Source organism: Wolffia australiana, chromosome 15 (assembly GCF_029677425.1).
Source record: "Wolffia australiana isolate 7733 chromosome 15, ASM2967742v1".
NCBI classification, from domain to species: domain Eukaryota; kingdom Viridiplantae; phylum Streptophyta; class Magnoliopsida; order Alismatales; family Araceae; genus Wolffia; species Wolffia australiana.
In genome coordinates, this window is record NC_135849.1 from 7,814,190 (window position 1) to 7,875,137 (window position 60,948).

General features: G+C 39.6%; 2 protein-coding genes across 6 annotated transcripts; both read left to right on the forward strand.

Moving 5' to 3' along the window:
• Positions 1-30,709: 30,709 nt before the first annotated feature.
• Positions 30,710-39,573, forward strand: CLC-F (chloride channel F). 5 transcript variants are annotated; one of them, XM_078587308.1, is made up of 10 exons: positions 30,710-31,212; positions 31,616-32,018; positions 35,734-35,928; positions 36,043-36,497; positions 36,575-36,679; positions 36,818-37,036; positions 37,125-37,343; positions 37,622-37,854; positions 38,812-38,887; positions 39,421-39,573. In XM_078587308.1, exons 1-9 carry the CDS (start codon positions 30,874-30,876, stop codon positions 38,882-38,884), a joined length of 2,241 nt encoding a protein of 746 aa, XP_078443434.1. In that variant the 5' UTR covers positions 30,710-30,873; the 3' UTR covers positions 38,885-38,887; positions 39,421-39,573. The 5 variants fall into 5 exon arrangements, with proteins under 5 accessions (XP_078443434.1, XP_078443436.1, XP_078443435.1 ...); XM_078587310.1 differs by having other exon boundaries at positions 39,434-39,573; XM_078587309.1 differs by lacking the exon at positions 39,421-39,573 and adding an exon at positions 38,998-39,062.
• An 8,088-nt stretch (positions 39,574-47,661) lies between these two features.
• On the forward strand, positions 47,662-50,537 carry RUG2 (Regulator of chromosome condensation (RCC1) family protein). The gene is made up of 4 exons (XM_078587840.1): positions 47,662-48,066; positions 49,226-49,442; positions 49,512-49,746; positions 49,900-50,537. Exons 1-4 carry the CDS (start codon positions 47,756-47,758, stop codon positions 50,370-50,372), a joined length of 1,236 nt encoding a protein of 411 aa, XP_078443966.1. The 5' UTR covers positions 47,662-47,755; the 3' UTR covers positions 50,373-50,537.
• The last annotated feature ends 10,411 nt before the right edge of the window (positions 50,538-60,948 follow it).

Below are 60,948 nucleotides of genomic sequence, written 5' to 3' on the forward strand. Positions count from 1 at the left end.
CATGCAGGCCACTGAGAGCGGGGGTGCACATGCACCAAGCGTCGCGCGGGGCGCGGGACACGCAAGTTGGGCGCTAGAGGTGCAGGCACTACGCGTGAGAACAAGGAAGTGTGCACGTGCCCACACACAGGCTATGTGAGCGGGGGGGGGGGTAAACTAGGAGACATCCACCTAGGAGACTTAGGCATTGTTTTACAGCAAACACGAAGATGACTACAGGCTGCACGCCACCCAGCTTGGGGCACCAAGCATGGTGGCTCCTTCGCGAATCAGTCGCGATGGTGTCAGTGCGGGTGCTGGCGACTCGTGGAGCGTCAAGGTCTATCTATCTATCTATCTATCTATCTATCTATCTGTCTGTCTGTCTATCTATCTAGCTGTTTGTTTGTTTGTTTGTTTGTTTGTCTCTTTATCTGTCTTTCTGTCTGTCTATTTGTCTATCTATCTGTGTATCTTTCTGTTTGTCTGTCTGTTTGGACTGTCTGTCTGTTCGTCTGGTATGTTTGGTTTGTCTGTCTGTCCGTCGATCTTTCTGTCTGTTTGTACGTCTGTCCGGCTGTCTGTCCGTCCGTTTGTCAGTCTGTCCGTCCGTCCGCTCGTCCGTTCGTCCATCCATCCGTCTATCTATCTATCTTTCTATCTTTTTTTATATATAAAGATGGTATTCCATTTATATGAACGTGACTTTACATAGTATCTTTTTGCCATGTGAGTGTCACTTGTGATGCACGTGTTAATAATCCAGTGGATGGGTTACATAAAAAATGAAATTGACAAAGCCCCCTCGTCTGAATGTCACTTGGGATGATGATAACAACGATTCTTTCTTTCTCTTATCGAGCTAGAGGATTGATTTCACGATATATTTTGGCTTGTAGCAATTTGCACCGTGATTTGATTTTGGTTTCATCCTCTATATTCGGAGGCATTTTCAGAAATATGCCATGAGTTTTCCTCCCTGGATTTTAGTTTGCTTCAGATATTGCATTTTTGAATCACGATAAGTAATGGTCTTTCGTGGATTCATGCTCCATCATTTCTACTGAATACTTGATCTGCACCTGAAAGATACACAATGGCATGCACATATGCATCTCAAGTAAAACTTGGATACTGGTTAGGATTTGTATTAGATCTCTTTGTTCAAGTAAATTTAGAAATCATTCAAGTAAAAAACTAAACGTCATGCAAAAGTATTTATATATTTATTTTTCTTTTCACAGTACTCTATTAGAATATCTTAGACTGTGACGCTTATAGCTTCGTTAGGAATTGACATGTGACTTGGGGGCATACACAAGGCTAACCAAGTAGTAATAGAGTTTGACTCTCAAAAACAGCAACACAAAAACCATAGCAGTTTACAGTAAGGATATGTTCCTCAGTCCATTGACTTGGTATCCATGGATGCGCATTTGATGAGGGTTAGCATTGACCTTTGGAGGGGAAAGGCTTATTTCACCTTTTTTTTAGCTTAAACACCATAATCACTTGCTTTGATGGTCCCACATTGCTACATTAACTTCATTTTGAGCTTTGGTTTTTCCTTTCTCCTTTTTTTTGGGAACTTTTTGAGTTCTTTCCTGATTGATATGTTGCTTTTTTTAGGCTTATATAGAACCTTTTGACTTTCTATGGCATTTGCCAGGCATTTTTAGAGGTCATGTTGATGGGTGTTTGTCATTTCAGGGGTCTTTATGATTGTGATAGCATGTAGAATTTCTATATAAGTCTCTTTCATCCTTCTAGTCCTGGTTCCCCAGGTCATTTTCACATACCTCAGATAGCAAGCCCTAGACTAAGACACATACTCTAGTTGTCCCTGCTACAGAGTCGGTATTACTGGATAGATGATCTTATATATATAATGTCATGATTGACCTTGGATATTCCACTCCTATCCCACTTTCTCTTCTGTCAGAGGAATATAAGCTGTCTCATCTTTGGAAATTCCCATTCCATTATGTCTGACATTTGGAAAATACATTCATAGTTTCAGTAAATATAAAATGAAATACATCATGTCTCATGACAACATAAAAAAATCTATTGAACAAAATATATTTATAGTCCATTTCTTGCATTGAAGTTTTGAATTGTTAAATAATTTAAATTTGGAAGAAAAAACATACCTCTTGGCTTGCGTCTATCTTTCATATCTTCTCAATGGTTTTATTTTTTGCTCATTGATTTAAAGTATTTGGGATGTGGCACACCTAATTTGTCCTTCCGGTATTTGCCTTTTGATTGAGTTGGTAAATCCTCTACCCTGCAAAACAAAAAATTCTCGTTTTTGTCAATAGCATAGATAGCTAACGCATCAGTGACACTATTCCCTTCTCGATAAATATGTTTTATTTCCTCTAATTGATTTATGTGTCTCATAATCTGTTCCCACCACTCTTTTAGTTTCCATAGTTGAGCAGATATGACTTTGTATTATTTCACATAGTGTTGTAGAATCAGGTTCCACAATTATTCTTTTGATACCTTTACTTTCACATAGTCTTAATCCATCTAGTAGTGCCCAGCCTTCTGCATCCATATTAGTCCCTTTTGGGTATCATCACATGTTGCGCATTTCTTACTATTCCTCCTCCTACTGCTTTCCCAGGATTTCCATCAACATTAATTTCATATATTGATCCCTGAGGTGGCCTCCAAGTAATAAGAACAATATTATGTTTGTATTTAAGTGTTCTCGGGTCTATATTCCAGTTTGTCAGGCTTTGAACATCTTTGTTTGCTGTGATTTTTGTGGGTGTACTGATGAGTTCAATATTTTTTATCCACGCTTGTATCTTTTGAGTGATAGACCAGTATGCCTTATCTCCATTTTCCCATTTCCTTAGATTTCATTTCTTCCATATTTCCCACAGTAGTAGTTGGCATGAACATTTCCGTAAGAGAGAGGCTTTACTCTCTTTGGATGTCAGCCTCATTATGCTCATTAACCATTCCTTCGGTGATAATTGGGAAGTTTGAGTCACATTCCACTTTCGCATTATCCAAGTCCAGAGATGTCTCGCCCAATCCCCTACAAAAAATCTCGATCCTCTAAGTGAGGGTTTCTTGGGCAACATGAGCATTAAGAGACAAGATGGACCCCAATTTTTTATATATTTTTGTCCACTGACAATATATCATTGAAAAATCTCCACATAGAAAACTTAATATTAGTAGGTATCCTAGTTTTCCATACTGTTGTGTTTAGGATGTTTTGGAGTTTCTTGCTGCAAAAATGTTGCCATGCTGACTTTGTAGTAAATTCTCCATGTGTAGTTAGAGTCCAAATTGCTGAATCCAAAACATTAGATAATTTTTACTCCTTGATTCTCATTCATGTGATAAATCTGTTCACGAACTCCATGATGTTGAAGATTGAGATCCCAATTTTGGGTGAGTAGATCTTTGACTGCTAGTGTTGATTCTCGCCTGCTGCAACCTGGAAACTGTTCAAGTCGACCCATTCCACTCAAGTATTTAGTCCACTTATCGATATTTCCATGACACAAATCCCATAGTAAGACATCCTACATCTCTTTCCACATGACCATGAGGTTTTGTATTCGTTGGACCAGCGGTCGTTCAGATTGCATAATGTCCCAACTTCCAAATTTTTCTCTACTAAGTCTGGCCCAAAGAGAAGTATTCCTATGAAATGACCATTCCCGTTTCATTCGAAGAATCTTCATTGTGCCAAGTCCTCTAACGACCGTATGCCAAGTCCATTCTCTTCTGTTGTTAAGCAAAGTTTTGACCAAGCCACCCAGTGTCTCTTCTTGGCTCCCTCATTGCTTGACCATAAGAATTGTGCTAGAATCCTATTTATCCTTGCAATAAACTTTTAGGGAACATAATATACAGAGAGTGTATGAATATGAATGTTGTGTAATACATGCTATATCAAAATAAGTTGCCCTCCTGGAGATAGCCATTTTCCTTTTTACCCTTCCAACCTTCGTCTGATATTTGTTAGTATGCCATCAAAATATATACTTTTAACTTGACCAGTAAATATGGGACAACCGAAATAGAAAAAAGGAAAACAACCAGCAGAAAAAAAAATGTTTTCTTCTATTTCATTTTTCTTGTGTAAAGATGTATTATCAATGACATAAAATGCACTTTTAGTTCTATTAATCCTCTGCCCTGAAGTACGCTCTTATCTGTCCAATAGATACATCATATTTCTCAATGATTTCTTTTTTTCATTGAGGAATATGATTGTATCATCTGCAGATAAGCAATGGGATATGAGTGGCACTCCGTGTTTTATAAAATAATGACCAATATGATTAGTAGCCATACTCTTTTTAAATATAGTGACTAAGGATTTCTTCTGAAAGTATGAGCAAACTGGGTGAGATTGGATCATCTTGTCAAAGCCCTCGCGATGCTTGAAAAAATGGGGTGGAATTCCCATCCAAAAGCACTGAGAAATTATTATGCTCTACACAGTATTTAATCATATTCATCCATGCCTCATTGAATCCAAATTTATACAAAGCTAAAAATAGAAAGTTCCATTCAAGTCTATCATATGCTTTTTCCATATTCAGTTTCATAATCACATTTTGCCCGCGTATTTTATGGTGTATTGATCGAGAGATTTCCTGTACGAGTCCAACACTCTCATGAATTGATTTAGACTTAACAAATCCAGATTGTTCATCCGAGATGAGCTTTGGAAGAACGGCACTCAATCTTTGATTTATAATTTTTGTGATAATTTGATTGGTGACATTGCATAAAGTAATCGATCTTGATCAACAAATGAATTTGGCATTTAGGTTTAGGTATTAAGGCTATAAATGTTGCCTTCCATGCCCTCAGCAAAGATGTTCCACCAAAGAAAGTAGTTATTGCAGCAAAAACATCATTTTGAATAATATGCCAGCAAAAGGTGAAAAAAACGTGGAGTAAAGCCATCAAGACCTGGCACACTATCGGGATTCATAGAGGCTAATGTATCAAAATTTTCTGTCATATCACATGGTTTACATAACATAATATTGTCCTGCACTGATAAAGTACTTAGTATAGTCTCCGATAAACCTTGATCTATCTGTCTAGGTTGTGAAGTTAGAAGATTTTGGTGGAAATTCATAGCTGCATTCTCTAGTTGTTCTTGATCATTATCATAATTTTCTCTTATGTTGGAGTAGTAATCCTGTTTTTCTCTAGCATTCACAAGCATATGAAAATATTTGGTATTCTGGTTTCCCCCAGTTAACCATCTTTTGTTTGCTTTTTGTTTCAGAAATATTTCATATTGCTCATCTCGTACAGACAGCTCTCACACTAATTCTTTCCATTTATCTTCTTTTTGTTCATCCCAATTGTTTTGAAGTTCAATTTCAAGGCTATCTATCCTCTCGTACACAAAGGATTCTCTATTTCAATGTTTAAGAGCTTGTTTAAGTGCTCTAAGTCTGGTACTCAGATTGGCCATAGGCTCTATTTCACTCACCTCATTCCAATATTTTTCTATGAGCGCACAAAGTTACGATGTTTAGTTCACATAGCTTGAAATCAGAAAGGAGATCTTCTATTCCTATGTTGTAACTGTTGAAATGTTAATATCATGGGTGCATTGTTTGAAAGTCATTTTGGAAGGTATTGTATTTTGTATGGGGGAAGTGAACTAGCATGTATATTCATAAGGATGTGGTCAAGTCGTTCATATATTTGATAGTATCCATATCTCCTATTGCACATGACATATGATTTCCTTCATGATGAGGTTCTACAAGCTCCAACTGCATGATAGCATAATTGAATTCCTCCATGTATCTTGGTTTCAGAGCATTTCCTCCTTTTTTTCTGACACATTTTGTATCATATTGAAGTCTCCCCCTATGATCCATGGTAATGGTGTATCACTGAATTTACATATTAAATGCTCCCACAATTTTGTTCAAATTTGACTATGATAAGATGCATAAATCAAGGTAATCATTACAATGTCCACCCCTTTTTGAGCATGTATAGTAATACTTTGTGTGCAGTGATCTATAATATGAATACATATATCCTTATTCCAGAACAACCAGATTTTCCCTTCAAGATGGGTCCAACATTCATGCATTCCTATTCTAGTGTTATAACTACTTATTTTGTTTGGGTAGCTATTGGTTCGATAATACCTATAATTTCCAAGTGATTTTACTTAATCAATCGCTTTATTCTAACACATGTTTATGACTTTGCTATTCCCCTACAATTCCAAAATAAAGTGTTAATCATTATCCTCCATAAAATATAGCCATTGATTCTCTAAGTGGCTACATTCTGATCTTCTAGTGGATAGGCTAGATTCCTCATCTGATAATGATAATATCCTCATATTTTCAAATTTATTTATACTCATATGAGATTAATTCTCAAGAGATTTATTTCTCCTTAGTAGTTTTTTTCTTCCATCTATAGCTTGTGATTTACCTTTTTCCAACCTCGTGTGCCTCACAACAGGTTGATGTTCCTGATCTTTTCCCATGTTCTTTCGTGACGTATGTCACATCTTGGGGGTTACTGAGTAGGTGAAACCTATTTTGAACTTCAACATATACCTGTTGGATGTGTACAGTAAGTTTTTGTGGTGGGTTTAATGCAACGGCTGTTTTTGTACTTGTGGTAGCATTTTCTCAGTTAAACTTTAGCCGCCATTGCATATTGATCTACTTCTTCGGAGCAAATTGTCGAAAGGTATTTGTTTCCTGTGTACGTCATTGGTCTCTCACAATGGCTTAGGTTTGTATGGAGAAGTCTGATTTTTTGTGATGATATGTTTATCTTCTCTCTTCTTACAACCAGGCTGAGTATGTCCAATCCTTTGACAATTTGCATAGAACATAAGGTAGTTCTCTAAAACTAGATTTTGTTTAATAATTTCTCTTGAGCCATTTTGAATCAAGATGAAATCCAGAATCGGTTTAGATATATCAATTTTGACACAAGCTCGGGCATAACCTGGCCTAGTAAAATTTTTTACTCCCTCATCCATAATAATAAAATTTTCCAACATAGATACTATGGATTGGAAAGGTGCTGGGTTAAAAATTTGTGATCGGAGACCAGGAAATCCAACCCATGTTGGGACCAATGTGGATTCTTTCTCGGAGAAAAAGTGTGGAGTCAAACGAAAAGTTGTCATAGTAATGTTACCAGGGTGACACAAATTTTGACTCCAAGGCCTTTGAAAATCCACGTGATTCTTGAACCGCAAAATCACATGTCTTTCATCAAGAGCTGAGACTAAGAATTTATCAACAAAAATATTCAATTTTTCTAATGCCTCTAATAAAAACTTTATCTCAAGCCTACCATATGTAAATTTTCCAACAATGCTATCCTCAAAGGGTTTTGCCATTGACCTTATTTCCTCATCTGAGAAGCTAATCTTTTTAAATCCATTGTGCATGGTATAGTCTCTAATTGGGATGTCATTCCTAAATTGGGGAATGATCAAACTCTCTTTATCAGAACCAAAACTATGCATCCCCCCTATAATTTCTAGTACTATGTCATTTTTTGAGTCAATGTCTTGTACTATGTTGCTATAGTTTTTCCTATTCTCAAGTGATGGTACAAATGATGATATAATACTTGTTCTTTCTGTACTTGCTAGAGGGGACTGAGCTTTACATTTAAAGCTCCTATGAATAAATCTTAAAAGACATTGATGGGATAAAGTTTTAATCTTAAAGTTTTCATTTTGTTCTTCATCACCCATTGATGGGATAAAGTTTTAATCTTAAAAGACAAAATTCTTAGGCTATTGGTTCTACCCTTCGAAACCTGCCTAGTTTTCTGTGTTTTAATGCTTCACTTTCCTATCTGTGGTACATATTTTTTCTTATTCTAAAAACCTTTTGGTGTAGTTATCCTAGTAGATATTGTTTGGCAAAGTGCATCCTTTGTATGCACCAACCTAGGACCCTTGACTCTCTTATTTATCTCTAGATTGTCCTTTTTGGGGCATCTTAACCAGATATTTTCCAGTGTCCTGTAATGTAAGGTCAACCTCCTCACTTGTATCCTTGGATAGAGTTAACACCTTTCTTATATCTTGTTGATCAATCTGGTCCTCTTTTTCCACTAATTCCTCATCAATGTTCAAACCTTTAATAGTTCTCTTTGGCATGGATATATCGAGAAAGACTTTAGGTTCTTGGAATTTTAACAATTTTCGCTATAAGTGAGTGAACCTACCTATGTTGGGACACTCTTTTGCAAGAATCTCATTGATGTAACATGACGCGCCGGGGTCGAACGGCTCATGTTACACCACAAGGAGAGGAGTGCTGATCAGTAGAGCGACAGCACAAGGCGACCGCATAGGTAACGGTGACTGGTGAACATCGAACCACAATGACGATGACGTTAGACGTAACTACGATGTCGTTGGTTATGGCAGACTAAATCTATCTATCGGCTAATGGTGGTAGGCATCGGGAGCGATGGCGGTGGCAGTTCATCCTATGGAAGCATGTACTTCGTAGTGGTGAAGTGGCGGTGGCAGATCGTCTGGTGATTGCTCTCCTCGAAACTACTCTAGGGAACACTAGGCGCGCATGTGGCATGTATAGACATAACAACGAGCTCGAAGGCGAGCGTGATGGCGAGATCGGTGACGGCGCAGCTGGACGCGGCGACGGGCTCAGAGGCGAGAGTGGTAGCGAGGACGATGGTGCAACTAGGGCCGGTAATGGGCTCAAAGGCGAGCGTAGTGACGAGGATGGTGGTGGTGCAGCTACGCAGTGATGGGCTCAAACGCGAGCACAGTGGGACAGTCGGAGGCAATCGAGGCAGCTGACGAGGGTAAGACGAGGCCGAAGCGGCCCTAGCGGTCGAGAGCGGTTGAGGCGGTCAAAGGTGGCCGAGGCGACGAATAAGGGGGGATGAGGCCCCGGCGGTCGGAGGTAGCCGAGGGTGGCCGAGGCGGCGAACAAGGGCGGAAGTGGCCAAAGGCGGCCGAGGTGGCTGACGAGGGTGGATGAGGTGACCTGAGGCGGCCGAGGTGGCTAGAGGCAATCGAAGGCAGCCGAGGCCACCGGAGGCAGATGAGGCAGTCGAGGCAACTGATGAGGGCGGGCAAGATGGTCTGAGGCAGCCAAGGCAATCAGGGCGGGCGAGGCGGCCTGAGGCGGTTGGGGCAGCCGAGGCGGCCGAGGTCGGCCAAGGCGGCCAAGGGGACTGAGGGCAGTCGGGCGACCGAGGCGGTTGAGGGGGGCCGGGCGGCCGAGGGCGGCCAAAGTGGCCAAGGGCAGCCAAAATGGTCGAGGGGACTGAGGGTGGTCGGGCAACCGAGGAAGGCCGAGGCGGCTGAGGGCGGCCAGGCAGCCGAGAGCAGTCGTGGCAGTCGAGGGGCAGCTGAGCCCCCTCGATCGAGCGACCCAAGGTGGCCGAGACAGACAAGGCAGTTGCAGGCGGCCGAGGACGGCAGCGCCGGCAATGTCAGCGGCGGCACTCCAGCGAGCGGTTGTGACAAATCCTAACTCCTCTCTCTCTCTCACAAGGGCAATTTCATAAATTCTCTCAAACTCTAAACTAATTAAAAAACATATAAAAAACCAGGAAAATACCGAATGGACTACATTTTTGACTTTTCTCTTTTCACTTGGCTCTCTCCTCCTTATGATGGACACCCCCCCTCTCTTATAGGGGAAACATGGGCCTTCCCCTTTAGAATAAAGGGCCCTTTAGAATAAAGGGGAAAAAGGCCCAAAAAGTTTAAAGGAGGGCCCAAATTAGGGAAAAAATAAACTGATACACGCGCATGGAAAAATAACATAGATGATATGCCTTTAAGGGTGGATGGTCCCCCATCACTCCTTTTCCTTTAAAGACCAGATGATTGTACTCTAGTCTATCCTATGCTCTCGTTTCTCCTCCAAACATTTCTGGGCAACTGCTATTTCAAAATTGGATTGTGGGTCCTCAACACCAAACAATTGCACCAATTCTAGAGAAGAAGACTAAACATGGAATTTTTTTTCTTCCCAATCCCCGTATAGCATATCTGGTTGAATCAGGCAAGATTAGTGATATTTTTCCTGTTTCCAATCAGTCCCGAGTACACGCGCTAAATCGGGTCTACTCATTGAGATCCTAGATCAATGTATCCAAGATCTCCTTGCTTGGGTTCATAATTTGAAAATAGTTGGATAATCAATTCTCTCCAAATCTGTTCCTCATAATCAATCTGATACAGTCTTCTCAGAATGATACAAATTCAGACTAGAACAAGTAGGTAAACAGCAATATATTCAACAAAATCTAGGGTACAAGTACATGAACCCTTGTTTACAGAAGCTATCTCACAAGACGATCACTCGCCTCCCAATCTCTTAAGTATATCTAAAGAGTCTTAGGAAACTCTCCCACTTCTTCTTGAGAGTCGCTTTCCCATCCTGTACAACAATATCTACACCTATTTATACTATCCTAATTGGGCAGTTACACTGTTGCTTCAGTTGTCTCTTCAAACATATCCAAGGGTGGTGTCTGTTGGATACCTCCTCTGGATTCTTCTTCAGGGGATGCCTCAGTTGGTTGTGTCTCCTCAAATGCCTCACTTGGTTGTGTCTCTTCAGATGACATTGTTGGTTGGCTGCCATAACCGTCATTTTTTATAATCAAAATTGATTTATTTCTTCTCTTGTATACTTTAGGAAGATTCATATAACAATCTCTGTCAACTTCCACAACCCAGCTTCTTTTAATATTTTTTTCATATTTCCTCAGGTCAGTATCACCAAAAAATGGAATGCTAATAATCTCAAGTTGATTTTTCATAATGGATGCCCAAGTTTTACATATTTCCTCTTGTTCTTGTGACACATTTCGACGTCTAAGGCATGGAGAAAAACACTTTTGTATTTTGATTTCATTCATCCCTAAAACCTAAATGTCTGAGTTTTTCATTCTAGTGTTTCACTCTCTCCCTTTGATGTTAATTATACTTATTTAGCTAAATAAAAAATCCTATATAGATTTTATGACTGTTTTTCTTTCTAACAATAAGTGCTATGTGTTGTTTGGTCTTGTCTAGTTTAGAATTAAAGTAAACAATTAAAAAACTCAAACAAACTCAAAACCATTCCAGAATAAATTCAAAACACGAAAGATATTCCTTTTAACCTTCAACTAACGAACACTTAAACTTGGAGTAAATATTATAATTGCTAACGATTTTTTAAAAACACGTCGATAATTTAATCTTGTTCAGTTTGATCGTACCTAGGAGGATACCTGAATTTGAAGCTGAGCACTGTCTCTAACTGTCATTGTCCTTTCCGGATCTCTGTCCTTCTAGACGAGATCCATCACCAATCCGTACATCCCCTTTAATCAATATTCACCCTCACCCTCACCCTCCCTCCCTTGCCCTTGATCTCCCTCCCTCTCTCGACGTCTCTCTCTCATACTCGAATATCACAACCCTCGCCCCCGACCTTCCTCACCCTCACCCCCCCTTGCCCTTCACCATTGGCCTCTCCCACGCCCTTACCCCTTGGCCTCCTTCCCTCTCTCGACCTCTCTTCCTCATCCCTAACCTTCCTCAACCCTGGCCATCCCTCGCCCTCACCTTCCCTTGCTGTCGCCCTTCCCTCTCCCTCCCACACCGTGAACCTCCCTCAAACCTCATCCTCACCCTCCTTGCCCAAGCCCGGGACCTCCTTCAACCCTTGCCCTCACCCTCCCTCTTCCTCACTTGCCCTCCCTAGCCCTCCCTCAAACCTCGCCCTCACCCTCCCTTGCCCTCGCCCTTCCATCTCCCCCCCTCACCCGGGACCTCCCTCAAACCTCACACTCGCCCTCCCTTGCCCTAGCCCTGGACCTCCGCTATCTATCTATCTATCTATCTATCTATTTATCTATCTATCTATCTATCTATATATCTATATATCTATCTGTCTATCCATCTGTTTGGCTATCTATCTGTCTATCTATCTGTCTGGCTATCTATCTGTCTATCAATCTGTCTATCTATATCTCTATCTATCTGTCTATCTGTATGTCTATCTACCGTCTGTCTGTCTATCTATCTATCTATCTATCTATCTATCTATCTATCTATCTATCTATCTATCTATCTATATATCTATCTATCTATCGATCGATCTATCTATCGATCTATCGATCTATCGATCTATCGATCTATCGATCTATCTATCTATCTCTCTATCTATCTACCGATCTATCTATCTATCTATTTATCTATCTATCTATATATCTATATATCTATCTGTCCATCCATCTGCCTGGCTATCTATATGTCTATCTATCTGTCTGTCTATCTATCTGTCTGGCTATCTATCTGTTTATCTATCTGTCTGTCTATCTGTCTGGCTATCTATCTGTCTATCTATATCTCTTTATATCTGTCCATCTATCTGTCTATATGTTTGTCTATCTACCGTCTATCTATCTATCTATCTATCTATCTATCTATCTATCGATCTATCTATCTATCAATCTATCAATCTATCTATCAATCTATCTCTCTATCTTTCTACCGATCTATCTATCTATCTATTTATCTATCTATATATCTATCTGTCTATCTATATCTCTATCTATCTGTCTATCTACTGTCTATTTGTCTATCTATCTATCCATCCATCCATCCATCTATCTATCTATCTATCCATCTATCCATCCATCCATCCATCTATCTATCTATCCATCTATCTATCCTTTTTCATTTGTTAAAATTTTCATTGATATGTACGTGAAAATACATTGTTTTAGGAAAGTTACGGACAACAACAACGTATGTTATAAAATAAATATTTTCATGGGTTCTTTGGATTGAAGGTTTCGGTTGTTGTCATTGTGTTGATGACTGTTGAACTTGGCCACTCCACTTTTTCTGTACTTGGGATGGTTGTCGCAATGAAGATTTTTCGTAAGATTTTGAGCCTTGTTTTCTTGCTTTGGCTTCTTCTTTTCCAATCTTTTCTTGCTGGATGACAGGTTCATTGGAGCATGCTGGAAAGTCTTCTTTTGCAGGCACTTCTTATTGTTGTGTGCAAATATTTCTTCTTTTTTGATGAAGTTGAATTGTTTCCTTGTCTCCAAGTTCCTACATTTGATGAAGAAAGTTTTGAAGCTCATTCAATTTATACGATGAGACTATAGAACTCATTCAATCACAATATGAGTAGAGATCTTAGACAATTATTTATGTGTAATTGAAATGAGAAGAATTATGAGAAAATAGTAAAGCATTATATCCAGTTTAGTTCCAATATGAAATATGATGGTGACGTCCCCCGACTATCCTTGTGATTTCCATACTCCTTGAACTTCAAACCAAGACACAGCTATAGACTAGACATAACCACTATGGGAAAACCTGTGACTTGCAATTCATATGACACATCATGGATTGTACATGTTTACTACATATAGTATACTCCTGTTCCTCCAAAGACAGTTCCAGAGACAATTGAATTTGATGATGGTTAGCATCAACCAACTTTAAAGGGAAAATGGATGTACTGATGATTGATGTTGGACGTCGTCAGAGACATCGTCCGGTCGACACCGAATATGATGGTTCGGTGCCGATGAATGATCAGGGTATCGGACTACGACGGTGCCGTCGTAGACTGAAAATCCTAAAATGGAAGTGAGCTATGATGAGATGCAAGATGCGACGGTTATGGTACATGCAAGTGCCGACTAACGGTGAATACCGACTCCCGGGGCCAACGAAGTCGCCCCGTGGTGGAGGGGATAGACCTCTCGAACCTCCTCCGGAGGGACGAGGATGAATACAGTGCCGAACGGAGCAGCTCTGTCAGGTTTTGCTCTCAAGTGATGGCCAAGCCCGACTCATACCAAGGGGGAAAGATGCTCTTGTTTTACTGTAGTGATTCACTCAACCTGTCCCTTTCACCTACGTCTAGCTTGAGCGCAGTGGAGGCAACAGGAAAGTGCACTGTAAGAAATATGAGACGGATGGGCAGGAAATTGACGTAGCTCGCCAGTGCCTGCGAGTCGATCCCCTTCTGCTTCATGCACCTGGATTGGCGTGGGATTTGTGAGGGACTGAGAGCGTCGGTGGAGAGATCGGCGGGCGTGATGGCTGCAGGGCTGGAGCGGTAGGAGGTGGAGGTGGCAGTTGAGCCGCAAAGAGCGCACCACGATAGAACTATGGGCGGTTGTACCGGTCAGTCTGACTGCCCTCAAGTGGGTTTGTGTTGGGCGACGGTCGGTCAGGCGCCAAGCACCCACGGGCCTGGCCTTATCATGGGCTCGCAAGGGAGATCCGAGCAGGCCACGATCGGTTTCGGCCGTGAGGAAGATAACAGTGCTCTGACCACCTTCGTCGGCGTTGATTAATGCAACTGGTCCGATGTGGGCGACCGAACAGCGCGATCAATGGAGAGACCGGTCAGCGTGACCGAAATCGACCAAACCACTGGAAGGGGAAGTGTCTTGGGCGCTTACGGCCTAACCAGCTGGGGGCCAACAGCGAGGCCCGACCGAGGTTTGGTCGTGCAGCTGCAGGACAGCCATAGGCCGCGCAAGGTGTTGGTCACGCCAGAATCCGGGGATATCGCCATCCGGCGACTCGGGTTCCCAGAAGGCCGGCGAGAATTACCAGAAGGTCTGCAGGGCGGAGGAGGGATGGCGCGGGGCTGCCGGGACACGAGACGGAAGAGAGGGAGAGCGGGCGATCGGCATCGGCAAGTGCCCTCTCTCCTCCCACGAAGTCTTCTTCCTCCTCAAGCTCTTCTTCTCCACAATTCTCCTTCGCCAAGAACGGGACCTGTTGTTTTCACAACAATTTTCCTAAACAAAATAAGTCCAACTATTCTAGGCCGCCCATCAGTTCCTTTTATAGGGGAAGAAAGGACGTGAATGGGCCTTCTTAGTAGTGTCATAAGAGGGGGAATAAGGGGGACTAAAGCCCATTAAAGTAGGGGAAGGTCCTTATAGAGTGGACTCCCCCCTCACTACAATGCAAGAAAGAAAAAGAAGAAAAAAGAAAGAAAACAAAGGAAGTGAAACATGAATTCGAAAAGATACGAATGAAAATGACAGGTAACGAGTATGATGCACCCTCTACCTAGAATACCTGAATCCGCCCGTCTAGGCGGTCGCTTTGGCTTGCCAGTCAGGCTGAACATGAGCCAGTAGTGCTGTCGTTGGTGACGACGATGACTCCGAAGACGTTCCTTGAGGCTTGGGCCGCCATCAATGATAAATAAGCTTGAGAAGATTTATATGGCTTAAGGTGTTGCCCTTTGTGTTTGAGACTTGATCAGCAGAATTTTAATATAACAGATCATTTTTTTCTGCTACTGTGTTTGCATTCCAATTTATGTTGTGTTGCTCTTTGGGATTTTGATTCATTTTTGCCAATGTTTTTCTGTTTGCTCGTTGAGCTTCATCTTCCGTCATCCAATGACTTTTCCTTTACCCCCATATCTGGTGTATTGGTTCCCTTGATCATCTTCAACTGCACTGATCAAAGACTCCACGCAAACAAGCTTACACTATAACTAGTAGACGATACAAAACTGGTGTATCAAATTGAAAGACAAGGCAGATTATTCCACAATACTTATGAGAAGGCCCAATTGATCTCGATTCTTATCATTGTGATATTTGATCAACATCGCTATTGGGGAGACATCACATAAGTGGAGTTCCAAATCTTATTCATGAATATAGAATGATTGAATAAGGCTAAAGATAATTGCAATAATGACATGCGTCATAGGAATAAAATTGACCCTGTCGTGAAACGTGTGCACCTTGGTATGCCAAGTTATTGTGGGCCACCTCTGGTTGACATGTATCATTGCATAGAGGTTGGTGGCTTCATTCTCTTTTAGCTATGTCAAGACAGAAGGAAGACTTTTTATACGCTTGACGTACGGGATCCCCATCTATTCTATGCGATAGATGCGTCTTGCTATGAGAGTTAAGTCTGCTAACCTGCAAAAAGTCAAATTTTCCTCTTGTATAATAGCCAACGCATCAGCAATAGAGTTTCCTTCACGATAAACATGATTGATGCAAGATAGTTTTGGTATATAAGGATGCATTTTTTCCACCATCATTGGAGCTTCCAAGGCTTGCATATATGTGTATTTATGATTTGACATAGAGCTGCAGAATCTATCGCCACAATGATATTTTGAATTCCCATTTGATCAGAAAGTTTCATTCCATCTAATAGAGCTCAACATTTAGCTTCCATATTTGTTAAGGATGAATACTTACGAGAGAAAGAAAAAACCATATCATGGTTGCAATCACGTTAAGATACCACCACTTGCACCAGCCCCTGGGTTGCCTTTGGAAACCCCATCCACATTTAATTTGTGCATGGGGCTAATGGGTGGCACCCAGTAAATAAATTTTACTCTATGTGTTTAGTCCACATGATCAATAGATAGCCTCCAATTTAATAGTCCCAGTATCTCTCTCCTAGAAGTGATCTTTGTAGGCTTAATTATATCTTCCATCATCTTAACCCATCTTTGTAAAGATTGAATAATAGACTAGTATCCTCTATTACTATTCTCCCATTTTTGGCAATTCTTTTCTTCCAGATCTCCCACAGTAAAAACATACATGAATATCGTTTAAGAATAACAGCTTTACTTTCTCCCGATGTACTTTGTAAAAAATATTGAATCCAATGTAGTAATGAGAAATCTGACCTGATCGGAATATACCATGCATTTAGCATCCATCTCCATGCGTGGGTCGCCCACTCTCCTTTGAAAAATAAGTGCTCTGAATCTTCAATCTATGGATTTCTTATACAACAAAGACACTTTAAGGTCATTTGGATTCCAAGTTTCTTAACAGATGTATCGACAGGTAATGTATTTCTCAGCAATCGCCAAATAAAGAAATGGATCTTTGTGGGCATATTCATTTTCCACATCACCTTAGTTAAAGCATCTTTAGGTTTTTTTTATGAAAATATTGCCAAGCTGATTTAACGGTGAAGGTTCCATGTGTTGTAATACTACAAATAGCTCTATCCCTCTCATTTGACAATGTAATATTCATGGCTCTTATATCAGCAATTAAGGTATTTGAAAAACCACAATCCTCAAGGTATTGCTCCCAATCTCAATGCAAAAAATTCTGAACCTACAAGTTAGGATTTGGACATATTATACCAGGGAAATTCTCCAAACATCCTAAACCTGTCCAGTTTGTTGACCATGCATTCATATGACCTTGCCCAATATGCCATTGAATGACCTTCCCCATTTCATGCCATATAGATTTTATGTTTTGAATTCTGGAAATCTCTTATCTTAAGTATTCAAGTCCCAATTTCTAATTTAACTCTTAACAGTCTAGTCCAAAGAGTATTTTTAATATGAAATTGCCAAGCTCTTTTCATACGCAGACACTTCATAATCACCTCAAGCTTCTGAATCCCGAAACCATTCTCATCCTTAGGAAGACAAATGTTTTCCCACGATGTCCAATGATTTCGTTTTTGTCCTTCAACATTAGACCATAAATATTGTGCAAATATCCTTTTAATTAATGTAATTTTTTTTTGAGGAAAGTCGTAGACAGACAGATTATGAATTGGCATGCTATTCAGAACAAAATTTATTAATGTTAAACATCTTCCAGGTGACAAAAATTTACCTTTCTATCCTTCCAGTTTTCTTCTAATCTGCATTATAAGACTGTCAAAATATATAGACTTGACTTGACCAGTGAAAATGAGACAACCCAAATATTTAAATGGAAAGGAACCTACTTGAATAGAGGTATAGTCATGAATTTCATTCTTCTTATGCATAGGAGTCCTAGATGACATATAAAAGGCACTTTTTTTATTTCTTAGATGACATGGAGCTCCAATTATCTCACATTGTCTATTTGCTGACGATACCATTATCTTCCTAAATGAGAAAAAAACCTCTACAAAGAATATGATGAAATTATTAGAGAAATATCTATCTATATATCTATCTATCGATCTATATATCTATCTATATATATACATATATCTATCTATCTTTCTCTAATGTTATTCACCATTTCGTCATCAAATGAAATGGGTAACATGGAGATTGGTTTAGTTAGTGACGAGTAAGAGTCGTCTCCACAGGGAACGGATCTTAGGGAAAGAACTCCCTATTTAGGGTGAATTCAAAAAGGGGAGAAGGATTACATATAGAAAAAGAGATAGTGTTGTTGGATTAATATCCTACGAATGGTCTAAGAGGGGGGGTGAATTAGACCATTCCCTGTTTTATTTTTCTTCTTGTATTATTATTTTCCTGATATCTCTACCTATTACCTAATTATAAAGAGAGAAGAAGTGGACACCCAGAATTTTTATACAGGTTAGGACTAATCCCTTAATCCTGTCTCGGGGTATCCAGCCGGAGTTTTAATATGTCCCTAACCAAGTTTATAGCCCCCCAAGCTAAAACAGCCTGGTAATAGGGATACACGGATACCTCCTATCTAGAAATTGAAAAACAAGAATAACCTTGAGCTCCCTCAGCCTTTTTTATGGTATCCTTGCCTTCACTTCTACTTCCAATGGGCCACTCAAGTCCTCAGCTTCCAAAAACTCCTTTACTCAAAATATTGTCTCTATTCTCACAAGTGTTGAAAGACCTTGTGAAATATTGAAACACTTGTATTCGATTTACCTGAAAGGTTAGCTCAAGAGCAAAAAAAATATTCCAATATAATCTTTTTATATGAATATTTCTCAAGTCCTTATTATTTTTTTTAAAAAAAAAACTTAAAGAATAAGATTGATACTGTGATAATACTACTTTCTTAAGATATCAGAACTCTGAAAAGAAGAGAATTGAAAATCTGATCCCTTTTAAGATTTGAAATTCAACAGTAAAAAAAATAGAAATCCAATTCCTTTTCCTTTCAAATAATGGTTTCAGCAGGTAATTCTAATTCGTTCAGAGTGTTAAAATCAGTAAATGGAAAGAGAGATAAATCTTGATCTCTTTCTATCTTAATCAACAATTTCAGCAGGTAATTCTAGATTGTTCAGAGTTTAAATTCTGTAGATGAAAAGAGAAACTAGTATTGATTTCAGCAGGAATTTAAAATTTGTTCAACAATTTTTATTCTGCAAATGAGAAAGAAGATTAATCTCGATTTTTCAGTAGGAATGGTAATTCGTTCAGAAAATTTTTATTCTGCAAATGAGAAAGAAGATTAATCTCGATTTTAAGCAGGAATGAAAAATTCGTTCAAAAATTTTTATTCTGCAAATGAGAAAGAAGATTAATCTCGATTTTTCAGCAGGAATGAAAAATTCGTTCAAAAATTTTTATTCTGCAAATGAGAAATAAGATTAATCTCGATTTTTCAGCAGGAATGAGAAATTTGTTCAAAATCCAAACCTAATTGTTATTTTCAAAATTTCAAACATTCAATTTTGCCAAAGAGACTCAAATATCAATGAATTTAATGTTCTGTTCTTACCAGGAATGCTGAGGTCGTAGAATTTGTTACTCTTACCAATGATGCCAATGCCGATTAGAACCTTCACCCAAGATCTTCAAGGTTGACAATTTTGATCAACGTCAAAGATCACAAGACTGATCTGAGTCGCCGCACAAGGTCTTCCACGTTTCCCTGAAATCTGAGTTGTGTTTCCCAGGAGCTCAAGATTGCCAAACTTTTTCCAAGAGCTGAAGATTGCCAGATTTTCTTTTCCCTCAGCTGAAAAAAAAATCACCAGACAGACTTTCTTCCAGGAGTTCAAGATCGCCAGTTTTTTTCAAGAGCTGAAGATCGCCAGATTTTCTTTTCCCGCAGCTGAAAAAAAAAGATGACCTATTTTTCTCTACATCTTTCTTTTTACACCACTCACGACCAACTACCTTTCCCTTTTTTTATTTATTTATAATTTTGTGCCTACTTCTCTCTTTTTTAAAAATATTCCTGCAACTCTAACCATAATAACATTTTTATTTTATCTATGATAAACTAGACACACAAAATCGAAACTTATGGATTTTGAAAAAAACTAAACTATATTTTTATTTCTCTTTTACCCAAAACCTAAATCTTGATTATTCTCTATGTTTTGAAATTCATAAAAATTTATAATCAACAATTTTCAAGTGTTGGATCGAAGATAATGATCACAAAAGAGGTAGCAATAATTTAGGAAGATAGGACGAGTATCATGCTAGGAAAGGATTGTGATCACGAGAGTGAAACTAGAGAGTAAGAAAACGTCAAGCAGTGACAGTGAGGCGAGATAAGAATGATAAGAGGTATCCAATTTAGGGTTTTATAATATAATATTTAATAAAATATACGAGGGTGTGACGACGATGGGGGGTAGAAGCGATCAGATGAAACATGATGTTGAAGATAGAGAACCAAGAGTAGAGTGAGGAGTGAAATGGGAAAGAAAGTGATTTAGGTTTTATTAAATGAATGGAGAGGGTCACATGAGGAGATCGTGATGGTTATGATAGAACGTGAGGTAAACAATAGGTGATGATGATGGATGCAAATGGATGTTGATGATGGATGGGAGTGATAGATGGTTTACCTAAATGTGTTGAAGAATAATCAACATGAGGCAAGAGGTTATCCTTAGATCCCTGTGTTCCACCAAGATCAAGGCATCGTCCTGATGCAGATCAGTCTCCCCACTTCTCTGCTGACCCTCTCCAAGTACTAAAGACCTTCAAAACTTTACTTTCTTTCAATCTGCTTCTTTAGGAGGAAGTGAGCTTCAAGATATTTTTTACAAATTAGGAGTTAATTTATAAATCTAACTATATCGATGAATAAAGGACATGAAGAAAAAGATACCCATAAAATTTCAGCTCAATCTGAGTTTTGTATCATCAGATATCAAGCCTGGATGTTAGATGATTCTTGGGCATCAATTTCATCTAAATAATCACTCTCCTCATAAACATCGCTGCCACTATGTTGTATCAAAGGTTCTTGTCATTCAATGTTTGTGATTGAAGGCAATGAATGTCCCATATCATTTTATTCATTCTGAATTAGTGGCAGTCATTGCACCACATGTCCTTAAAAGAAAAAGACAAAAGTGAATAATATAAAGAAATAACTGAAAAACATGTGTCGCATAGGGTTGTGTCATTGCGCGTCACATCATCCACTTTATCTTTCCACCAACAGAAGATGCCCACATGGTGCCACATGTACAGGGTATTCTCCTTTTGGTTTGATATGTGTTGGGGCCGCCGCTGTTGACCAGTATTTTGTTTAGGAAAATAAGTTCTATTCCAACTTTTTAGACTTCCAAATTCACATTTATTGCAAAAAAGTTTGGCCTTCTTTTATTGGGCTACGACATTGATCGTCATGGAATCATGATTTGTGATGCCATAATGCACTTGTCACAATGATTGGTTTATTAATCATTGTGGAATACAAGGATTGGCCATCATTTACTCAAAACCGAATGGTGATCTATGGCATAGTGTATAATCAATACCCAAAAACATAATTAATTAATATAAAATATAATATAACTCAGACAAATGTAAAGAAATATGTTTTTTGACTTAAATAATGTTTATCTTCATGAATATAATGTTGAAAATTTAGAAAAAAATATATTTTGACTCAAAAAATTATTTTATTTCATAATATGTTGTAAAAAATCCCTAAAATACGTAAAAATCCATAAAATTAAATATATGTTTATAAAAATAAATTTAATCATTTTTAGCTTGAAAACATGTATTTATAGTCATTTAGATGAAAATAAACATGTCAATATGGTCAGATTAACATACTAACAATGTTTTTTCTCAGTGACCATTATAGTCATTAGGTATCCTTAGTAAGCGGTTACGAAGTAGATGGCTTGGAATAACCCAAAGCTATTATTTATAAATATGATGTAAAACGACACGTCGGAGTTGTCGTGTCGATTTATGCCACAGAGGCGTGGAGTGATATGCCACATAACTGATATGATTAATTAAGAAATTCAATGATAATACTCATAAAACCACCGACTGGATCAATATAAACAATCCAAATACACGAGGTTCTAGGGTTGGACAGGCTCCCAATGATTTGGCTGATCTGCACGAACACCAACAAAGAAGACTAAGAAATCACTGCCCGAAGATGTTCCAGCCTTCGTCAATGACGACACTAATCCAACACCAAGAATGGAAAGTCACTAAACTCTCAGTAATCAAAGTGGCTAGTCCTGATAATCTCGTAGGCAGAGGAGCATTGACATCGGCACTGAAAAAGATAATAAAGCCAAAAATTTGAAAGGGAATTGGCGGGAAAGGAAAAGACCTGGTGCAAGTCCAACCCGAATGGGTAGCCAGTGCAGATTAATGAGCTATGCTGAAGAATTCAGATAGCTGAAATGAAGGGAATGATTTCCCCTTTGATCAACAATGATCCAATTAACGATAGTAGACCCCTTCTGTAAGAGTCTGGATACCCGAACAGAAGCAATGGATGGACCTTTTTTGGTAAACATAGAGAGGGGCGATCAAAATACCCAAATTGATTTAATAACCCCTTTCCTGATCAAGAAGATTTCAAATAGGAGAGCACAATTGCCAGTCAATGGCAGGTAGACTCGCAATGGATCTAGTAACAACGGCGTCAACAAAGATGCTGGAATACTCAACGGCTTGGTGTCAACCAAAGGCATACTCCCGGAGGTGTCGGGTTCACCGGCGGGCAGCTGAGATGTCCGGTGGCTCGGCTGATACGCCGTGGACCAAATCCGTTGGTAGAAGATTCAAAATTGTGGATCTGATTTCAGATCCCACTTGACTCAAAAGATTTCAGATCTCGCCAGAGGCCAATTTGTTGTTCTATTAATTGGTGGAAGGCAAAGATCAGCAATGATTGTCTGTCTTCACGAATAATCCAGGCCGAAGAAGACACGAATTCCGTTGATTTCAATATCAAAAGCAAACAGAAAAGAGAACCTTTTTGTGAAGCCAATGTAAGAATGAAGATTGATAATTTCAGTCTCTGAAGAACTTTCTTGCCAAAGAAAACACTTTTCCACACGAAGAGAACAAAAAAAATGGAGATCACCAAAACAGGGGGGAAACAAATCGATATCTTCTCCTTTCAAAATAGTGAATCTATGGAAATATTGGGGACAGCGACTATTGTTCTCGCTTGCAACTGTTGTTTCGACAGATCTGCGTTGGAAGGGATCCACCAAATAGCATAAAGAGTTGAACAAGAACACAAACTTTTTTGATGTTCAAAATGCCAATTCAAAGAAGGTTTGGGCGTCGACGACTTCCTTCTCGCCAGTAACTGCTCCTTCTGGTAGATCTAACATGGGACCCACCCAAGAGAAGAGGGAAAAGAAAAGAGGGAAGAAAACACAACTCAAATTTTGACTTTTCCAAGTGCCAATCTAGTTCTCCACTAAGGCATCCCCTTTATATAGGTAGACGCCTTAATGGGCCATTAGGGAAAAGGTCCAACTGAGAGACCTTCCCCCTAATGGGCCAATTTAGAAAAACATTACATGAAAGTAAAACAAGGCCTAAACAGGTGGCCCCTTTAAAAGTCATTACACATAAAGAAATGCTTGAAATAAGATGCATAATTTACCCAATCGATTGTCAAGCCGTGTACTTGAAGGTAGGGTTCATCGTGTCGGCTCGAGCGTCACATTGCAGTTGATGGCGGGCTTGAATAGGAGCTTCTCAATGGTCCGCCATCATATAACCATCATTTCAAATGAACATAAAAAGATAAACTTATCCATCATGTTTCCTTCCGTTGTGTGATGTTTGTTCGATGCCTTTTATTTATGATGTTGTAGACTTAAATGATGCTTATATTAAAATCAAATACAATTATAATATACGTATTTTACCCCGCTGAGATTCTTATCTAGGGTGATTTTCTTCAATTTTTTTGGAATATCTTTGGAATGTCATTGGGTTTATGTTTTGATTGTCTATTCGAAATGATTATTTTCCTGAAGAATGATGAAATCAAACCAGATTCTAAAATATAAATCAGAATATGATATAACCATCTTAAGAGGAATAGTTTCCGCTATGACTCGGTTACTTGGCAAAGTTCCTTCAACCTTTTCACGTCTTTGGCCTTCACACGTATCCAGTCTATTACTTGAATGATAGATTTTCTAATTGATCTCTTCAGCTCTTCTTAAATATTTGACTGATCTTATTTACAATCTAGTCACACTAGGTGGAGAAATCTCATAAGAGGGAGAGAAGACGACTCCTTTTAGAGGGAGATTGTTGTTTACATGGGCACCTGAAATGGGTTTAGGATTTAATAAATTTTTATTAAAGTTTTTACAACTCTGAGTATATCCACCAATATCAATTGATCTTATTCGCCTAGCCCTTTAGGCCAATGCATCATTGTAGTTAATCACTTTAATGGGCCAATAATATTTATTCACTATCCTTATTAATTAATTGTATCAATGTTTAAATTAATTAGTTAATGATTAATTTAACGCAATTGATAGGTTCATTTACAAGCACATAAGTTGCCAAGCTACACCTTGTGCTCTAGATGATACAAAAGATAATATCAGCTCTCTTATGGATCCTTCATTGTCATGAGTTACCAAGTACATAAAACCCTTCAGTCATATGAAGCTCGCAAATGAATTAGCTTATGGTTAATTGTCAAGCCCTAATCTATCATATTAGTTAGTATTCATTTGTAACAAAAATCATTTTGAGAATGTCTTCTCCAACATCTTTACTACCTTGACCAATGAATGATATGCATCTTCTTCCTTGAGTAAATAAATTCTCATATTGAGGGCATAAAATACCATCATTATCATCCAATCACCTTATAGATTTCTTCCTATATTGTAGCTAAGATAATTTCAATCCCAAGATAACAATTTCTAAGGGGTATTCAAATCATAAGCATCCATCCACAATATATTTTTGGAATCTGAGGTCTTAGGAGCACATATAAGATTCTGACATGAATCAACCTGATCGAGAGTAAGGTGTGATACCATTTGGAGATTCATACAGATCAATCCAATAAGCTCGTTTCCTAAATAACACTTAATATCCATCCTTAATGTCTCTACACTAATGACCACATGTGCACCAAACTTAAAATTTAAATAGGATTAGATGGTGTCATTATTTCTAGTTATTTTGTTGTTCATATCCAGTACCATTGCAGTATGAATTCAAAATACATGTTAAAATATTAATTATTAAGGAATTGTGATATCAGGATACTTCACTTAGTCATTGTTTGTATTCAAGGACTTGATTATAAACGTTACACATGAATATGTCATAGATGTGTGATTGGCTTAAAGGCAACATAAAATATGTGCAGTTAGACGAGGAAATCCACTATCCATTTTGCCTTGAATCAGATAAATTTGTCTTTATTACACAACTACCCAGCATCATGCCCTCCATTCATTCATAGAATTGATGAAACCCAAGAACTTTCTAGAACCAAGACATATCCATAATCCACATGTGCTACTAATACAGAGCCTAACACCACTTGTTAGGTTCAAACCCCTCTACCAGGTCTTCAACCAAAGCATGATCACCCCCGACAGCAAATTCCCAACTCATGCCAACACTATGAATAAGTGATGACATTGATTAAACCCATGCATCTCTCCCATGAGACGATTGAGATAGTCCTTGCATGTCAGGATTCACATTGTAGCGTCACTACCGTTACATAGCTGTCACAATGTAGTGTCATTCCCTTTATTAAAAATGGACCCAATATGGTACCACAATGGGTATACCAATAGAGTGCCAATAGTTCACATGTGATATAAAATACAAGGCAGCGACCCAAGAAGGCATGGAGTAACACAGTGAGAACACATCTCTCTCTCCCTCTCCCTATCTTTCTATCGTCAGAATCCTTCCGCATTAATACTTTCTTCCCCAAAGTAACCTGATTCTGGTGATGTTTCTTCCAGGAAGTTATGCTTCAAGCTTGGGATCCCTTCACGATTCTGGCACTATTGAACCTTGTTTATCCTCTTTCCCTCTTATTTTCAATCTGTCATCAAGTCCATAATATTGATAACTTCATTTTTTAGGTTAACATATATTTTTTTATTAAAATGAACATATGCAATAAGATTTATAACTGCTAATCAGATAAATTCATGCCAAGATTGTGTAAATGGATACATCAATGACATCACATCATTTGATGACTGTATTTTGACTGAGATCTAAAACCTCCAAATCATAGAATTACAAACATTCTAAGCTCAAAAACAATAAGAAGTTGACTAAAGTGATTGAGTGCTCAAGATTGGATTGTATACCCTTGATATAAGAGGAGATCAGTCCTTAGACAATGTAGTGGAATTTCAAAAAAGATTTCTCGCATGACTTCTAAATACATCAGTATTAACAGAATCATTGATTAGGGTTTGACCGTTGACCATACCCTAAGTCATCCTTGTGATGAAACTGATTCAGGTGTGTTTACAAGTCATTTGTGACAGTCAAATTCCATGCAATAGTGTGTACATTTACCTCACTTTGTACAGAGCTAAGATTCAATCTTTGGGAGCCTAGTAAAGCAGATTTGATACATCCAAATGATGAAAGAGAGATGTCTCTCTCTATCAAATATTGATATAGGTGGATGTTTCATTCAGTGTTTGTTTGTAAATAGGGAATTTATTATCATTACCATTATCTGGTAATGTTATCCATTAATGAATAATCCTAATTTATGTATGAAGTGGAGGCAAAGAATGATGTCTTGAACATGACCGACCTATATGACAATGACTGTGAGATGGAGATGGGCCAAACGAGGGAAAGTCATTGTACTGATGCACAAGTTCTTAGGGTGAGGTGGTGACCAAGGTTAGGATACTGATTTGGGCCATTTGTTTAACTAAAGCAACAAATATAGTATGCAAGTCTCTGTAGGTTGCACAAAAGCAAGAAATACCTATACCTTATTTTCTGATGTGGTTGAGATGCACTCAGGAGACACAAAATAAGATAACTTTTATTGATAGAGTGGGTTTTTATCATTGAAATGAACTTCCTCTTGGCTTCATTTCAGTACACAACTAATCATAATATTCTGTCAACAGAATGAGTTTTTAGCTATTCCCTCCTCCTCATTTGGGTATTTTTGCAGCACAAGGATGAATTCATGATGCTGGTTTCTGAGTTCTTATTTTTCATGGGAGGAGGTTGCCTCATGATGAGCATGAATCATCGATGAGCACTGATAACATGCATTTCTAGTGCCTTATATTATTATATTTACATGTTTTTCTGCATTAAATTACTAATATTTGTATGTTATCAAGCTTAAATGATTAAATCTATTTTTAGAACAAATTTCATAATTTCTACATTTTGTGGGATTTTTCTAGCAACATATTCCAAAAGAATATAATTTTTGAGATAGAATATGATTTTTATGGAATTTTAGACATCAAATTTGGAAAGATATGATTTTCTGAGTCAATATATATATTTATACATTTTTTTGGCTTTTATTTTATTTAATAAACATTTTAAAGTATTTTTGGGTTTTTTTTGGTGCAGGGTGACGTGGCATACTCACAGCCACTCATTCAAAACAAAGAAAAAAGAAGAAAGAAGAGGGTGACGTGGCGCGTTAACGCGCTGCCACATCACCCTAAAAAACATGTTTTTAATGTGTTTCTATTGTTTTCTTCTTCTCTTTTTTTGTCTTTTTCTTCCTCCTAGAAACACGTGTGTAGAAAAAAGACAAATGCATGCGGAAGACCAAAAAGCACGGAAGATGAGGCATTTTGACTTCTTACTGGGCGCGGAAAACGAGGATGATGATGAGGAGAGAGAAAATATCAATTGCTAGGATTGCTCCAACTTCAAATGGCCATAACTTTTGATCTACAACTCTGATTTAGCTGAAATTTTCAGCGTTGCTTCGTCTCCCCCTCCTCTTTTTATCCATGCCCTCTGATCTATAAACAAAGCTGGATCACTGTAAAATTCATCTTGAAATTGCTTCCTACTTTTGTAGGCTGATTGAAAGATAGTGAGTTTTGAGATCCATCAAGAGTGTTCTTGGTGTCCAGAGTGTGTGGAAAGAAGCATTGCAGAAGAGGGGGAGTTTACCGGCACTTGTAAATTGCCGTGATCTTGGCGGAATGGAAGGATCTAAGGTAAGTGTCTTCGCCTTACGTCGTCTCTTTTCCGTCACTATAGTTAACATAATTAGTATTTATCATCATTGTTGCACCCTCATTTTACTCTATTCTCTTGCCTCTCCATCCTCTCCACCACACCACTTCACATCCTATCACTGTCTTCCTTCATACCGTCTTCATCGTCACATCGATCACAATCACTTACTCTTTTCTTTAAGTTAAATTAGCTTATAATTACGCATGTTTTATCGATTTCACTAGCTCACTTCCTTGAATCGTGTTTTCACCGATCCTCTCGTCAATCATCACTAGTATAAAAAAGTAATTCCTTAATCATCGTTGCCTGTGGAGACGATCCGTATTCACCACTAACTACGTATTCTTAATCATCTCATTTATTTTTTATTGAATAATCTCAATCACCAATGACGAATTTTAACCCTAAAATTGAGATTATCAAACACATCCATCACCATACAAAAAAACGCTCTATCTTTGAGAAGCAGTATTAGAACAATAATGTTGTCCTTGGAAGTGTTCTACTTGACCCATTTTTCAAGGGCACAATGTTTCATGAGATGACCTACTTGAAGGTTATGTCTTGTATCTGAGCTATTCTTAGTGTGGACCATCAACCGCATAATATATAAATAATGTAAATACCATCACCCACCAACAACCACCATCATGGTCTATTGGAGGATAAATCTATTACTCAAAAAGCATCTCTAACTCTATTGGAGGAATTTGACATCTTCCTGCGTACATCAAACCAAGGAGGGAGTGAAATTTTGTGCATATGGTGGGTATTCCTATCTTCCCGACACTAGCAAAGATTGCTCGTGAATATGTGTTACTATTTGTAACAAGTACTTCGTCAGAATAGTTGTTCTTGGCCACTTGATAAAGTATCACATACAAGTAATCTCAACTAAAATTCTGTAGTATCAATGTGTTAGTGTTTATGAAGCGTTGGTGTCAAGGAGAAAATACAAAATGGTATGACATCTGTCTTGGTGGCGATAACAATGAAAAACCAGACTCTTTAGGTAGTAGTCATATTTTTAAAACGTGTATGTTGACCATATGGGTACTAAAATAGTTCCCACATTATCATTTCTTATTTCAGTCTGTTACCAGGTCTCGAGACGGCTTAGTTGGCCATAGGGCATCTAGGAGAGGAAAGATATGAATTGATAGACCTGGGAAAGCTCCTATGACACCTCAAAATAGTATCCCATGTTTATTGCATAGCTTATATAATATTTTTTTCTACTTGACGTTGGGATTTTTGTTTTTTCAAAAATGAAATTTCAATCAATATAAATAATTTTTTGTAAAACCTTTGCTCTTTCAAACATTAGAAATGAATTCTTTCAGGTAGCATGGATTATGTTTAGATCAATCCTGGTGGACAATGGTGAAACCTGAAGAACTAGGAGCCCTACCTCGATCCATACCACTCCAAATTGTACAACTCCCACTGTGACTAACAAAGGAACCACAAGATTTTTGTGTTATAGTGATCATCTCAAATTCTTAGTTTGACATTGATGAGAATGATGACATCACAGATGCAATGAATAATCCAATGAGGAGTGATGTTCGTCTACTATCCTCAGACCAAATCACATATACCTGCCTAACGATATCAGTAACTAATATCGTTATCTGCTTAAGAATATAAATTATTGGTATCCATTTTCAACCCCCAAACTGTTATCCATTATCTATACCCATCATCATTATTGGCCATGTTTCTGGTGTTTTCGGAGAACAGATATCCCAATATCTGATAACAGATATCAGATACCGTGACTAGCTCCTTGATGTAGACAATGGTGAAATATGATTTGAGTTTTCTTCTATCTCTCCATGGAAGTTTGCTTTGGATGGCCACCACAATCTGATAGCTACTGGCACCATGTCAAGACAGCCACCCACATGTTTCTTGCCTATAATAGGCTTGCGTTTATCCAACACACCCTCGTCCATGATGATCGCGTCCCCCCATTTCAATTTTCACGTCATTTGCCCATATACTATCGCAAGCTCAACACCCACCATCAAAATTGCACTGTCATTTATCCCATGGCCACTCCGGCCACCGCCATGTTCTCCCAGTTGTCACTGCCATCAGTGTCAGTGTCACGGTCCAAAGTGTTTGGGGTGGTCAGAAATTCGCCCACTTCGTCCCATCAATCGTCCCATCAGACTCTTGGACTGGACGGCTTTTTCATCCCAGGACGATTGGCACTAATGACTCTTGGACAGGACGGGACGGGACGGCTTTTTCATCAGACTCTTGGACGTGACTCTTGGACTGGACAGGTTCAGCTCATCCAAAAAGGGAGACTGCACTAACGTGTTTGACCATCTCTAATTCAAATTTAGCAAAAGAAACAGTTGACGTTAGTGCCAATCGTCAACCCCGATCCCGTCAACGATGACGTCCAAAACCATCAACGGCGACGGAAGACGTTAACGGTTGACGTCATAGAACGTTAACAAACGGGCCATCCAACGTCTTCAAGAGAGAGTAGACGCGTAGAAAACTTGTTGGCGTCGGCGGAGGGCAGAATCGGGGGATCGAATCTGTTCTTGACCTCGGATCTAGGCGAAGAATCCAATTCGGAATGAGATTTTTCGTTAGATTAGCGTTTCTTTGATCAGATCCAAAGGTTTTAGAGCTGAAATCGAATGATCTGGAGATGTCGAGGCCCGAATTAGAAACGGAAGATCATCTGTCTTTGCTGCGGGCTAATCCCTCGACTTCTTCTGTTGTTGCGGATCTGGATGGCCAGGGAACGGGGAAGAAGGGAATCGGAGAGCTTCTTAGGATTTCAAGTCGGAGGCTGACGAGGAGGTACTCGGATGCTCGCGGGGACTTTGGGCCGCTGTCTCCCAGTCGTCTCAGTTCGGGGCAACACGCTTCTGGGTACGTGGCTGATGAACTCGGCGACGGCGCCCCCCCTGAATGGGCGCTTTTGCTCATTGGCTGTCTTCTTGGCGTTGCAACCGGCGTTTGTGTGGCTGCCTTCAATCGTGGGGTTTGTTTTCTTTGTTTTTGCGTTCTTTAATTTTGCTCTTCTCCGCTCTTTATGGGTTTTTTGCAACTCTAAAAAGTCAGATGATTGCGAAAAATTCACTTTGTTACTACGATTACTGAAAAAAATTCAGTTCATTTCTCAATTCTTCTCATCTCTGAAATTTACCCTCTGTGCCTTTCAACTGTAACACGCGAGCAGGATTAGTTTTCTTTTCTAATCTGAAGAGGGGACGGATAACTTTTCATGTGCAGTCATTATTTTAATATTTTTTGTATTACAACTTTAAATTCTGTGTGAATATGAAAGAAGTTCAGTTTATCTCTATGATGTGTGAAAACGTCAGTTTATTTCACAATTCTTCTCATCTTGGAAATCTATTCTAAATGCCTTCGAATTGTTCCAGGTCCACATAATACACGAATGGGCATGGGCAGGTACTCCCAATGAAGGTGCAGCTTGGCTGCGTTTACAAAGACTGGCGGATACATGGCACAGAATTCTGTTGATACCAGTGACAGGAGGTGTTGTCGTCGGGATGATGCATGGACTTCTTGAAATCTTTGATCAGATCAGACAGCCCAGAACTTCCCAAAGATCAGGGATCGACTTGTTATCCGCAGTCTTCCCCGCAGTGAAGGCAATTCAAGCAGCAGTGACCCTCGGCACAGGATGCTCTCTCGGTCCTGAGGGGCCGAGTGTTGATATAGGGAAGTCCTGTGCAAATGGCTGTTCAGAAATGATGGAGAACAATAGAGAGAGAAGAATTGCACTTCTCGCTGCTGGCGCGGCTGCTGGAATTGCTTCAGGTATGTTTCTAGTCATTCTTTGTGCTTTAGATCAATGCATTGTGATTATATCGTAATTTTCATTTATATTTATTTCTAGTTAACGAGGTATAATTTGTGTGGCGTCTTTGTATTTATGCCTTATGCTCGCGCGGTCTAGATACTCAAAAGATCCCATCAAATTGGTTCCATTTTTAGCATATGGCATAGAGTTTGATGCACAGATGGCTAATGGGTACCCGGCAGTAGCTGTTTCTAATTCATAGATGAGTGGAAACCATAGTGTGAGTTTCTTTATCTCTGACTTGGAAAATTTGAGGCAAGAGAAGTAGGTGATCTTCTGCGGTCTCCTTAGAAAGATTATATGTGGGGTTTCTTTTAAGAAAGATTATATGACGTTTACCATTTCCTTTTGATCAAATAGGAGACCTTTGTATCCCATCAAATAAATACATGATTAATGTGAACATCGTTGTACATCACAGAATTTGCACTAATGTTTCATCAAGCTCTAGAGAAAAAAATTGTCCCTTCTGGACAAGAATACTGCTAGCTCATGTATCCATGGCCTTGCGATGAAACTCTTAAATATATCTCTACAGGTAATGTAGATAACATGTGAAGCATAGGAAGATGATGGTGATAAAATATCCTCAGTCACATGTATGAGTAGTAGATGAAAGCAGAAACAAGGAATGAAAGTCAAGAAAACATTTCGAGCATGTGAGCAGTCACCTGTTCAATGAAGAGTAGTTGCCAGTGGGAGACATTTACCAATGGTGGGAGCTTTGGAGCTGATCTGAATATTAAGAGGAAGGTAGTGGTATTGGGAAAGGGGGAGTCTTGGAAATGTTGATCTGGTGGCAAGATAAGCAGCATATCGAGCAGAGGCATTATGCGCCACAAGCTAGGGCACTCTGCTGCTGTCTAACGAGATCTTGATCTATATTTCTATCTTATTTGATATTCATCTCAATCTTGATCAAAAGCCGAGTACTTAAAAGGTTATAGAAATGGGCTAAATATTGACTTTTTTTGAAGAACTTATCATTTGGCATAAGAGTGGAGATTCTGGCAAGAGATGCATTTAAGGAATCAAAATCCTAAGTGGATGCAAGGGAGGCGGAAATGTGAGAGGAATATTATATGATTTAAGAGGAAGTGAAAAGGTCCAAGGATGTGTACATGATGCAAAACATTTAGGTGTCACTAGAAAGAATCAGGCTTTCAGAAAATCTGAAGAGCAGACACAAACCGACCGCAAGGATTTTTTTATAGGAAAACCGACTGTAAGGATTGTTGTTGAATGCAGTAGGGAATGTAGAGAAGGGCAACGAACACATTCATCAGACATCTAACACAATGTACACGCCGGAGCACCAATTTTCAGACGGGAAGATATCAAAGGGTAGATCAGAGGCATTGGAAAAGGTACTTCCGACTTAATCATGTTCTGGAAGCAGAAAAGATATATCTGGGCGGAAGACCAGTACAGCCACCATAATTGGTTCTTTCTAAAAAAACTGTCACAATTGGGATAATGATTTCTTTTCAGAAAAAGGAATTGGGATAATAGTAGAACCCGAGAACTCTTATCTAGAAATCATTTCCAAATATTTCTGAAGGTAGAGGAGTCATGAGATGGAGATAAATAAGTGATGCCGGAGTGGACATCCCTCTGAACTAGAGATTAAGTGGATGTTGGCTTCTAGTCGAGGGGGTGGTGGGGTGGAGTCAGTGGACTGGATTTCACCTAGGGGAGGGTTACCAATGGAGAGGATATCGCTGGGAACTAGAGACGGAGTGGACGGCCCCTTCTTGTCCAGAGCAAGACAGAGATAGGGACCCAAACACTATTCCCATTTGCTTCTTGACTGCCTTCCTAAAGGGAAAGCTTCCATATTTAAAGAGAAATACGAGTAGGGTAGAAATGAATAAAATACCCCTAGCATGTAAAAATGACGAAATTACACTACATACTATGAGAATTGTATCAGATAACTTCAAGATTCAAATGGGCCAAATGTTTCGTGATGAATTGGTAGATAGTGTGTTACATCCATTTCTTGAATGTTAGCCATGTAGGCTCGGCTAAAGATTATCAGAAAAAAGGGTGGAACGTTGTCCCTGTATTTACCACCAATTCAACCTGGGATTATGGTACAGGAGAGATAGGATGGAAGAGGTCTGGAGATAAGAGCCCACCGCCCTGGGAGCTAGAAAGTAAAACTTGGAATTGAACATAACAGCTCACAGATTACTTTCCTTAATCTGCCTTGAATGGGCAGGAGATGAGGGTTACGATTTTATAAAAATGTCCCCAGAAAATAGAGAATGACATTTATCCCAGCTGTCTAACAGGCATAATGGAGCAGACATTCCATTAAAATCTAAAATCTGGAGACTCAGGCTGAGCTATTGCTGGAGCAACTGAATTATTTTATCTTTCACTGAGTTTGGTATATTGACTAGAAACTCAGGCTCAGATACCAAAGGGGATGATCCCGATGGTTGGGATTGGATCTCTCATTATCAATTAATCATATTTTGACATTTTTATTCTTGAAACACGCCTTTATCTCCGGCTTCCAACTCTCTTCTTCTGAATGTAGAGTTAATCTGTCATTCGATATATTTCCTCTGATATATGATTAACCAAGGAAAATTGCAAGGGCTCCAGCGTCAAATTCTCAAGTAATCATTTATGCTTAGCCCAGAAGAGAAGGGATCCTACTTAACTTACCAAGGAAAAAGAACTGTACAACGGGTTCAGTTTTATATTTCAACTCTTAGCAGTCCGAACTAATCCCCTGCATTCTCTGGCGCCCATGGCCTTGGACCAATCATGTGAGACACCAAAGTCTATATGTGTAAGCTTGGTGATTACCACTTGGTCGGGTGATCGCCTTTTCCTGGGGAAGCAGATGTCTAAAAATGAATCTGAGTAAACAGATGTCAACATTTGAGTCTTTCCTCGCACAGACACTAGACCCTTTTTGTGGAATTTTCTTGCAGTAATTGCTCAACTTTTAATTTGTTGGGTATAAACAGTGCTCGATGTAGGAAAATGCCTGGTCAGACCAATGGTTTTCCTGGTCGGGAGTGCCACTAGTGTTGTGATGATCTAATACCTGTCCAACTTGCACTGGTGATGTCCCACAAGGTAGGCTCACTTGCATGAATTCTAAGGATTTAAGATCAAGTGGGAAACTGCAGCCTTACAGTTTCGTGGGTCATTATCTCTCCTTCTAGTATCCTCTACATTTTGGTGTTCAGAATGTATTATGTTGTAGTGTTTGAGACAAGTTGTTGCATTTTGTGGGAGTGGAAGAATCTGTGTGGTTGCAAACCAGGGTACACCAGAGAAATACAAATTCGTCATGCGATGGTATATTGCTTTGTCACGTGAACCGTGCTCGAATATTCCAGTGAGTTTGACGGAATATGGACGGTAATTGATGCTAAATGTGATCACTACATTATTAACAAGAAGCCATATTCTGAAAAGGCCTCATCAATTACATAGTTTCGTGTAGTTTCGTGCGCTTATAGGAGACCCCATCAATTTTCATTTGTGGATGGTGCTTTTTTTTAGTGCGAACTCAGTTCAAACGGTTATTTTCTAAGAACCAGTTTGTGCACAGACAGAAGGATTTGCTAGAAATACTTCTTTATTACTCAGCTACTTTAACTACCTTTTTCTCCACAGTATTAATTTCTCCTGCTATGATTTCAGGGTTCAATGCTGCAGTCGCTGGTTGCTTCTTTGCAATAGAAACCGTTTTGAGACCACTTAGAGCAGAAAACTCTCCTCCATTCACTACGGCGATGATTATATTAGCCTCTGTTGTATCATCCACAGTATCCAACATCCTACTCGGAGAAAGACCCGCATTTACAGTGCCCACGTATGATCTGAAATCTGCTGCTGGTATTTTATCTGTTTGTTACCCTACTGCACCTTCTTTCACTTTATTGGGTCTTTTTTTCCAGCGAAATTTTTTTTATGAAAATATTATACTCATATCCTTTCACTGTGTTACAGAACTGCCCTTGTATCTCATACTTGGCATGCTATGTGGGGCAGTGAGTGTGGCTTTCACAAGGCTGGTCATTTGGTTCACAAAGTTTTTTGACTACCTCAAGGAAAGATTTGCACTCCCCGCAGTTGTCTGCCCTGCGTTAGGGGGTCTTGGGGCTGGGATAATTGCGCTGAGGTACCCCGGAGTTTTATATTGGGGATTTACCAACGTAGATGAAATCCTACACACAGGAAAGAGTGCATCTGCTCCTGGCATATGGCTTTTGACCCAGCTTGCCGCAGCAAAAGTGGTGGCCACAGCTCTGTGTAGAGGCTCTGGGCTGGTGGGCGGTCTTTATGCTCCCAGTTTGATGATTGGAGCTGCGGTTGGGGCCGTCTTTGGTGGTTCTGCGGCCGAGTTAATTAACTCGGCTATACCTGGGAATACCGCTGTTGCTCAGCCTCAAGCCTATGCTCTGGTATTTTTCTTTTTGTGCTGAAATTTCATGATTTTCATGGGCGAAATAAAGATGATGCCTTTTCTCACTGGGTGCAGGTTGGAATGGCGGCCACATTGGCCTCTGTGTGTTCTGTTCCTTTGACTTCTGTTCTGCTTCTTTTTGAACTGACCAAAGATTATAGGATTCTTCTCCCTCTTATGGTATACACACAGAGGCCCTTTGTTCAATATTTCAAATTTAGGATGCCAAGACTCTAGTGGTCTCGTTTTCTGTAAATTAAGATTTTTTACTGAATATTAACCATTTCTATCATGTGTTGGGGAAACTTTTTGGGACAGGGTGCTGTTGGGTTAGCAATATGGGTTCCCTCTGTGACAAATCTGTCGAAAGGCCGGGAGTTATACTCTCATGGGCATGGTTATGGCACAGTTGCATCAGCTGAAGAGAAGCATGATGATCTTTTGAGAACAGTTGGAGGCCACGATCTTGAACTCGCTATAGTTGGAGGCGATCCAGTCGAAGACATAAACGAAGGATTAATTCTTGATGAAATTAAGGTGGGACTTATAAGCATCAATTTACTTTTCTATCTTTTAAAAATCATGCCGACTTAATATCAAAAAAGTTACTTATGTAATGTTGCAGGTCTCGCAGGTTATGTCAAAACATTATTTAAAGGTCCTGGAAATGACGGATATTAATCAAGCAATGGCTATGATGCAAGATAACCAGGAAACATGTGCCTTAGTGGTTGATGCAGATGATATGCTGGAGGGCATTCTTACTCTTGGCGACATCCGGAGAGCCTTATTGAGGAAATCTGCCGAAATAGCCAACCCAGAGTGCTCTCCATCGTCCCCTCAAGTACGTAAATTTCTCTCGGTTATGAGAAAAAATACAATTTTCATTTTTCCTGGTTTTGTTTCGAGCTTCCCAGCTGCATTTCCTTTTTTTCTTGAAGCAAATAATTGCATTTCTCTGAACACATTGAGAAATAATAGCATTTTGTTAAAAATAAAGCTTTAGTTTTTGTAATTTTTTATCTCTAAGGCATGGAAAATTTCTCAATGTATTGTAAATATAGCTTCAATATGTTTCCGATACAATGTTGGTTTTGAACTGTCATTTCTCTATTATATCAGGTGGGCAACTGCCAAGTGTCAACAATCTGCACGCGCTGGACAAGAATTGAGGGAAGGTGGAGTGGGCTAGTGACATGCTTCCCAGACACAGATTTGAGCACAGCGATTCAGCTCATGGAAGCAAAGAATGTAAAGCATTTGCCTGTTGTTAGACGTGGTGGGGACTGGAGAAGAGATGGGAAGCGCAAGCTCTCTGGGCTCATCCACTATGACTCGATTTCCCATTGCTTGAGGTTACCCATGTCCTTATCTCTCTCTCTCTCCATGTTTATCTCCCAATTATATTTTATATCTCTCTGTTAATCGCAAGATTTAAATCTCTCTATCACTTTCTGTTTCTGTATTACAATATCTCTCATAATTGCCAGATTAGAAGCTCTCTCTCTCTCTGCTTATTTTGTTATTAAATTTTTTTTCAATGTCTTACTCTTGTCAATGTCCACCATCTATTTCTCTCTCTCATTATTCCTGTAGTAGGGTTTTCCTCTCTCTGACCTCGCTTTCTATCCTCGTTCCAGGATTAGAATACCTCTCTCTCTCTCTCTCTCTCTCTCTCTCTCTCTCTCTCTCTCTTTCTATCCTCGTTCCAGGATTAGAATAACTCTCTCTCTCTCTCTCTCTTTCTATCCTCGTTCCAGGATTAGAATATCTCTCTCTCTCTCTCTTTCTATCCTCGTTCCAGGATTAGAATCTCTCTCTCTCTCTCTCTCTCTCTCTCTCTCTCTCTCCCTATTGTCATATTATCTGCCTCTGTCTCATCATTTCCCCATTAATATATCTTTCTCGTGATTGCCTTAAATAAAATCACTTCATCATTTTCCTTTCCCTCACTAGAACCTCTCTCTCTCCATTGAACCTCTCTTTGTCTGTTTATCGGCCCATTTAAATTCCTGTCTATCTCTCACTCTCTTCGTTGCCTGAATAAAATTTCCCACCCATCTTTCTCCCTTCATTTCCCAAGTTATATTCCCATCTCGCTCTCCCTTATTCGTCATTGCCTGATTGAAAAATCAACCAGTCTCTTTCTTTTTTTTTTTAATAACATCAACCAGTCTCTTTCTATCCTTTCATCTTATCAAAAGGTTGCTCATTTCTCTGGTAAATCCATCTCGTTGTCTTTTTATGAGACAATCTTTGGATTAAAAATGAATGTCCAGATCTTGTCAATGATGAAATGTTATAACTTGCAGAGAGGAGGTGGACCGCCGGAGAGCTCTCCTCCGAAAAGCAGATCATCTTGAGATCATTGCAAATGGACACTGAACAGTGAGTTCATTTTGACTTCCTTTTCTGCAAAATATGCGGTATTTTTCTGTGCTATTATTTGGGAAGGGGGTTGTACATATATAATTTGATAAAATAATTATGTATGTTAGGTTCTTATGTTTGGAGAGTTGTGAAATCTTAAGATTGGGTGGCTGGCTGACTGACTTTAAAAGGCTTTCTGTGTTCCCATCTCCTTCTTTATTGCTGATTGTATTTGCGGCCAGAATATCTGAGGAAATGCATTATAATAATCTAATATCGAACAACTGTTCCAGGGACTTTGTTGTTCCTGGGCATTTTTGTAGGACAGTTGGAACTTGACAGCCCATTGAATCGTTGTGGGTACTTTTGATAATTATAAATATACCATCGATTTTTTTAGAGGAAATATAAATACACATTGACAAATTTAAGATGGGAAAGATAGTTGAGATCAATCGGTTGTGGCAATACAGACAATATGTATAAAAAACAACCTTTTATGGGGGTGTTGAGATCAAATGTTCTTATTCTCATTTTATCTAACTTGACAGAATTTGATTACAGAAACGGATGAAGAAACATTGGCAAATTGGGTTTCAAATTTTCATGATGACATTGTCCTGAGAACACATTTTTAGGGAAAATTTTCAGGGATCTATGATGTTAAATGCGTGATTCCTGTTTCAATGTTATCCCCTGAATTTCCTATTTTGTGTTAACTGATCTCTCTATCCAGCTCAAATGCCTCAAATTTTATATTTATAGTTAGCAATATTATTCTTTATAGATATGTATATAAATAACTGGATGAATTTAGTTTCAAAAGATGAAAAAAACTTACGTTAAAGTGTAGCAATAGGGTCAGTGCAGGTATTCTACCATTTAAAGGTTTATCTTTGTGGTTTCCAATAGATATCAATTTTTTAAAGAATTTAAAGCAATGTTGGAATCAAAACTGTTCTTATTCTCGATGTATACATTTAGTTAGAGAAGACAATAAAAGTTTTAAAATATGGGACTATCAATCGTAACAATTGGATTGCATGAGGACATCCATTTATAAGGAGCCAATTCAGTTTTTCTACTATTTTGAAAGGCCTACTTCTATTTTTAGTTCATCCAATGAACAATCCTAATATGTATATTTATGTATCTATCTATCTATGTATGCCCTAAACCTCAGTCTCTTGTTGATCTATCCGAGTCGAAGGAACACAAGGATGTTAGAACTTCCAGCATGGTATCAAAGCCTTCTGTACACAATATCTTTCTGACTTAGTGTACTTCAGCCCTGTTTGATTCTTTGTCATATGTGCCATCAATCATGGAGTCTACTGCCATCCTGTGTTCTTGATGGAGAGCTCCTGTATTAATCCCAAGCCCTCTCTAATTTCATAAGGAGAGCTCTTCCATAGAGCAATATCCCTGACTCACATTGGGCTAGCCTCTAGTGGGCTGCTTAAGGGACTATGCTTCTTGCTAAATGTTCTGCCTTAGTTGATAAATCAATTTTTAAAATGCTTATTCCAAGGGCTTCTGATATGCCCATACTTTATTTGATTCTGGCCACCCCTTCAGCTGAGTATGAAAAAAATGTTTTTGACCTTCCTAAAATCTCGAAGATGTACATGCTAAAAAGCTCCAACATTCTGGATTGGACCATGTTAAGATGATATTGTTTAGACAGTGCAAGTTAAAACACTTATATGGTGTTACCTCCAAATGTGGCTAACACACTCCATGCTAGTCGTTGAGAAGCTGATGCTTTGATTAGGGGCTGGATGCAAGACATGGTTGATCCCCACCGTAGGCCATCATCTCTTGATGCTACCATATCTCAAGGGATCTATGGGATGAAGTGCACTCTGAATGAAACAACAAATAACATATTACCTTTCTAGCACAAGGTGACATGAGTGTATCTGAATATGCTTCTACCTTGGAGTCCATTTAGAATGGGTTATAATACTACCAACCTGTAAAGAATTTGGATTCTGAGGAGCAAGCCCATATGCTATAAAATCCTAGGAGTTCACTGTAAGGTTCAACTCATAGTTTGGTACCTATAAGACCATGTTGCTTACGCACAACAATCCAACTTGAAGCAGTATAGATGGTCCTTCTTGGTGAGAGCCAACTGAAGTATTAGGATGTTCTTACCTCATTGTATATGTCACTAATTTTGGCTCACAAGCCTTGTTTCAACAACCCATAAAATTTTGAGATCTACCCTATGGTCAACCTCAAGCCAAAATCTATTCTCCTATTTCCAAAAACACAGTCATGCTTTTGAGAAACATGACAGAACCTTCTTGGGAAATCCAAGTAGACTAGAGAAAAGCCTTCATCAGCCATATTGGCAATGGATTAATCTGATGGTTTGCACAAACCCAATGTATACCCCAAGGATTTATAAGAGATGAGAAATTATCCGTATAGGGGGAGTCATACTACACCATCCATAACAAACCACCCTTGCCAGCATTAGCTGAGTATATGGCAAAACTATGTCAGGAACTAGACCCTCTCCAACAACCTGTTCATAAATCTTCATAGCAACCTCCATTGAAACTCCTTCGGAAACTGTCTGGTTAAGCTCTTTACATGCCTTCCAACATGTCTTTTTAAAAACCTGTCCATAAAGGCAATATGTTTTCTCTACAAGCCAGATACAGGTTAAATTACACATTAAAGGTGAGAAATATCAACTATACACCTCATGGGATTAATGGTGAACTGTGAATCTTGGATCCAGGTGACCCTCATGGTATGACCCCACATACGATATTTTATTCACTTTACTACCTTTTCTTAAGATAAAATGTCCTTCTAGCTATTTGATACTTGGTTCCTATTGCAAGTATTGGTACCATCATTGTCCCAATAATTGGGAAATTTAAAATGTCCTTGAATGCTGTTCTGTCATGATATTTTGATATCATTTTTTAGTATCCTTCAAATAAGAATATTTAGAACCTATGCTTAAAGATTCATGAACTCCGTATCATGATCTCATCATAATTCTCTTACTCAGATCATATATTCCTGGGATTCATCATAAGCATCACACGTGCATTATAATGAATATATTTGATTAGTGAACATGGAAGGAGATATGGAATGTGTAATTGGCTTGCTCGCCACATGTATCATCATCATGGATTTCATGAAGGAAGGCTGCCGCGTGGCATTCTTTTGGGTGGTAGAGTTTGGAGAATATGGGCAACAATAATGGTGTCAGTGCATGAAAATGGAGAGCATAATAATTTTGGAGTTAGTAAATAATGGAATCCCTTCAACCATTTTCTGGTTTTTTTTCCCGCTAAGGATGTTTGATATCGTTAAATAATATTTTGATGATCAATAAGCTTACCAAGGATACGTATAAGGTGCTCAAACCAAGGCATTTCACATTGGTCGAGGAAAACGTATAAATCAGGGAGCAAATACTTCCTACCATTACTTCGACCTGGTTGAACATCCTAGTCTCAATAAAAAGGCTTTGTCCTTTTTTCCATACATTTAAATGTTGAAATATAAACTGAGGAGCGATAGAGAGATAATGAGAGATTTATTAATGTATATTAATTACTATAATGACCATATCCTTTTTCATTATTTCTTCGTTTTCCCTTGCTGCTTTATCACTGGTTGAGAGCTTCAAAGTTTAAATATCATGCTTCTCTTAAGGATGAAAGTTTAAGTCCACATTTATTTAAATTTAATAATTTATTCCTCTTTGGGCTATCATGTTCCATTAAATTCCTTCCCAAGTCCAATACCCCTTCAATATGTATGATAATTTTGAAAGTATTTCCATCTAATTCATGCACTTTTAATTATATAACTATTTTTTACTAAGAAAACTGCCTAACCAGCCAGGGTTGGTCATAAAAATAAATTCTGATTATGTGATGATTAAGTTAGAATAAAAGGGATGACATAAGTTGTTCTTCATAATGCCATCAATATACAAAAAATGTAACTCAACATGTAATTTTATTTCAATGAATTGTGCAATAATTTTAGCGTGTAAAATATGTGTTATTATTAGTACTTCACCATTCTATTATTAAAACTTTTCTTTAGGTGTAAATATTTAATGTTCCTTAAAATTTTTTAAAACAGTTATAAATATGTCTTAATTCAGTCTGAAATTCAAATTATAGACTTGGATAAATATTCAAATTTTCTATTTTCAGTTTATTAGGTGAGTCAGATATATCATTAAGGATCAAAGAGAATCAAGTATACTTGATGAGGACCACTAAAAAATAATTTTACATTGTTGTTTACATAACATTTAAATGTCTTCTCTTATCCTCTATACCAACTCAATCACTACCCATTTAGTTACTAATCATACTCTTGTTAAAAAGTCAATTCAGAGATAATTATTTAACATTTTTACACGTACCCATCATGCTCCAAACCAAATAGCCTAGTTTTTCTTACAGTGGTAGCTTGTTTGAATCCAACATCACCATTGAAAATAATAAACAACAACAATCTTAGTGGAGAATGTATTACATGTCTAATAACCTTAAAATATGTTTTTCCATTACATCAATTATTTTAAAAATGGTGATCCACTAAAAGAGTTGGGATGAGGCGTTGAATCACCCAACTTTAGCCTTGAACCCTCTTGGTCATCTCAGCAGGGTCTGGTTACAAAAAAATGATTCCCCTAATTTAAACCATATGCCCTCTCTCTCCATCTCAGACATTATAATAAATTTGAATAGTTTCATGTATATTAATACTCCCATAAAATAATTCCTCATGTTCCTTAACACAATAATACTTCCATTCAAATTCCATAACATTTAACAATTGTTTTAACGAGTTCCAACTCTTTATCATGCTTAACTTCTCATCACATACAAATTATTCAACATCATTGTTTCAAACACCGTTATGACGGCGTAAGCCACAAAAGTCGTCATCAATGTCATCCGTGCCGCGCGCCCTCGACGTTGAAGACCGGGTGAAGCTGCTCAAGTTACCCTTTCCGTTTCTCGTCTCTCTCTCTCTCTCTCTCTCTCTCTCTCTCTCTCTCGTGTTTTTGTCTCTTTTCTGTTCTTGTCCGTCCCATTTTCATCGTGTCTCGTCGCGTTCGTGACGTCTTTCATCTGTCTGTCGTTTGCCGTCAAGGGGGATGGGCTTCTCTCTAACCCCTCCCCCCTGGCCTCTCCCCTTTTTCTCTTCTTATTTCCTCTCTCATCCGGTTCTTCCTCCCGACGCACGGGACTCGCGACCAGGCATCGTCAAGCGAAATTGGGATCCAGATTGGGATTCCTACGCGCCTTGAAGACCTCCACTCTGCCTCCCACTGTGCGTTGCAAGCTTTCTTGCCGGCTCCGGCCTTGAAGACCCTTCTTCTGATCCGGTTTAACCGCTGCATGCGCTCCGTCTTTGAGAGGATCTTATTCCTCTTTGCCCACGGCCGATGAACGCCAACGAACTGACTGTTGAACTCAGCCCAACCGGATCAAGGGCCAATCTTGGAAGCTTGAGTGGCTTATTGCTCACTCGCTGACGGTTTGGTTGCCACTTGCCTCCGGACGCGGACGGGTTCCCCACCCTCGCATGTGAAGGAGCATTGCCACTCACCCTGCTTCATGACTTGCCCCGGGCTGACTGCGCGTGTTAGCTCCGGCGGGTCCAGCCGAGTTGATTGAGCTGCATCGCCACCGTGGACACCCCACCGTCTCCTCTCCCCTCCGACCTTTATATAGAGCTCCGACACTAGCATTGTTCGTCGAGCTACCGTGGTCTCTCCGGCGCCTCTTCATCAAACCCGCTCCGACCGCCGACCGTCGACGACTCCCTGCACCAAGAGCCACGCTGATGAGGTATGCCATACTCTCCCGACCCTCGTTTAATTATTGCTTGTAGTATAGTTTCGTCTCGACTCCACCGCGCTCGGGCTAGGTAGGTGAGAGAAGAATTGAGAGAACTACGATCAACTGAGTGTCTTACAGGTACGAACGAGTACGTCCGTTACGTGCGAGCCCTACGGATAGATTCCGTTCGGCCGTAGACGCCTTCGTCGCTCCGACGATGTTCGAGAGGCCACCGTCATCATCACCCGGCGACCCCGTCCAAGCTAGGAGCTCGGTGCCTCCCTCGAGTCGGAGCCTGCACGTACGACACGTAGGGCATTTAGAGCATCGTAGTCGCATAACCCGTTAGGGTTTCATCCGTCCGACGACGCCACTGTCAACGTTCGATACCATTATCACTTATCGGCACAGAACCATCATATTCGGTGTCGACCGGACGACGTCCTAGACGACGTCCGACATCACGTCAGTAACAGCAAATCATGTTTCAAGTGTTCTTTATACATATATTCAAAGTAACAAAAACAACATATTATGATATCATGCTTACTTTCCCATTACTTAAAAATTATTTAAAATCATTGTTTCAAACTCCATTACCAACATCATTTCATGTTTCAAGTGTTCTTTATCCATATCTTTAAAGTGACATCAACATCATATTAATTATATCATGCTGAATTTCCCACTACTTCCAATTTTTGAAACACCATTGTTTCAAACTCTGTTATGAACAGAAACTCATAATTCAAATATTCTTTATACATATCTTCAAAGTAAAATAAACAGCATATTATGATATCATGCTTAATTTCCCATTACATCCAAATTTTTTAACATCATTGTTTCAAACTCCATTATTAGTAGAAATTAATGTTTCCAAGTGTTCTTTATCCATATCTTTAAAGTAACATCAACATCATATTAATTATATCATGCTTAATTTCCCACTACTTCAAATTTTTTAACATTATTGTTTCAACCTCCGTATTAACAGCCATTGATGTTTCAAAGTGTTCATCTTAATAGTAAGTTACTATTGAAGGGCATGTTCAGGACGTGACGCCCGAGACATGATGGGATGGATGACGATCCGTGACAGACGGTGACGTGACGAAAGTTTCATCACATCACAGTCCTGCCACACGTCCTAGGATTTTGGAAAAATCTGTCACATTCACGTAACCGTCATGGTTTGCGGCGTCCCCATCACGTCCCCGTCACAGAACGGTGTCACCGTCACGTAGTGTTAGCCCAACTGATATCCGTCTGATATAGTACAACCAATATCCGATATCGGCGAGAAAACCTGGACGGTGTCTGATATTGGATATCGGTTAGTGTCCGTCTTTTAGATGTGGACTGATATCGGTGACGGAAATCGGAGGGGTAAGGACGATTCAGATATCGGATACCGGATATCGGATTTTGATATCCGGATATCGGAACCGGTAACCGGATATCGATATCCGGTATCGACAGGAAAAAAACAATATTAATCATCATTTTCAATGATTTAAATACATCCAAGGCCATAAAATTTTTTATATTTTCAACCCCGGTTAATTTATACAGTGCAAGTTTTTTATTTTCTTCCATATGGGATAACGGGATTCAAAGTTTAGATTAGACTTCAAATCCTGTTATCCCATATGGAAGAAAGCAAAAATCGTGCTCTGTATATATTAAACAAGGTATAATATTCGTTATATGATATAGTAATATATTTATAAATATATAGCATATTTTAAGCTGGTTATATATATAATAGATTTAATATGTTGATACTTTGTCCACAGCCTGAATTTTCTGTTTTCTTCCATATGGGATAAAGGATTCGGAGTTTGATGTTAAAGTCCGACTCCTGCTGTTATCCCATATGGAAGAGAAAAATAGTTCGAGCTGTATATATTAAATGTGCCCCTCATTAAAATAAAAAGCTCCCATCGAACCACTTCCACACGGTGACTTATCTAACGGCTGCTTGATAGTGATTAAATTAAATTTTTGTACAAATCTTCTAAGTTGGATATCGAAATCCGATATCCGATATCGTCATCCTCCCCCCTGAGACGGAGGCGGATGACGACATCAAGACGGAGATCGATAATGGATATCGGCACTGTAGCAACCGATATCCGATATCGATATCTGATATCAGGATATTGGAAAAAGCAAATACCGAAAATTTGATTTTCGGTATCCGGTACAGCATCCGTCCCGATACTGTAATCCGATATCAGTATTAGGACAGCCGAACACTACCGTCACGTGTGACGGGAAAAACAACCATGCGGAGGAGAGAGAATTGGAGGGGCATATCTCTATTTATCTTTGGACAGCATCCTTTTGCACGTGCAAGTTATTGCAGGGACTTTTCTGCAAAATGTCAAGAAATCGAGTTAGCAGCACGAGGCAACAAAATCTCAGCCGTCGAAAAACTTAAATCGAACAGTTTTTAAGCTTTTTGATCATTTTTAAAAATCTGTCACGGTCGTCATCGGTGACGGTCGTCCCATCACGTCACTCGTCCGAGGCGCTCCGTCACCATCACGTCACCATCACGCCCAGTTCGGCATTCGTCACCGTCACCGGCCCCTAATTTCGTCACCATCACCGGCACATCATCCATCACGTTGCAGTGACTTGTGACGTGACGGATGACGGCTGCCGTTCCCTTAATAATTTTTAATTAGTAACAAAAACAGCATATAATATAATTGTAGTGAGCGGCTAACTGGGTTGTCTGTAGACATGGTCATTTTGTTCTTTTGATGCAAATGTGTGAATTGTACGTTCTGTTCGGTTTTCCAAACAGAACAAAAACAAATTTGACAGAACATCGCACAGACCTGTGCTCTGTTCTTTTGTTTGCTTTGTGCGAATTTTAGTCTAATTTTGTGGGAATGTGCGAATTTTGTTCGTTTTTTAAAAAGAAAAAGAACAGAACAAAGAACAAGGCCCTGTGCGAATCTTTTGTGCGAATTTTGTGTTCATTTCGAACGAACAAAACAGAACTAGTTGTCTGTGATCAGGGGAAATGTTTCGGCGATTGAGATCTCCGATCCAGCGGGCTATCACATATCGCCATCTTCATCGTAGAAGCATCAGCCATGGCGATTCCACAGCGGTGTACAGCTTCGGAGACAACAGCATGGGCGCGCTGGGCTTGCCTTCTCCTCTGTATGATGCGTACGAGCCCACAAGACTCCCTCTCGAGCCTTCCCATGGCTTCGTCTCCAGCATCGCCGCCGGCCATTACCACTCTCTCGCTGTGACCTCGGCTGGCGAGGTTTGGTCTTGGGGCCGCAACGACGAGGCCCAGCTCGGCCGAAGCCCCCCGACCTCGAGGTTCGTCCTTGAACTATTCACCCACCCTTCTCTTCAGTTCTAGCTTTTGCTGTTCCTCTTGAGAACCCTTTTGGCAGAGAGCCTCGGATCGAGAAATAGAGAGGGGATACAGTTTTATCACTTCTTGTTGACTTACAAATCTTCTCGTCAATTGCCATTTTTTAAATTGCATGCGAAGGAAAACAAGCGAATTTCATCATCTTGGGGTATATTTGTTTGGATTTTTAACCAGAAAGCTTGGTTTTTTTGAGCTGAGATGTGAGCCTTGTGTTCTTGGCGGGCACTAGGAGCACGATCTCTTTAGGCAGAGAGTCTCGGATGTAAAGAGAGAGAGGGGGGATGCAGTTTTATCTCTTCTTGTTGGCTTACAAAATCATCATACCGTCAATTGCCTATTTTCCATCGCATGCGGAGGAAAAACAAATGAATTTCATCATCGTCGGGTATATTTGTTTGGATTTTTAACCAGAAAGATTGGTTTTTTTGAGCTGAGATGTGAGCCTTGAGTTCTTGGCAGGGACTGGTGGCATGAACCCTTTAGGCAGAAAGTCTCGGATGTAGAGAGAGAGAGAGAGGAGGGACAGTTTTATCGCTTCTTGTTGGCTTGCAAATCATATCATCAATTACCCTTTTTCCAATCGATCGAACGGACATGCCCGGAGACGAATTTTACCTAAAAGCTTGGCTTTTTGAGTTTAGATGTGAGCCTTGTGTTCTTGGCAGAGACTGGTGGCATGAACCCTTTAGGCAGAAAGTCTCAGATGTAGAGAGAGAGAAAGAGTAGGGACAGTTTTATCACTTCTTGTTGGCTTGCAAATCATATCATCAATTACCCTTTTTCCAATCAATCGAACGGACATGCCCACAGACGAATTTTACCTGAAAGCTTGGTTTTTTGAGCTGAGATGTGAGCCTTGTATTCTTGGCAGGGACTAATGGCACTAACCCTTTAGGCAGAGAGTCTCGGATCGAGAAAGAGAGAGAGGGAATACAGTTTTATCCCTTCTTGTAAGCTTACAAATCATATCGTCAGTTGCCTATTTTCCGTTGCATGCGAAGGAAAACAAACAAATTTCATCATCGTAGGGTATAATAATTTGGTTTTTTAACCGGAAAGCTTGTTTTTTTAGCAGAGATGTGAGCCTTGTGTTCTTGTCAGGGACAAGTGGCATGAACCCAGAAGAGTGGAGGGGCTGGAAAGCGTCAGAGCTCGAGCAGCATTTGCTTCGGGGGTTGTCTCTGCAGTGGTGGGGGAGGATGGTTCGCTGTGGGTTTGGGGGAGGTCCAAGCGAGGCCAGCTCTGCCTGGGTAGTGAAATCACTGAAGCCATCAAACCCACCAAAGTCAACTCCTTGGCAGGAGAGAACATTGTCAAGGTAGGCAGTAACTTGGTAAAGCTGCTTGCTTTTTAGCAAAAAAACACTTAGTCCTGAACTGCTCTGCAGGTTGCGTTTGGGTGGGGGCATGCTCTGGCTATGACTGAGGATGGGAAGTTGTTTGGATGGGGAAATGCAGAGGATGGCGGTTTAGGTAGGATAATGTTGCAGGTGTGCTCTTCCTCGGACACAATTGCGGAGGAGGGCATGCACATTGCATGGGAGCCCAGGGAGCTTGAAGAACTGGATGGCCGCCGGGTCTCGGATATGGCTTGCGGGCTCGATCATTCGATTGTCCTTTGCAGTAAGAATCTGAGTTCTCTTTTTTTTAGGCATTTGAGCAAAGAATATGATGAGATTCAAGTGCCTACCACAGTGCTAAGAGCTATAGCTTACAGAGCAAGGGTGCTACTTTTTCTCTTAAAGTTTTATCAGCAAGATGTTGTGTTCTACACAGAAAATGGTATGCTGCTCAGCTGTGGGAGGAACACGTACGGCCAGCTTGGAAGAAGGGGGGAGGAGTTTGAAATGCTGCCGGTGGTGCTGCCATTGCCGGCAGTCTCTGTCACTGCCGGCCTCGGCCATTGTCTTGTGCTGGGCAGGGAATCTACTGAGGGGGGGGGTATCATCTCCTGGGGCTGGAACGAGAGCTCGCAGCTTGGACGGAGGGGGGAGAGTGATATTCCGGGCGAGGTTTGCACCATGGAAGGGGAGAAGGTTGTGGGTGTCTCAGGCGGCCGCGTCCATTCTGTTGCAGTTTCCCATGAAGGAGAAGTTTGGACATGGGGTAGTGGGAGGAATGGGAGGCTTGGGCTGGAGAGCACAATGGATGTGCCTGAGCCAATGCAGCTGGAGAGCTTGGAAGGCCAACGAGTTTTGCAGGCTGTGTGTGGCTTTGACCATACTCTCTTACTCGTGGCGGTTCAATAGTATGTTTTTTGCTGGCAGGGTCTTCATTGTTAGATTACAACGAAAGAAACTTTGAGATGCTTGCTTTGAATTCTTGATAAAGCTATCATCTCAACGTCTCGATATGAATCAAATAAATTAAAATGAACTTTTCTCAATATATAAAGCATATATATGTCCACCTTATTTATCAGGTGCTCTATAAATAGACTATCTACAATGCTTAATGTGGATACATTTCAAGGTATTATCTTATATTTTTTTGGATGAAAATTTCAGAGATATTATTATGAACTTTTTTTCTAGCACATGCATTGTGGATAAACAAATTATTGGGTTCTTGGGTCATGAAACCTTGTGAAAATTTGTGTAGAGAAAACATATGACGGGATCATAATGTTACGGTGCCAATGAGGCAATATGAGAGGAAATTACTGAAGGAAAATAAAGGAGGGGGGGCGTCACTTGTAGAAGCATGTGAAAATTAAAGAAATGGTAACTAACTTCTTGTGTGAACTGGAAGTATAAATAAAGGGCAAAAGGTGAATGAAAGGGGATTTTCTGGCTTTTGATAGGAGACACAAGGGAGTACAGTTGAATTCGGCGGGAGCTCTGCGAGTGGAGACTATAGAAGGAAGATCTTCAGTGATTGAGGAGAGAAGAGGATTATCATTCCGGGAGATGATCTAAATTGGCAAATCAAGTAAGAATTCCTTCTTGAAAGTAAGCTATCACATAACAGGACTTAAAACTTGATGATCAAATTACCAATGCATGGTCGGATCTGCAAGTTCTCAGCTCCTCAAGTGACAGGTGTTGAGCTATTCGTGTGTCCAACCTCAAGATGTATCCATACGAGTCCAGGCATGTAAAATATTCTCTTTCATTTTGATGATCCTCGTTCTTGATCCATGGTTGTTGTTATGTCGTTCTGATTGGATTGAATGTGGAGGGGAGCCAAAGGGAGAACAAAAAAAAAGGATGAGCACCTAAAGAATTTTGTTCACGGCGTTTTCCTCTTTAAATTTAATGATAATTTTTCATTTTCATGTCTCCTCTTATATTGAGGGTGAAAAATCCCATCTTGAGTACTCAATCATCTTAATCAACAACATGCTGCAACCCAGATAAGACAATTTCAAACTCCATGATGAGGAATTGACAGGTCACACACAAAGCACAACTATTTATAACCTTTGAGGAATGTGTTTAGAGTGGATGAAAACTAGTTTAAAACATTTAAAATAAATGATGTAAAATTTTATTTTATTGTATTGTTCATTTTACTAATTTTATTTGATATTTAGGACTTTGGGAGACTTTTGAGAGCATAAGTTCAATACAGACTAATTCAAATACCCTTGGGCATTTATCAAGTGCTGAAATTTTCTTGTATTTGCATTGGCTGGGCAGAACTTGGGGACTTGAAAGTGTTAGAGTTTAAATTGGGAAGCCTACTATAGTGGACAATATTCACCCTCTCGTTTGTATCTCAAATTCAATATTGCATTCACCCAAGTCCTGTTTTTCAAATAAAACTGCAAGAAGATGTGAGAAATCCACTTGACTCAAAGGAGTCAAGTGAGGTTAGTCAAAAAAATTAATAAAATATATAAAAATAGAGCTTCAGAAAATAAATTATAAACTTTTCATTTTACCATTAAGTGGTGAATAATGCTCACAAAAATATAAAAATAAGTTGCAAAAAAAATTATAAAAGCATAATTTTATTGATCTGTTCTGATGTTATCAAGAGGCACATTGAAAGAAAAATGAAGTTTTGAAGGTCCATTAAGGGTGTTGTTGGTGTTTTTAGCGCTTGGTGGGGATTAATAGAGAAATGGGGTGGGTTACCTCCATCAGGATGATCCCAGCAAAACACAGGGATCTGAGGTCAGTCTCTTTCCTTATATTGAACATTATCCAACCCATTAATTTAGATACATCATATCCATTATCATCCCTATCTATCACCATCTACCATCCACCTCACGTATCACCTATGATGTCATGATGTTATCATGTGTCTTCTCTCTATTTATCTATGAAAACCTAAAATCATTATCTTCCTCCATTTCATTCATAACTCTACTCCAACTTCCACCACCTTCATCATTTTTTCTCATAATGTCATCTTTATCACGTCTCACCTTAAAACCCTCATATCTTATATTAAACCCTAATTTCAATATTATAATTTAAAACATATATTTACTATTACCATAAGCCTTTATTTCTCATTTCATCTAACCGTCACTTCATCACAACTTCTTTCACCCTTCTTTCTTGTCTTCACTTGCTTTGATCATGATTCACTACTCCTATAATACTTGTCATGTTCTTCTTAAATAACTGTTATCCTTATATTTGATCACTATCTTTGTCCTATCGCTCTATCTTACACTATATGTATTCGTTCTCACCCTCTTGAATTCACCCTAAAGAGAAGTTTATCTTATAAGATCTGTTTTCTGTGGAGACGACCCTTGCTCATCACTAACTAGAAAAATTATTTGTAAATAAAGGTTTATAAATTTTTTTGATCAAATTAAACCCACAACGATTTAAATTTACCCTAATTTTGAGTTTATCACAGATGTAAGGGGAAGATGGCGGATGTAGGAAATGAGTGAGATGGGAGATGAAAGAAGATAATGATTAAGGGTTCGAGATTTAAATGGAGGAGAGAACATGGAATGAAATCATGATGATGTATATGATGTGTGATGTAGATGATACATAATAATGAACGATGATGGATGGAGATGGATAATGGCGAATGGCGATGAGAAAGGTGGTTTTGATCCAACTAAGGTATGCGTTCGTGTCACATGGTCAAATCTAGAGCTAGGTCTCTTGCTCAAATTTGGTGTGTGCCGGCCTCAATGTTCAGGGCAAAACATTAAGCAACCTTGATCTCTTGCAGCGGAAGCTTTGTAAATGCTTAAGATCGCATAGAAGGGGTTAGAGGAGATGGTGGGGACGCAGTCCCGTCAAGGAATAGGGTCATTGCACTAATATCACAAAAGAGTAAATCATCATTGGGATCATTACATGGGAGAAGACGAGGGGTGATACAACGAACGAGACAAGGCGCTTTGCGCTGGGGTAGTATCGCCACACCGCCTCAAGGTCACCGCTCCGCGCTGCGCGCCCACGGGCGTGGCGATCACACACGCCACCCCTGCCTTGACGATCACACACGCCACCGGCGCCCGTGTCAACACCCTCACGTGCAGTTTGCGCGGCGCTGCCGCATTCGACGTCCAAAGCTGAGCGCTGCGCGCCCAACACTACCCGCGGGAGTGTTACGTGCCCTCTGTGCCGTCTCGGCGCTCTTAGTGCGCCACATGCCTTAAGTCTCCTGGCGGGATGTCTCCTGGCCCCACGCCCTGCACACGCAATGCACGCTGCCTGCACAGTCGCTGCGCGGCACCCCGCACAACTCCACGCGCTGCATCCGCGGCACGCCGCCTGGCTTGCGCGTCCCGCACCCGTGCGCAACGCTTCCCGCTCCCATGTGCAATGCTCGGTGCTGGTGCGTAGCGTTGGCGCCCGCCCGTAGCGCTTGGCGTTGGGGCGCGGCGCTTGGCGCGCGCGCACACACACCGGCCAGCCCACGTGTCCAACACGTGCGAACCGTACCTGATCCATCTCGCCTTGGGCATGGACGGGCACGTGCACCGTTTGTAGTGTATCGCCACGTACAGGAGTGATGGCCTGAAAGATCAGGTATTTGGGCATCACTACCCATAATGACTCAGTCCTTTAATGTCGTGAGTCAAAAACATGAACACACCCTCCCATTGAGCACGCAGGCCTCTGGGCAGGGAATGCCGCCTAGTTAGGGGCCTAACAGTTGGAGATAGATAATATATGGCAAGAGACTTGCCTTAGATCCCTATGTCTCACCCAGATTAGAGCAATTTCCTGATGCATATCAACCTCTTATCTACTCTTCTATGTTGCTCTTCTCCAAGCACTCTAGACACCAACAAAACCTTGATGGGCTTTCAAAAACCTCACTCTCCTAGTGAAAGCGAGTAAAATATATTTTTTACATTGATTTAGGCTCAATTTATAGATCAAACCACATGGATGGATAGATGAGAGAAAGTCAAAGTTGTGCTCAAACTTTCAGCTTGATTGCCCTTTTGGATTGGTAGAAATCAAACTTTAAAGTTGGATGATTCATGGATGTTGATTTAAGACCAAATATTTCTTTCCCCTGGAATTTATCATCACTGTCATCTTAAGTTTTTTTCCCTTAAACTTTATGAATATTCCCCAAGGATTGGCCCAAATTTTAACATATCATCCTCGATAATACATTCATAAAAAATCGATTATAATTCCAAATACTACAAATAAACATGTTTTGCCACTTACACAAAATAAAATTTTCATGATTAAAATTGTCAAAAAATTCATTAAAACTCATATTGCAGCTTAAAAAATATTTTCTGTCAAAATATGATGTCAAAAAATTCCAAAAATATTTTAAAATCACAAAATTCAAAACGTCATTATAAACATGGATTTAATCATTTTAGGCTTTATGATACATCTATAAAACCAATTTAATACAAATAAACATGTCACTGTTGTCATATAAACCTATTAATAATGTGTAATATCAGGTGATAAAAAAGTAGAGTTGAATATGATATCCAAGACTTCACATTCCTATAAAGTTTATTTTATAGATTTCTTTATGGTCACAAGGAAATGATCAAATCCATAATGATAAGGTATTTACAGAATAAAATTTTAATTTGTTTATATTTTAGGATTATATATATTTAGACGTAAAAATTAAATATAATGTGGAAAACGAGTGAAGACATATTCAAAATAGTTCAAAGAAGGTTATAAGTATTTAGCTTTTATAATATTTTATACAAATTTAACAAAAGAGTTTGGCAAATTTATGGATTTTTATAGGAGGAAGTAATAATTAACTCTAATTAAAATCCCTTAGCAGGCACTTTTGTAGCAGTGGGGTTGGTGTTGGGTTCTAGAGGCCTAGATCTGGATGAACAAATCAAAACGACTCACAGCGGAAGACTTGAATGAATCTAACGGCATTATTAAATCTATTGAAACAATGTACCTTCCCACAGATCGCATCCGTGATTTCTTGGATCTGGGAGTGAGACGAGTCGAGCTGCTTACGTGTGCAACCTCTAAATGTATCCACGGAATACACGGCACATCGGATCCCCACCTTCTCATTGACGAGCCCCGTTCTTTCTCCGTCGTTGTCGTTACGTCGTCCCAATCGCATCGGGGAAGGAGAGGGGGTGTTGGGAGATGGGAGAAGAAGAAGAAAGGCCTCTGAACAATTCTGGCCTGGGTGAATTTTGTTCAAGGCCTTACCCTATTTATATGAAGTGGGTATTTTACATAGAAACCCCCAAAACTTAAGTATATCTTCTGATGTCTAAAAGACCATTTGCGTGTGGCCCTCAAGGTCATGTATCAATCTAGTTAACGACTCCAATGGCCCAATAACTTTTATTTACCTTCCAAATTAATGAACTATATCATCATATAGATTAATTAATGATGGATTGATTTAACTCAATCGATAGGTCGAGTCTTTGACACGTGGGGTGCCAAGCTACACCTCGTGTCCTAGAAGATACAAAGCAGTGTGTATCGACTCACTCATGGAACCTGTTCGTCATCAGTTACTGTGAATGTATAATCCCTCGTCCACTTGACGTTCCTTGGACGACTTAGGGTATGGTCAACTGTCAAACCCTAATCGATCATCCGAGTTAGTACTGATGCATTCAGAAATCATCGGAGAACTCTTCTCTGATATTTCACTGCCTTGGCCAAGGACTTCATCGCATCGTCTTCCTTGAGCTGTCACCTCGTATACCAAGGGTGGATGATCCCATCTTGACCACTCAATTGTCTTCATGAACTTCTTGATCTACCCGAACTAAGACTGTTTAGAATCCCATGATTAGAGACTCGTTGGCCATAGCCAAAGTACGACCGTCCATCCACAAGATGTCTTTGGTGTCTCAGGTCTAAGTGATGGAAATATATGCTGCCGGCAAGCCAATCACACATTCCACATCTCGTTCCATGTTCATTAATAGAACATATTATGTGGCTTGCTGGCCACATATATTTCCATCACTTTGTCCTGAGACACCAAAGACGTCTTGTGGATGGACGGTCGTACTTTGGCTATGGCCATTGAGATGACAAGATGGTCCCCCATCATGTTCTTTAGGAAATAGTTTAGTTAAATGATCCCTATGAGTCCCTGTATGATTTGATACCTAACTAACAACTAAGTCAATTGATGGCACATTTGCAGAAGTGATCTAGGCTTAAGACACAGAAGACAATTATGTTTTGATTATGACCTTCAACTCTCTAATTACAGGACTCCAAATAGCCTTAGCTCGTATGTAGAAACAAGTCAGCGATTGTGATTCTATGATTTTTGGCCCTCGTTATGAGGAAAGAAATCAAGGAACATCTGATGAAGACCCTGGAAAAGGCAATAGAAATATCATAAGATCCATTTTTTGATGATTTCTTGAACACATCACTACTAACTAGGATGACAGAAAGGGTTAGGGTTATATACTTGACCATACCCTGGTTCATTTCTAATGGTGGCACCCAGATGAGGAATTATATACCCACGGTAATAGATTACAAACAAGTTCTTTATAAGGATTTATGAATTTCTCGTACCTTCGAGAGCATGTGGTGTAGCTTGGCATCTCACTTGTTGGTGACTGGACCTTTTTATTAGGCTACATTGATCTTCAATTATTTAATCTATATGTTTGGTATGGTAAATTAAGTAGGTTTATGAAGTCATTACTGGGCTTATGTAGTCATCATATAGACTCGTACATTGCCTAGATGGTCACAATTACAAGGTTATTAGATGTCAAAGGATATAATTATAGTACAACAGGTTGTGAAAAAATAACCATTAAGTGTAAAATGGAGGTAGACCAAAAATATGTCCATGTCACATGAATGACTTTTTGTCTTTTGGAAAAATAAAACAATTTAAATCAAATGCTAATTCACTTCATTGTATATTTTCCTATCATATAGATATATGTTTTCCCCATTGTATTGTATCATTAGAGCATGATACTATGATATGACTAGGAATTTTCATTGATATTTAAAAATATTATGACATGACTAATGATTTTTATTGAGCACCTCTCCTTCTCCCTCCTCCCCTCTCTCATAATGATGAGATAAAATCATCTCAAGTGATGATAACGCTTATCAAGTAGAAGAAGAGGAGGCTTGATGTGTTGAGGACTACATGTATACAACTAGAGGTTAGACATGTGCAGCTCATGGAAACTATATTGAGAAACCAAAAAGATAGAAATTTTGATTCCTGATGATGTAAATTAATCACTATTTTATTTTCCTTTTAAGGTCCTCAACAATTTTTTTCTTGATTTGTGGTGCACGAATCATCTATACATCATTGATAATGTCCACAGAATCAAACAGTAAGAGGACTTTTATCTAAGTGTCATGTGTGCTGGAAACATAGGGCATAATTCCAAGGATAGTAACAATGGAGTCCCACAAGAAAAGGAAGCCAAACCATTTTATTTCTCTCTCCATTGTAAGCATCACTTAAAGTGGCTCCCCTCCACCAACCAGCGATCAGAAGAAAATAGCATATAATTCATGAACAATATGATAAAGGGTACTTAGGCCAAGCTTGAGCCATGGAACAAAAAAGAGGGAATTTATCCTCTTTTCATTCCGATTTTTTTGCTTGACTTAGGTTGGCTAAAGTAACAAGATGAATAGTGCATGTAATGGATATGCTTTGTATTAATGAATAGAATGTGTGATTAACATTATGATTATTCCCTGTAATTAGAGCTGCCGTCATGGATTTTGCTTTCTCATAATATGGATCAAGTATTAATGGTGTCACTTTAGCTCAACAGAAAATCTCTTTAATCTCTCCAAGGAAAATTCAGAAGAGAGTTGAAGGTAATGACACAAATTATTGAAGGGAATGGACTTAATGGAGAAAAAGAAGAGAACCATACCATTAATATCATAGGGTCTTAGACTGAATCAAACTGATATTTCTTCTATTAAAACTTGGTATTTTTTTGTGATTAGAATGAATAAAATAGTCGAGATTTTTCATCGATTTAGTATTTTAAGGTCATCAAGAAGAAGAGGAAATATGAACATGCATTCTTTGCGTACACGAATACGTTTGTGTTGGAATAGGCCGCATCATTTGGAATACTTAGCACTTAAGTCAGTTCACCCTGAGATGAATCACTTAATACCATCGTGGATTAGGAACGAGATGTTATCGTCTCTGCATCATAAATACATTTCATGGACACGTGTATCACACAAAATCATACACATTTTTCAATCAGATTATGTAATCATGGGTGAGGCTCGTAATGACACCATCCCAAAAATATCATTTAATTCCATGAGTAAAGATGATCTCTTACGATGACATACGATCAGTCCTCTGTGGAAGCAGCACGTATAGACATTTTCTTAATCTTTTCCCTTCTGAGTATGTGCTTCTGCAACATTTTTATTATAATTTTTATTGACACCCAAGAGCAGATAACCGAGATGGGTCAAATAAAAACATAGATCAAAAGGAAGTGATGGATTGATTATAATCATCACGCTTAAGACATGATGAGAGGGAGTTAGAGAAAGTGAGTGAACATGAACTTTGCCATATGATCCACTGCAGTTTTAAAGGCACAACAAAAGCATATAAATAGATAACGTAACATTATCAAGAGCTAACCTCCGTCCCAGCTGTAGTGCTAGCTCTGGTTCAGCCCATGGCGTATTTCTGAGTCCACGCCCGAGCTGTTTCCTCGTAGCGGGGCTGCTGGTTCTTGTAAATGTGCGCGATCTCGGGGACGAGAGGGTCGTCCGGGTTCGGATCTGTAAGCAGGGAGCAGATGGATAGAAGAACCTTCGAGATGGTCAACGCCGGGCTCCACTGCTCTTTGAGAATGTCCAGGCATATGCTGCCATTGGAATTGATATTGGGATGATAAACCTGCACACAAAGTCAACGTGAGTAAAAGTAAGTCAACTTGAGTCAACGTCAAGAGATAGTAAAGTCAACGGTAAAGGTTGACCTTGGTCTGGAAATTAACTCTGGGAGGCTTGAAGGGGTAGTCTGGGGGGAAATGGATCTTGATAAAGAAGACGCCGCCGGCGTACGGGCTGTCGGCAGGGCCCATTATGGTGGCTTGCCAGTGGAAGAGGTCTTCCCCTACCGGGCCGGCGCTGCAGGAAGTGGGTGGGTCCCTCTGTAAGTCCAGGAGCTCCTTCTGGATTCTCTTGCTAGCCATGGGGCTGCTTATGGAAGAAACCATCGTCAGGGTTTAATTAGGACTTCGAATTAAAGAAAAAAGAAATTATATGTTCCAGCATGTTCATAACCTGTGAAACCTCAGGATGATGCCAGTAGACAGATTGAAAGGAGAATGATATATTTGTATGAAAAATCAGTCAAGAAGATTACAACAAGTACAATCGAGCTTTTATAGTCGTGTACACAAGGAGGGATGACCGTTGGAGTCCAACGGTCATCTCTTAATGGGCCCACATGAGATGGGCTGGACTAACACCCCCCCTCAAGTTGGGTATAGATGTTAAACATGCCCAACTTGGACACCAAAGCTTGAAATTGTTGGCCTGGTAGGCCCTTCGTGAAAATGTCAGCTACTTGCTCCAGCGTTGGGATGTAATGGGGAATAATAAACCCATCATCGATGCTCTGCTTAATGTAATGACGTGCCACGCGTGCATGCTTGGTCCGTTCATGCTGGACGGGGTTCTTGGCCATAGCAATAGCAGGCTTACTGTCTGAATAAAGATTGAGCCCCGTACCAGGAAAAATATGTAAGTCTTGTAGAATATCCTTGAGCCACATGCCCTCACACACTCCCTTCTTTAAGGCACGAAGTTCAGCTTCAGCACTGGAGAGAGATACTTCCTTCTGCTTTTTACTTCTCCAGGCAACGAGGTTACCTCCAATAAAACTGCAATACCCCGTGGTGGACCGACTATCCTCAAACGACCCTGCATAATCAGAATCGGTATAGAGAGCCACAGTGGGTTCTCCGCCCATCCGGAACAGGAGCCCTTGGCCAATAAATCCTTTAAGATAGGCAAGAATGCGATCGGCTGCTTGTTGATGGGACTCCCGAGGGTCACTCATAAACTGACTCAAGGAGTTAAAAGCGAATGCAATATCAGGGCGAGTATGGTTGAGATACAGCAGTCGCTGAAATGACGCCTTGTTCACTGGGGCATCTTGACTATGCTGCTCAGCCTTTAGCTTGACATTGATGTCTACTGGAGTAGCGGCTAGACGACAGTCCAATTTACCGGTTTCCCGTAGTAGATCAAGAATATACTTGTGCTGGGACAGAACGATTCCAGTCTTAGAATATGCCACCTCAATGCCCAAGAAATAGGTAAGTAGGCCAAGTGCTTTAATATCAAAAGAGCTAGTGAGGTGTGCTTCAAGGCTCCGAATTTCGTCCACATCGTTTCCTGTGAT

Excerpts from the sequence above, each read along its gene's own strand:
- CLC-F (XM_078587308.1), top strand. The coding sequence starts at position 30,874 with ATGTCGAGGCCCGAATTAGAAACGGAAGATCATCTGTCTTTGCTGCGG. Across the intron at positions 31,213-31,615 it reads TGGCTGCCTTCAATCGTGGG|GTCCACATAATACACGAATG; the intron begins GTTTGTTTTCTT and ends GAATTGTTCCAG. Across the intron at positions 37,855-38,811 it reads TCGATTTCCCATTGCTTGAG|AGAGGAGGTGGACCGCCGGA; the intron begins GTTACCCATGTC and ends TATAACTTGCAG.
- RUG2 (XM_078587840.1), top strand. The coding sequence starts at position 47,756 with ATGTTTCGGCGATTGAGATCTCCGATCCAGCGGGCTATCACATATCGC. Across the intron at positions 48,067-49,225 it reads CGAAGCCCCCCGACCTCGAG|GGACAAGTGGCATGAACCCA; the intron begins GTTCGTCCTTGA and ends TGTTCTTGTCAG. Across the intron at positions 49,443-49,511 it reads CAGGAGAGAACATTGTCAAG|GTTGCGTTTGGGTGGGGGCA; the intron begins GTAGGCAGTAAC and ends ACTGCTCTGCAG.